Source organism: Dermacentor variabilis, chromosome 4 (assembly GCF_050947875.1).
Source record: "Dermacentor variabilis isolate Ectoservices chromosome 4, ASM5094787v1, whole genome shotgun sequence".
Classification (NCBI taxonomy): Eukaryota; Metazoa; Arthropoda; class Arachnida; order Ixodida; family Ixodidae; genus Dermacentor; species Dermacentor variabilis.
Window position 1 is genome coordinate 192,817,625 of NC_134571.1, and position 72,089 is coordinate 192,889,713.

At 45.6% G+C, this 72,089-nt stretch overlaps 1 protein-coding gene and 1 non-coding gene across 5 annotated transcripts; both read left to right on the forward strand.

The window, feature by feature from the left end:
• Positions 1 to 18,708: 18,708 nt before the first annotated feature.
• On the forward strand, positions 18,709 to 52,015 carry LOC142580030 (uncharacterized). 4 transcript variants are annotated; one of them, XM_075690767.1, is made up of 10 exons: positions 18,717 to 19,086; positions 20,175 to 20,290; positions 20,806 to 20,859; positions 24,467 to 24,633; positions 24,801 to 24,923; positions 24,991 to 25,089; positions 25,145 to 25,261; positions 44,902 to 44,967; positions 50,145 to 50,573; positions 50,612 to 52,015. In XM_075690767.1, the coding sequence occupies exons 1-9, from the start codon at positions 18,958 to 18,960 to the stop codon at positions 50,525 to 50,527; spliced, it is 1,254 nt and encodes a 417-aa protein (XP_075546882.1). In that variant the 5' UTR covers positions 18,717 to 18,957; the 3' UTR covers positions 50,528 to 50,573; positions 50,612 to 52,015. The 4 variants fall into 4 exon arrangements, with proteins under 4 accessions (XP_075546884.1, XP_075546881.1, XP_075546882.1 ...); XM_075690769.1 differs by lacking the exon at positions 50,612 to 52,015 and having other exon boundaries at positions 18,709 to 19,086; positions 25,145 to 25,290; positions 50,145 to 50,296; XM_075690766.1 differs by having other exon boundaries at positions 18,715 to 19,086; positions 50,145 to 52,015.
• A 13,496-nt stretch (positions 52,016 to 65,511) lies between these two features.
• On the forward strand, positions 65,512 to 65,584 carry TRNAT-CGU (transfer RNA threonine (anticodon CGU)). The gene has a single exon. It is a non-coding gene; the product is annotated as a tRNA-Thr (tRNA).
• Positions 65,585 to 72,089: the final 6,505 nt, after the last annotated feature.

Sequence of the window (72,089 nt, forward strand, 5' to 3'; positions counted from 1 at the left end):
AGCCAGCCTGCCTTTTCCCCACTTCTGCATTGAAGTCGCCCATTACTATAGTATACTGAGTTTGCACTTTTCTCATCGCTAATTCAACGTCTTCATAAAATTGATCTACTTCCTCATCGTTGTGACTAGATGTCGGAGCGTAGGCTTGTAAGCTACCTTTAATCTATAACTCTTATTAAGCTTGATTACGACTACAGCTACCTTCTCATTAATGCTGTAGAATTCGTCAATGTTGCCCACTATGTCCTTATGGATTAGGAATTCTACCCCGTATTGCTTCTTATCTAGGAGACCTCTATAGCAGAGGACATGCCCGTTATTCAGCAATGTATAAGCCTCACCAGTTCTAATCTCACTAAGGCCGATGATATCCCAAACAATGTCTGATAATTCCTCAAGGAGTCCTGCTAAGCTAGCCTCACTCGAAAGGGTTCGGGTGTTAAATGTTGCAAGGATCAGTTTCCATTGGCAGCCTGTCCAGATCCAGAGATTCTTAGAACCCTCTGCTGCATTACTGGTCTGAGCGACACCGCGGTCAGGTGGTCCGCAGCTGCTGGGGACTGAGGGCCATGGGTTTATTGAAGGAATCATTCGGGAGGTAGAGGCCGAATACTGCACCATTCAGGGAGGCCAATTCCTGTTCTGGCGAGTGATTGTCTTTGTTGAAGCTTAGTGGGCCTTCCTAATTTGGCTGTACCTGGATTAGTATAGCCCCACTCGCTCTTGGCATCTTTTGTCGGTGGCGGGCGTCACTCGAAGCCTGCAATTAAATACAGGCATTTCAGAAATTATCCTTACATGGGCACGCCTTCCCTTTTGGACAGCTGCAATCTCCCAGCCATAGAATTCTTATACAACATACTTAATAGGTATGCAGTACTAATATACCGGGTGTTTTAGTTTAACGTTAATGGAATTTTTAAAAACTGCCCATGACATTCTGCACAAATCCACTTACTGAACTATAATATTTAAGGAAGTAATCATTATTTACTTATTTATTTATTTATTAAATACCTTCAGGACCTGAGGATGCTACAGAAGGGAGTGGAAGGCATAAAAAACAAGTGTATGAAACACAGAGATGCGGCAATACAGAAAACAGAAACAACAGTTCACTATGTGACTATGTTACAGCAAAATACAGATTACTGAAAATAAATAAGATCCTCAATAGCAGATTGAGCAGAAGTGTATGAAACACAGAGAAATACGGAGAAAAACCACTCACTGGCAATCCACACAGAAGAATACGAAGAAATACGAAGAAATACCACTCACTGAAGTAGTGGTGGGCAGCGTAGGTCACGTTGCATCAACACACTGGTTAACCCATTGGCCAACCCACACAGAGGAATTCAGAGCGATACCACTCTCTGGTGTAGAGGGAAAGAAACGTAGGACAAACGAGAGTGAGATTTGCACTGGTGCATAATCCCGTCACACACACCCAACGGACAAGTCTTTTCATGTTGAGGAGCGTGACAATCAGGCGCGTCGTCTCAGGCGCTTGGCATCTGTTCCATTCATCACCGCAAACAGTGAACCATAACAACATGCGCACTAAACGCATAGAAATCAAACAGCCAGTGAGTCTTTTGCCACACAAAACCACGGAAACAGAGGTAAAAACCGCCTCACGTGACTTCACGTAATGCTGCATTGAACGTGACTGACTGCTGAACCAATTGACGCAGATTTAACGGCGAGAGGAATTTACCTGGAAAGCCATATGTGGTACTGATACAAGGAATGAATTGGTGAAGCTTGCCATATTTTTTTTCTTTCCTCGTGCACACATACAGGAAGCCTGAAATGCATTCAAATTCTTGCTTTGGTAGTTGCTATTCACACATTGACGATGCTATCGAATTAATGTTATGGTCTCGTTGCTGGGAATGCTCGGCTGCTTTGTGCGTTATCACTGCACAAAATTCCTTAGTATGTAAACAGAGATACGTGCCTTTCCGAACCACGGGTGAGCAAAAGTATGGCTAGGCGTAATATAAGATAACGACCATTTCTAGTATTTTTTTTTAAATATTCGCCATGTGACCTTGGCTCGAACAAGTTGAGTGTCAACTTTCACCAGAATTCGCCACTCGACGAACTGAAACATATGAACAGAATAAAATCGGCGAAAATTATCCTGGCATTGTTTCTCTACTTCAAACAACGCAATGCTTGAACTCGTGTAGCATTGTACTATATCTTTCCTAATTTTTTCTAATATTTCAGTTCGCCATTTTAATCTATATCCATGCTTCGCGATGCACTGAGGTGCGCAAATACCAAGAGAGTGTCATATATAAAAGTGCACTACGCATATCAAAAGGATACAAGTCTTCTAATACCTTCTAATGTGCATCGCTGCACTTTCTCGTGATAAATTTTCCGAGATTTCTCTACAGCACATGCGGCTCATTTGGGGCAGCTAGCTCAGTTAACCAATCTGCGCACAAGAAAAATGTAGCACCGTTTATGAAACGAGCAACCTGGCAGGCACCCCCGGACATTAGCAAACATGTTTACCTGACATGTCTATATCAAATTATTATCGCTTACCGCGACTGCCTGAGCTTCCTAACAGCTTCATTTCCCAACAACAAAAACCTATTTCTGGGGTGCGGGCGACGTTTTCGAATGGAACTGGAAGAAAAAAGATTTTAATCAATTTTAATAGCACGCAGTCCTTCCGCCATGGTTGCAAACACTTCCCCTGAAGCTCCTGACTCAGTGTGCAGTAATTACGCACAATGTAGCACAGCATTCCGATGAACGAGACCATTACAAGAATTCCATGGCATCGTTAATTTGTGAACAGCAACTACAGAAACCAGAATTTGCAAGTATTTCAGTCGTCCTGTGCGTGTACGAGGAAAGAAAAATATTATGGCAAGCATTACCAATTCATGTTTTCTATCAGTACCACGTACATCACTTTCAAAGTAAATTCCGCTCGCCGTGATATCCACGGAAATCGGTACAGCAGTTGGTCACGTTCAACACAGATTTATGTGAAGTCACGTGAAGCGCTTTCACCTCCGTTTTAGTGGCGTTGCGTGCCAAAATTCACACTGGCTGTTCGACTCCTAATCGTTTAGTATACATACCAGTATGTCTGTAAATCATAAAATTACTGGAGAAAGCCCCGTGAGGTCTTATAACACTCCTTCTGAATTCGTATGGTATCCATGTTAATATGGTTGAGAAGCATCTACGGTCCTGTGAAAGTTATGTGAGGTCACGTGACACCCTTCGCCACCTGCTCTGAGGTTTCGCTACGTGGGCACCACCGCATGGCTTTCTCGATTCCAGTTCGTTTGATATCCATGTCGGTATGGTTGGAAATTACCCATGGGCTTGCGAAAGTTACGTGATGTTACGTGTCTCTTTTTCACGTGGTCTGAATTACGCGACGTGCTTAACAACGCAGACCTTGTTCGAAGCTCGATTGTTTGATATATTCCATGTCAGTATGGTTGGCGATCATGCATGGGCTGCGAAAGACACGTGACGTCACGTGAAACCTTTTCCCATGTGATTTGTCATTAACTACATGTACACCATTGCATAGATTTTGATTTTTCTGTTCGTTTGATATCCATATCGGCATGGTTGGTAATTGCCTACGGTATGGCTAAAATTACGTCATGTCACGTTACTCTTTTCCACGTGGTCTGAAGTACACGAAGTGCATACCATCGCAGACCTTGTTTGAAGCCCAATCGTTTGATACCCATGTCAGTATGGTTTGGAATCATTCATGGGCTAGCGAAAGAGAGAGAAGTGGTTCTTGTGGGGAAGGAGGAAAGGCTAGCGCTATTTTCTGCAACCCATGCAGGAGCACGGCTCAGCGCCAGCAGGGTAGCCGGGATGGGGTTAAAAGAGAGAGAGGGTAGGAGTGAGAAAGGTAGAGGGTCGTAGAGATGGAAGCAAAGTAGTGGCCGATCAGGAAGCCCGAGGTGGTGGGATGGCCGTTAGGCCATCCGTCTTTGTAGAAATGTCCTATAGTCTCGCCGAGAGCCCCGATGGGTCGAAGTACTCGATGACACTTAAGAAGGCTGGTAGCTGATTGCGACAGGGGAAGAGGATATCTTCCTGCCGTGAACATGGGAGCCCCAGGTGGTGGAACTCTTGCAGAAGTCGACCGTGGTGCTGCAGGTGAGCAGGGCAGGCCAGCAGGAGGTGCTCCAGTGTTTCTGGTTCACCACAGGAGGCACAGGCTGGCGAGGTGGCTTTAATTCCCAAGGCGGTGCCGGCGGGCTGCCGTCCAGTAGCAGCCAACTCGCAGTCGGAGCAGCAATGAGGCATCCCTTCGTAGGAGGCCGTGCTGTGGAAGAGGCCGTGGAGGCCGGCCCAGGGATACCCGTTTGTCCGGGTGGCAGGCGATGATGTGCCGGCGCAGCCTGTGTCTCGAGAAGTCTGCGGCCGTTACAGCAGGGCTGAGGGGGACGCTTGAGTGGTGAGCACTTTTTGTCAGAGTGTCCGCCTCTTCATTGCCCGGGATCCCCACGTGTGCCGGTAGCCAAATAATGCAGAGATACTGAGCATCCTGCGTCCTGAAGGGCCGTCAGTCTTGAAGAGAGCAGCGCTACCCCAAGGCTAGCCCTGTCAGGGTTCTGCAGGAAGAACATCGCCGCCTTGGAGTCGCAGAAGATGGCTGCCGGGGTCGCTGCATGGTAGCTCCTCTGCAAGTATATACTATAGTTCCACAGCAAGGTAGAGTTCTGCTGACTCTGCTGCGGTAGAACTTGCGTTCCCCGGGAGACGGCACAGCTTGCTCTTTCGTAGGGCCGGTGCAACGCAGGCTGCTGTGGATGAGCCAGTCTCCGGTATCACGGATCCATCGACGAAGATGCGAAGGTGGTCCCGAAGTCTCTCTTGGAGGAGAGAGGCTGCAGTCTGCTGTAGGGCACATGTTGGGGAACGGTTCTTCGAGACACCTGGCAGCTCCGTCGAGATAGGGATTGGTGTTCGATGTGTACGTGGGCGAGGCTGTACAGCGTTTGCAGGCGTGTCTCCTATGACCTCCTTATAGAGGACACACAGCCGTCCCGTGTGATGCTGGCCGGGAGCGTAGGCGGGTCAGGAGTACGTGCTTGACCATATCTGCGGCATGGTGTAGGCGATCAATGTGTCGTAGCCCCTGTTGTAGGAAGAGTAATGACAGGGGCAAGGCACCTGCCTCAGCCAAAGTGGCGGCCACTTGTGAGGTTCGGGGAACGCCAAGACAGAGCCGTATTGCTGACCGATGCTGCAGCTCCAGTTTCCGCAGGCGGGGCGGGGGCAGCGCCACAAGAGGGAGGGCATGGTGGCCGTGAAGTGACTGCAGCTTCAAATAGCTGCAGGTCCCACCTGGTGGTACAGCGCTGTCCACGGGCAAGGAGCTGTGAGATAGCCTTGCGGACCCGAAGCGCCTGGGCGCACAGGGACTTGGTAGCCGGCAGCCAGTTCAGCCGATGGTCAAAATGCGCAGCCCCAGGTAGGTGACTGCCTTGTTCCATGGGATCTGGACGCCCTAACCGCAGCCGGCCAGCTGAGCGGTGGGCTGATGCTCTAGGGTGCAGTAGCAAGGCCTCGGTCTTCCTGGCCGAGATGGTAAGGCCGATGCTGCACAAGTAGGCAGCCGCAGTGTCCAGGGCTCTCTGTAGGGCCGCACGTGCCTTGCGGATGTGTTGCGGTGGTCCCTGCACCCATAGAGCGATGTTGTCCGCGTATATTGAGGACTGCACGGGGAAGTGATGGCCGATTGTCAGGGCAGCAGGCAACCGTGCCATGGCCAGGTTGAAAAGGAAGGGGCTAGCTCGCCACTGACCCCTGTGGCACGCCTGCAGCGACTGGACAGGGGGTGCTCTTCGATTGACCCACACGTACTCTGAGGGTGCGGTTGTGCAGGAACGACGAGAGGAACTCCCGCAGGTTGCCGCAGACGCCGAGGAGGTCCAGGCCCTGCTGGACAACTGCGTGAGGGAGGCTGTCGAAGGCACCCTGTACGTCGATTAGCAAGAGCATCACGAGGTCCCCGCCGGCCTTGGCGCCCTCCAGGGTACGTGGACACCATGTCAGCGATGGAGTCGGCAGTGCATCGCCGCCGCCGGAAGCCCGTCTGTTGGTCTGCCAGGAAGCCGCGAGCACTAGGCCACCCAGTCCAGTCGTGCCAGAGCCATGGCCTCCATCACCTTGCAGGCAGCGGAGGTGAGAGAGACCGGTCGATAGGATGACAGTTCCCTAGCCGGTTTTCTGCATGGCCTTGAGGCTGGGTGCCACAATGGCTGTGCGCCATGCCTCTGGCGCCTGCCCTGACTGCCAGATCTCATTGAAGCACTCGAGCAGGTGCTGTTGCTCGCTGGTGCCCAGGTTACGGAGCATCTGTGGTGTTACACCATCTGCTCCTGGTGCGCTGCGGCGTTTTCCTCGCCTCAGAGCCGCCTGGAGCTCGTGCAGGGCAAGTGGCTCTTGGCAGAGGGCAGCGACCTGGCTGGACGTCCAAGCAGGGTGGGCATGCTGTGTAGACAGGTGGGTAGCTGGGCAGGGGGGTGTCCGCCAGTAAGATGGCTGCACTCTGTGGCACGGGAGGAGCAAACTGGTCCACCAGAAGTTCCGCGAGGGCCTCTTCGCTGATCCCTAGCAAGATGGCCACAGCAAGGACGGGTTGACGGCTCGTCCTCTTGCCGGTGAATAACTTGAGTAGTCGCCAGGCTAGGGGGCCCCTTGAACGGTCCTTGATGCTGGAGCACAGGCTCAACCAGCTCTGATTCCTCCTGTGCCATGCCTGTCTTCTACAGCAAGCATCCACCCGTCTGTATTCAGTCCAGTGCTCTGCCTTCCCTGTCCGAATTGCTCTGCGCTCCGTGCGGCGCCTGGAGGCGCGGAGATTGAGTAGGCGGAGATCCGGGGCAAGTTCACATGACACCCTTCCCACGTGATTTAACGTTAACTACATGTACACCACCGCAGAGCTTTTGATTTTCCCTTTCGTTCTATGTCCATGTCGGCATGGTTTGTAATTAACCACGGTCTGGCTAAAGTTGCGTGATGTCACGTGACTCTCTTCCACATGGTCTGAAGTATGGGGAGTGCGTATTATCGCAGACCTTGTTCGAAGCCGGATTGTTTGATACCCATGTCAGTATGGTTGAGAATCACGCATGGGCCAGCGAAATATACCTGAGGTCACGGGACAGCGTCTAGCTCCCACGTGATTTGACGTTCGCTACATGTGTATCTCACAGCTTTTAAAATTCCCGTTCGTTTCACACCCATCTCACTATGTTAGTGAACCACATGTGGGCTTCTGAAATTTACACAAGGTCACGTGACATCCTTCATTCCGTGGTCTAGCATACCATTCGTGGATACTATCACAGAGCTCCTTCGAAGCCCGATCATTTGATATTCATGTCAATATGGTTAAGAATGAGGAATATGCTGGGGAATACTACGTGAAATCACGTAACCCCCTCTTCAATGTGATCTCAGGAGCGTTATGTGGTTATAACCACAGACATTTTTGAAGTTCGCTCATTTATTATGCATGCCAACAGGCCTTGTAGAAAACAAAATGATGAGGGGTCAGGTGACGCTCTTTTTAGCCTGTTTTTATGGGCTTTAGAAATCAACGGTTTTTTGCTGGACACCCCTTTGTTTCAACGCATGTTAGCAAAGCCATCAATCAGCTACGTTTTACATGACCTGTTCTAGGCAGTAATGTCCATAACAGTGCATTATTTAGATCAAGTATCACACGGGAAAGGAATTTTTGTTGTCACATGACAACACTCATCAAGGAAGCTCTTCAGTTAGGTTTGGTCGGCGCAAAATTATAACATTTCATCTTTATTTTGAACATGTTAGAACACCTCCACAAATTCATTTTAAAATATGTGGTGCGTAGATAAATTATTTGGCACTGAGAATGAATGTGTGGCAGTTGAGTTAAATTCATTGGTGCTTGGACTAAGATAGCTGGCGCTTGGATTCATTTGAGCGGGAAAATGTAGTAAAATCGAATATTAGTATATCCAGCTAACCGGTTATTAAAATCGGATATCCTCAATATTCGTTTCTTTATATCCGGATAACCGGTTTTCGAGACCGGATTCACTTCCCTCCGGTTAAACCAAATAGCCGGTTTGATGTATAGGTATTTGCAGGCACTAATGGAAGTGCCAGGCGGCGCTGACCCAGCAAAGGCGGCACGGTGGAAGGCGTCGTAGCTGGACAATGCTCCTCTGTCGGCAGCAATGAGATACGCACGCGCTGCAGACCCGGCGAGATCAGAGAGATGTAATCCGGTGAAAGACAGCTGGATCTGCAAGCCAGTGGTATCTGCAATAAAAAGCAGAAGTTTCGATACGTCCGCATGGCTGCTGCTCTCTCATGCCCACTCAGTAACAGTGCTAACATTCAGTAACAGTTCTAAACAAAACATTTGGGAATGGAAAAAGCAGCAGGTTTACATTGTTTGTATGTTTACAAAACAAGGAAGGACTCGGACTAACCTGCATTAAAAAGTAGAAGTTTGAATACCTCCACATGGCTGCTGCTCTCTCTTGCCCACTGAGGAAACAGGCATGTAGCACAGGAAATCAACATGCATAACATACTAATTAAAGAAATCACTTTTCAACTTTTCGATCAAGTAATTACCTTAGTGCACAAGCAGATACATGCATATTTAATGTGTTTAAAAAATGTTGCCCTTGCCACTGCATTGTTCTTGTTGAAATTATGCAGAAATGCCGCATTTTGAAGTCCACGTTGTTCAGTGTAACACTTGGCGGAGTTAATTGCCTTGTTTTCAAAGATAAAATGCAAAGTTGCCTTCATTTATGGAGATGCAAGCTACTGCCGTGACAGCATAAGCATAAACTTCCATCACTGCCTGCCGGCAGTGATGGAGGGTTGCTACGTGTTCCAGAGGAGCAGTCCAAAATTTATAGGCACTAAAAGTCTGTCTAGACAGACACTATACATATTGAAATGGGCTTAAGCTCACCCTTTCGAGCAGCGCTTTAGGTTTCTATGAACAAGGGTCTCTATACAGAAGCCAAAAACTCTAAAAAGATTAACCTATCATTTTAGGTCCGTGTTTTATTTTTTTCGTTCAACATGCTTCCTCCCGACCAGACGAGATGTCAGCAAGCCATCCATTTCCGCCTTAGTGCTTTGTGCAGCGACAATATTGGCAACAATCAGGAGTGTAGCAAAATTAAATTGCTAGCAATTTAATTTTGCTGCACAACAAGAAAAGCCAAGTTACCTAAACATTAAAAGAATTGTTAACATTAAGCCACTCCTGCATTCTCGCGGAATCCGATTTCTGCAGGAGTGTACATGCACTTCAATTGTTTCTCAGCATCTACAGTTAGTCTGGTTGGTTGCTCATCACCGCAGGGAAACAGCAAGAAAATTCTGACAAAGAGATACAAAGAAGGGTACACACAATACCGTACTCTCGAAGTACAGTACTGTGGAGAGAGAACGTAATTAAATGTCATCTATCTAAAATGTTCACAGCGATCACCGAGTGAAAGGAACAAAGTCGCAGGAAACTGTGTGATCTTTATGGCAATAACGTAAATTATCGTCGCACATGGACAATCTTGTATAGCCAGTGATAGAGAGCTATGCCATCTGGCGCACAAAATGTCTAAATGGCAGACAAAGAAAATAGGAAAACGAACTAAAAATGTTTAGCCTACAAAGAGCCATGCCAGACTACACTACTTCATGATGCAGGTTGAGGGCACAGAATGATAGCTGATATAAATTGAAATTTCTTTAGGAATAACTAAGCATGCAAAATATATAAATTATGTAGATAAAAATTCCATGCGCCACTAAGTTCGTGAAGTTACACACTGACCTTTCAAAGCATGAATGCAGTTTCACTATACAACAAACCTCGTTTAATAAACACCACCACATATATTAAAAGGCTCATAGCAGATTCATGGGCAAATAACCCCATTAGTAGCCTCCCAAAAAGACTGACATGCTATACAGTGCTGCCATATGTCGATAGTTCACATGATGATCTGTGTGTGCATCTGCGTATTGGCGCAAGGGCCACGTCTGGCCAAGGAGTGCCAAGCAAGTGATCACCAGCCTACAACTAGAATTGTGAAGGGCAGATGCAACATAGGTGTAAAAAGGCCTAGAAACTGTTGCTGTGATATAAACAAAATATTTATCAAAGTTATCACAATGACTTGAGGAATGATAGTCACATAAAAATAGGCTTTGAATGGATGATATGCTAGAATTTGTCAGTGCCAGAAGCACTAATGTCTCACCAGGGGCCTTGAATGCAAGATTCCACAGGCACATGCCATACACAATTTGCAGCGGCAGCCTCTGGCAAGAGATAGTTCACGACCACATCCTCATTATTTCGTTGGCGAAGAGGAACAACGGTTCATCACTTTTGTGTACTCTACAGCGTATTGCATTTGCTATGGTAGTACTTAGCCAGCTTGCCAACAGTGGTATCTGTTTTCTTGAAGCGATAGTTCTTCACCTAGCAGCACTGTCTGTACAAGCCTCTCTGTCACAACAGCCTTCGGCCAAAAACCATGCCAGACTGCAACATTGCTTCATAATGCAGGCCTAATTCAAGAATCATCGGCAGGACTAAACACTAAACTATATTTAAACTCTTACAGCCTCTGCTTTTTTTTTTACTGAAGAAAGAAAGTCGCCAAACATTGGTTATAGAGATTGGATTGTCAGCAGGATGAAGCATACAGTGCTCCACACTTCAAAGTGAGTGCAGCATGAACAACAGAAAGCTGAGCTAGGTTAATTGGTAAGTATTCGTAATGCAAGAAAGGGTAAGGCGTGCAGACGTGGACGCAAGAGAAGTGGACAACACGAACACCAGAACAACACTGGCCTTCGTGTTGTCCACTTCTCTTGTGTCTCTGTCTGCAGGCCTTACCATTTTTTGCATTATGTAGCATGAGTCTTGATTGATTAATGGGTTTTAATGGCGCAAGGGCCACTTCTGGGCAAAGAGCGCCAAACAGAAGGTGTAATGAGGTAATAATGTTAAGAAAATATGTAACATGGCTGGGGCCTAAAATAAGCCTGTAGAGGGATAGCAATGAGAGGAAAGGCAGGGAGGTCAACCAGACGAGCGTCCGGTTTGCTACCCTACACTGGGAGTGAGGGAAAAATTGGCATAGAAAGAAGAGAAAGGAAGTGATGACTGTGTGCAGTGAAGCACCGTGACACCGAATTGGAGTTCCATAGGTGGTAATCTGCATTGATCACATCTGGGATAACCGAAGGGCCAGTGGTCATTGAGCGAATAGGAGGCTGCGGGTGAGGTATGGGCATACTTCAGAGCTGCAAGCACTGGATTAAGAGCATCCAGTACTTGCAAGGCACTTTGCCCTGACGGAGTATGCAACTTGCTGAAAAGTACACGAAGGGTATTTATGAGCGACCGTAGCATCACAACCATTTGCTGGTCTTCGGACTATTCTTAAAATATCCATATACTAATATAATGGCAATGTTTAGTGATTCCATATCTGCTTTACATCTAAGTGCTTCTGGAAGGCAGACACTGATTAATGGATTTTAATTGCGCAAGATGCCATTTCTGGTCAAAGAGTGCCAAATGCATGGTATAATGAGGTATTAATGGTAACAAAGTATGGAACATGGCTGTAAAGCGGCCTAAAATGTGTCTCTGTAAACTGCTTACAGTATATATATACTTAAATAATGGCAATGATTAGTAATGTATCCTATGATTATAAAGTATTTGCAATGAAGGATGATTGAGCCAGACTTATAGGAGACAGTAGCATGGCAATTCTACAGAGCCCTTGAATGCAAGGACCTGCAGGCACGTATGGGTTTTACAAATATGCTCGCATTGCAGCTGCAACTTTCAATGGGGAGTTAGTGCTATAAATAACCTGGCCAAATGATTTTTAAGGTGTCACTTTCTGTTAGAAAGTTCAAGACCTTGTTAAAATTGAAAAGTGCTTCATTGCCGAGAAGAAATGATGGGAGGAGAGGTAAGGGCTCAAGATACAGGTAGGGAAATACTTTTTCCTCACTGCTTCTCTATTCCAGGGCACTGAAAAATAATGTGGATTACTCTGAGGGTATTGCCACATCTTTCTATATGTTGGAGGATCACTCCCAATCAATAGGCAAAAGTGAGTGCCATAGATATGGCCTATTCTTAATCTGTAAAGAAGCACTTTCTCTCGGATATCCAGTTCCCTGATTGATGTATGGTGATGAATGGCGCAAGGTCCAGAGAGTGCCAAAGAGTGCCATGACCAAAAAGTGTCATGACTTATGGTAATGAAATGTGTAAGTAATATGTATGACATGATCCAGTTGAGTTGCAAACAGATGTGATGCGACTGTAAAAAGGCCTAAAACAGATGGGTGTAAACTGCGCAATATATAGAAGCATCAAAATAATGACAATGACTCATGATAAAAAAAAATCAGCACCAAAGCACTCCGTATAGATGGTTAACCAGCGAAGCTGGAATGTGCAGCCCCGGGGTTTATGCATGGGTTAATCCTGATGGTTCATTAAACGACGGCTTCGTAGGTTGCCGGATCCTCACTATGCAGCTGCTGCTTGCGCTCGGCTGCATGAGCCTTTTCTTGTGGCTGGACTGCAGCATCGGCACGGTGTAGACGAGCTCGTTCCCGGTTCTGCTCACAGCGTTGCTGATAGAAAGCTGACTGCTCCTCAGGAGTGTGTATGACGCGTGGCCCACCCGTTTTGGAGCTGGAGAGAAACTGCTGCGAACACCCGGCTGTGACAGAGAGCAACACTATCACTACTCGCACAGCTAACCGACACCACCTAGACAGCACAAGGCATTTTCACTTCGATCCATGACATCATGATACCTGGCCCAACTGCCATAGAATCTAATGGGGATGCTCCCGAGTAGGCAACAGTGATTTCGACGTCACCGTTTTCATCACGCCAGCTTTGTCAAAGGAAATTCCGGGCCAGGTAGCATGACATCATGGATCAGAGTAAACAAGCCTTGTGCTATCTAGGTGGTACTGGCTAATCGCCCGCCTCTTTCTCTTTTTTTGTGTGCATGATGTTGCGCTAGAGGAGTTTTCGGCATACAAGCTACCTACAAGCAGACGGAGGAATGGATGGACGGACAGACGAATCGACAAGCCATATATAGCTGCGCCATAAACAGGGCATAAAAGTTTCAGTACGAAGAAGTACTGAACGAAGAAGAAGTACAGTACAAGAACTGCTGCCTCCACAGGGCTCTTGAAGTAAATAAAGCAAGTGCTGAGAGGCACATCCCGTAAAAACTTGTGTCAGTGCAGCTACAGCCTCAAAGGCAAGGCTGTGCTACACACGACCCGGCCAAATAATTTGTAATGATTTATAAGGTGTTAACTTCACATGCTGGGTGAAGAGGAATACGCTGACAACATGCAGAATAAAAGTACTTTTAGGCTCAGTTTCTATTTCGCTGCATAGAATGAGGACGTGGAGAACCGTAATGCTGTGACCACACCTTTGACATGAGGGACTCCCATTCAGTAGGTAAGAGTGGGTGCTGGAGGTATGACCTATTCTCAATCGGCAAAGGAGCACTTCGTTATATCGCGTTGTTCTCTCCGATATCCAGTGTCCTAATTTGAGTTTGATCAAGTGCAGTTTATTGGATACCCGGCAATCCCACTGTTTATGCCAGTGCTTCTTCATCTGGCGACGCAAGTATGGTTTAATGTCCGTGGCTGAAATGGGTATGCTTGTGTTGGTGTCGCTAAAAGCTACTGAGGTAGCGTTCTTGTTAGCAGCTTCATTGCCTTTTATGCCACTGCGGCCGGGCACCTAACAAAGGATGTTGACTTGTTTATCCATATAAGCAGAACATAGCAACAAATATAGTTCATTAAAAACATTGTTCTTACATTTTCATAAACTCATTAGGGCTTGGACTACACTCAATGAGTCTGTAAATACAATAGCCCTAGTGAGATTTGTTTGTTTAATGTGTTTAACGGCAGAGAGGATCATGTATGCTTCTGCCGTAAAAATACTTGTATATGGATGCAATACACCGGATATTAAAGGCAACAGTCCTAGAACTGTGTAAGCAACACCAGGAGGAGACTGAAGCATCTGTATAAAATTCAGCACAGGAATACTTCTCTATAAGCTCAAGAAAATGCAAATGTATGTGTGCCTCAGGTGTTCGTTTTGATATTTCTAAGAAAGAGATGGCACACTGGATAGTCTGCCACTCCCATCCGGTGGAAGGCTAGTGGGATCCATTAGGACATTCTGTAAAAGAGGGACGCCTGTTTTTTCTGATAGTGCTTCCAATTGGAGGGACGAAAGAGGCCTAGTGACCTAGTGGATGTAAAAATGGATTGTGTGTGGCACTTCTCCGCATGTGGACTAGAGTAGATCTAGGAACATCAGACAAAAAGACACGTACGTGAAACCCTGCGGACAGCCCATATGTAAGTTGTTCCTCAATTTTTCTGTTGTCACATTTTCGTAGTTTATGTGTAATACTTTGTCACTACGCTCTCGACGTTATGTCCTATACATTTATCTCATGGCAGTCTGCATGCTATTTTGTTTGTGTGTTGTATTCATTTATCGCGTTGCCTGGATTATTTTTGTTTTTCTGCAATATGATATTCTGAGCCAAGTCAGTAAATCTATCCTTCCTGTCCTCATAATTCTTTGGGCGGCTCTAAAGCGTGAATCACGTCGCAGATGTTGAACGCACTAATTTTCACTGAAAGTGCACAGTATATGTTCATGACATGCATGTGCAACGACAAAATAATTATTTTGTCTGTGGCTGTGTCAGGATCGGGATTTCTTGCACACGACTGTCAAAAAAGTCCACTATAATTCATCTGCATGGTTCGCAGAGTTAATCATTACTATATTATTTGTTTGTTCGTTTGTTTCAGTTTTTATGAGCACTGTAACTATCAAAGCTTCGATCACTCTCGAAGGTGACAGAGAAATGCCGGATGCTATACCGTTCAGAGCCAAGAACATGTGAACGGCTGAAAGAGAACCTCCCGGGCAGTATGGGAAACTCACAGCAGACCAGCGCTGACCTTTAGCTGTATTATACTATTTCAGGGAACAAAGACTACTTGCAAATTGTTAACACTGCTGCACGAAAAAATTAATGTATTTTATGATTGCAAAATAAATACCTAAAAAGAGAAAACATTGCGTTCACGTGTTTCTTTTGTTGCGTGTTGCATATTTACACTAACGAGTACTGAGAATTAGAGGCTTTAATTATGTTTCACATGTGAATTACGCGCATATAGCGTATATTAATTGTCAGCGCGAGTTAAACGCCTCTAATAAACTGTATATCGTTGACCTGAAAACGCAACACGTAGCAAATAAAAAAGAGAACCTGGTGTGTTTTTTTTAACATAAAAAATAATGGAAAAAATCGTCCGCACCCGACCGATGGCCAACGGCAAACCGGTGCTTACGAAAGGTTGGGTCGTAGTCGGCCCGCGTGCAGTGTGCCCTCGGCCACGTAGGCTACAGTGGTCGGGCCTAAGTCACTTGCCGATGGTCGGCGGACATGAGGCCTATATGTCAATCCCTGATGCCGGCCCTCCATCGGGCGCCGAGATCGGGCCAACCGTTTTGCAGTCGGCCAGAGACGTCAGGCCGATTTTGTAACGGGCACTTTCTGTTGCTTCGGTGTTGGCTACCTTGGGGTGAAATATACCATTAAATCTGATGGAGGACAAACTCTGACACACATACATTCTGCTGGATATTCCAGATTCAGAAAAGTCTAAGACCAGAGCTTGTAAATCTGCAAAATGGCAACTTTATTTAATAACTCAAACGTTGTTGCCAGTACGTAAATAAGCACCTGCACCGACAAAATCTGTAAGCTGCAGTAAACGTACGTTAGACTAAAGAAAGTGAGTGCACTGACGCTGCACAAATAATAAACACGATTTTACTACACAGAGGAAGGCAGTGCTGCGTCATCTCAAACCATCATTCTCACCTTTGCTCTCCTATTCGCCACATAAGCGCTGCATATTAAGACATCGTGTCAAAGTTTAGTGCAACGCCTTTGTCACTGGCTAACTAATAAAAAGGTGTATGTACCAGTATTAGAGTGTTCTTTTCAGCTACTACTTTAAGACTCATGAGCCAGCTATGTTTCCATAGGGCCGGATCCAGCTGCACAGGGTCACCACTGCACTGCAGTTTCTTACAGGAGCATGGACGTCTGCATAAATAAAGTTTCGCATTTTTTACACACTGCAAATGCCCAGAGTTTTTATCAATCATTTACTCACGGACACAGGGGTACGTTATCATTTTCATTCAATAAAGAGGTATAAAGATAGATGAAAAGCTATTGAACATGTTTGTGTTTTCTATCCGCAGTCACTGAAAAGGCTCGAATGCTACACCATACGGGTTCCCTACTGTTAGCTTCGCCGCAATGCATCTTTGTTAGGAGGTCAAGTATACACAATGTATTGCGGTGAAGCACATCAATAGTGTAACGGGGCCATGGCCCCGTTACACTATTGCACTGTCACTGGATATGGTGCGATACTCGCGGCGCTCGCCGTCAGGTCCCCTGGCACAGCAAAAGCACAGTAGGCGCCTAATAAATATACTGGCAGGCTTTGAGAGATATCTTGGGCCTAGCTGTGGTGATTTGAGCGCTTGTTTCGCCAACCTAGCACGCTCTGTATACAAGATTGTAACGGAACTTCGGTACGCGCTCCTTAATTATATAGGAACGCGTACCTTAATTTTATGTTATATATAGGTCCGCACGCGCCTCAGAGTAACTACGAATCTGTACCGCGTAGCCGATCAGTGTTGCTGTACAGCTTTGACAATACAGCTATGAAACTATTGCATGGCGACATCCATTTTTCGCACTTCTACATACAGGATACGAAATGTGCTCCAATTCATCAAAGCGTCGGCGCGGCTTAATGCTTTGCCAGTGTTGCTGTACAGCTGTGAGAATTATCTAGGGCTATTAAAGTGGTTAGCGACCTTCAGTTTTCTTACTTTCTCATAGAACAGTTGAACTCGTAAACTGTTTCCGTTCCCGCGCAAATCGCCTTAATAAAGGGACACTAAAGTGAAAAATGATTTCTTCTGAATCAGTAAATTACCGTTCTACAACACCAAAAACACCACTCTTACAACGATAAGACGTTTGGTAAGCCAGAAAAAGCGCAATTGGAACGAAATACGGGTGGCGACGCCTACTTAAATGACTCTGCCTAGGCACTGCGGAGGTTTCTTAGCGCGTATTGCATGGGGTTGTCCCATAGACATGACAGCATTGCGGAGTGCAGTCGAGTTTGTTTACGCTCCGCCGCTGGCTGCCCGCACGGTGAGGCAGTGGGCACGGACGCCCCATTTGATGATAGCTGCGTCTGAAGGGGCAATTGAGGTTCTGACTGGTGTTGTATAAGTCGCGGGTCGCTTTTTTCGTCGCCACGACAGATTGCATTTTTTACAAGCATAGCTCCAGGAGGGCACATGTAACCGGGTAACAGAGGTCTCAGGAGAGCACCTGAGGTTACAGTAAAGCAGGTGGCACAGGATCTCCATGGCACCCAAGGGCTAGCGGGAGGATCAAAGCTGGAAGCAGGGCGGCACGTGCGTGGGTTGGGGCCGCGGAGGCCGAAGCGTGCCGCAGGAAGTGTTCGCATAAAAAACTGCCTGTCCGCGATAGCGGACAGCCCATTTTATACACGCCTGGCACGCGCAGGCCTCGGCGAGCCACACCCACGGACCAGTCCGGGTTCTAGCTTTGGTATCCCCGTTGAGGCGCCGCCAATAATGCGAAAAAAAAAAATGACACGTTTTCGCAATTAGAGAAAGACACGATTGAAATCAAATATGATTACGTCCAGCCGCCAACTTGTGACGCTGATAAGTTCAGAACTACCGCGCCCCGCGACTTCTGCAACCCAAGTCAGAACTTTGCCTCTGAAGGTACGTCGGACATCCAGTGACTCTAGTCGGACAGACTTTCTCGCGCCTGCGGCGCTGGTGCTGGGTCAGTCATCGTCACCGGCGGCCACTTGCGTTCAAGCCCGGTTGCTAAGGCAACCGCTTGAGCAAGCGCGCTTTCTATATTTTCAATATATGCGACGCGGACTGCGCGCCTGGGCTGGACTACAGTCGTTACTGCTCCCACAGAAACATCTGTGATGTTATTTACAAAGTACATCCTCGTAACGTGCGAAAAAGCTACGATCCGCCACGACTTAGCCCGCTGCTTCACCTACTTTACCGCGCCCGCAGCCAGCGTCCGAGCGTAAACTCGACCCAACTCTGCAATGCCGGCACGCCTAGGGACACACGCCTACAACACGCGATAAAAATGCTGTCAGCGAAAATTGCTATGCGACGTGCGCGGCAGAGCGATTCTTTTCGCCCCAATCGCGCCATGTGAAACAGCACATAAGAAACCTGCCCTAGTACCTAGTAGTACCTACACAGGGTCATATATTCAAGGAGCAAAAGCCCCCAGATTTTCTCTATCGCGCCCGCTCTTGCATGCGCCTGCGCACAAAAGATTGGCGATCCCTCAAATGAACGTCATAGTGAACGTCTCGTGATTCTGTGCTGCTAGCTTGGCCACAGAACGGCTTGGCTAGCACAGGATGGATAGTTGGGCGTGTTGGTTAAGCATGATCTGAAGTGTGATCTGTGTGTATGTGTGTTTCTTCTTCGTCCTTCGTCATTTTAGCGCTTTCACTTCAGATCTAGCTTGGCTAGGGACGAACGGAGCGCACAATCCTAACGCATGCGCAGAAAGAGCGGGTAAATCCAATTTTGATGTGCTCGTCCTGCTGGTCCTGCTACGTGCTACTACAGAACACTTCGCGCAACGTTTGTAAATACTTTGACTTTGCGTGCGTAGATGAATGCGACAAGTACGAGATACGCCATCGAAGTGCGGGAGCCCGTCTGCACAAGGCGACCCGTTTGCCTTATTTTTGATAGAGCTCGGACTCGAAGCATATTCTTGCACTCCTGCTGCTCTACACGGCAAGGTGAGAAATTTTGTTTGATAGCCTGCGCTGCATTTCGAGCTATTTCGTTTTGGGCACGTTGGGCCGCACTTGTTGCTCTGGCACAGTTAGCGAACAACAGCTTGGCCACTGTAGGAAGTTTGGCATGTACTGAATCTACTGGGACATGTTTGTGGCGCTTTCTGTGGGCATTTCGGGACTCGAGTCATGAGTTTGCTATGGAGCAAAATGTGATCTACGGGACAACGAACGCACGAACGCGTTGAAAACGCTCGCTTACAAAAAAAAAAAAAAAGAACCGTTATGTAGACGGTAACGTGTCGAAGCAGTGTGTTGCCTCAAAGCGTCCAGTTTTTATTCGCATACCGAAAACACGGCATGGTCTCGCACTTTTTTTGAGCGCGCGCCTAACATAAGAGAACATCCAAGACTACCTAATTGAAACCAATCGATTTCCATGTTAGATTGATCGTTCTCCCTCCCAACCATAGCTTTCTTTTATTTCTTATCTATAATTAATTACTATTATTATTATTATTATTATTATTATTATTATTATTATTATTATCTTATACCCGGTTTTCATCTGATTATTTCCTTTTTTCTCCAAACACAAAACGTTTATTTGTAAACTCACACGCCCAAATTGTTAACTCCCTTGTTATCATTATTATTTTTAGGCACCTAATTAAACCGCCCGATTCTTGGCCAAACCCCCACTGGGGGTATGTGCCACGGCCACTCAGGACACCAACAACAACAACGTCGGGCCAAGTGCGGTTTGGCTGTCGCTCCTCGGAGTGTGGCCTCTGTGGTCTCCTATCGCGGACGCAGGAGCCAAATATTGTGTTGAAGAATAAGCGTCAGTCGTTCGTGTATTTGTGCTTGTAAGGGGCAGCTAATAATCTTGAGGAATTGTGGAAATGATTAGAAATAATTTGAAGGAGCCGCCATCGTGTATAGTATTGATGCGTCATTGGCGTGCGCACTTTATGTCAAAGCTAATTGCCCTTGTTCGTAATCTCGCCTGTTCACTTTCGCACGTTTCGTCTCTTCAAGCGGTTTATATCAGAATGACACGTGCGCTTGCAATTTACGTTTTTCAACAGATGACGTCATGTAGACCCTCGTACGGCAGCTACTGTTGTGTAACGTGGTGCCAAAACAACGGAAGAACGCAAAAGAAGCCCGGAACCTGTTTCTTTCGCATCCCACGGGACAGCAGGTTTGTTGTGTTACGAGTTTGCAGCTGTCTGTTTCTCTTATTGCTTTAATGAGAATACCTAGCCATGTTGAATATTTGCACACTATTATAACTTCTTTCAAGTTGAAGCAATTGCGTGATAGGACTGACGTGTATCTGTACTCCTAAATCACTTTGAGAGTTTGAAAGTGTAATGAGCATCTTCAGGTGGCAGCGGATTGACCACGTTATGACAAAGCAATATAATGCAAGGTTTTTTTTGTGGCATAAGCAGTATAACCATTGCACATGTCAGTTATGTGTAGGTGCAAAGTTTTTGTTGGATTTTTTTTTTAACATTAGCGAAATTGAAGAATGGGGTGCGATCGCCCAAGAAGCTCACTTTCCGATCGTACTGTTTGGCTGTTGTGTCACAAAGTGGGCCGTCAAATAGCACAACATGTCTTGGCTGAAAACATGCTGTTGTCAGTTTCGTTTTCATTATTTCCTGTTATAACAGTGTGTTGTTGTTTTGTATTTTGTGTTTGTACTTCAAGAATAACACTACAAAAGAAAAGAGAACCCGGAAAAGAGATACAGCAAGCACTCAGGTACTTGCGCTGTTCCGTGACTTTTCATTCCCATCATGAACCAACTTGCCCGACAACACTTCTTTAACATCTCTCTTCCATTGTTTCTAAACCTTTTGTTAGTGTAACACACCCTGTCAAAATCTGCAGTAAGGATTTCAGTATTATTACAGATATTTTTGAAAATGTATTTTCGATTCAGTCCTGCTCATCAAAAGCAGCCTTTTTGATTTTTCAACGCATCACTAGATTTATGTTTTGATGCCTGTATTGGAGAACTCGCCTGGCTTTACAGTTTTGCCGTGTGACAAACCTGCTGTTTCTGTTGCTGCCTGAGCCAACGGTGTAGTGCACGCAGATGAATACCATGCCAGTGTCACAAAAGTTGCATTATTTCTTCAATTCTCCGCCCCCGCCTCCTAGGTATACACGCCCATTAAGCATCGCTTCATTAAGAATGGGCCGCAAGCCTGCGTGCCACGCTGTTTTGCATAAATGGTAGGCAACGTGAACTTTGGTACATCCCAGGCATGTTGAGCTATGTGCATTTGTGACTGTTGATTTGTGTGTAATTATATTGTACACCGCAGAAGGTGACCGCTGGTAGTGTCTAAACCACAATGGCCATACACCCAGGCTACGTGAAGCTGAGTGCTTCCGTGGCAGTTGTTTTGTGTGTTATTAAATTACTTGCCAATATAGGTGACCGCTAGCAGAGTGAACCACGCTTACTTCGAGGGTCACTTACGGGCCGCATTGTGGTTACGGACTGTCAACACACCCAGTTTATGTGATTTTTGGTTCTGTGGACTTTAAACATTTGCTTTCCCGATTACTCTTTAGAAATGTACTTTGTACCGATGTTCACTGTTCATATTAAGATTGCACATCGTAATTGTTCAACATTGTTACATCTATTCTTTGGAATTGTCACCTTCATACTTTGTGTTACATATTCACATTGATTACTTAATAACGCCAGTTTGTTTTGTTGTTGAGAAATTGCATTAAATTACTGCCCTTTGCTTGACTTCATCAGGCCTTTGTCTCATTCACGACAGCAATTGGCGAAAGGCAGACACCAAACCACCCCCTCTACTCGAGACTCTACTCGAGAGGACCTAATGCATCGACTCTGAGTCGTGACAGCCAGGTAGGATCCACAGAGAACAGGTTGATTACCTGGCTTCTCAGCTGCTTTGCCCTCAGGAGCAACTCTCTGGGAGTTTCCTGCCAGTATGTGTGAGGCCCTTCAGACATGGGCAAGCCCTGTTGCAAGTGTCCTTGCTGCGGCGGCTGGTTCTCCTTGACCTCCTCATCACCGTCTTGGAGCTCCAGCTCCCCTGCCTTTAAAGCAATGTTGTGGTGAGCAGTGCAGACGACTGCGACAATTGTGGCTGCTTCTTTAAGCTGATAAAGAAGGGTCCAGTACCTTTGAAGTCATCGGAACCTTGCCTTCAAGACACCAATGCCCCTCTCCAAAACATTCCTCATGGAGGCATGTGCCGGGTTGTAGCGCCCCTCCGGAGTGTGAATGCCATGCTGGCCTGGCACAAGTGTGAGCAGGCATGGCTCAAGTGGGTAGCGCTCTTCTCCTGCATGTTAGAAACATAACTGTGTAATATACTTCAGTGACTGCAGCATGTCTGCAGAGCTTGCCAAGCACGCATACGACACGTCGAAAGTTAGTAGTGAGGTAGCCTAAGAGTGGTGAGTGCCTCCAAATGAGTCGTGGCAGGATCCGGGGAAGTGATAATCGATGTCCACGATGCACATGTTAGCATCACACACCTGGATGGCGGAACAAACGGATGAAAAATAGTTCAGAATAATGAATTTGAGCTGGAATGTTTTCGTGTTCCATGTCGTGATGACTGCTAAACACTGTCTGAAAATGTTTCTAGACCAATATTGTTCTAATCATTATTTTTTAGACACAGCTGCATTCGTTCTCACACTAGTAAAAAGCAATCTCAGAAATAGTTTTCTTTAGTTATTGCAAGAAATGTGCCAAAAGCAACATCCAGGAGATATTTATGAAATAACGCTCATCGTAGCTGCATTTTTTGTTCAATGCATACTCTTATACCGGTGCCACATGGCCACTATCGATCGCGTTCCATTTGATCAAATTTGAAATTCTCAACCGCAATTACCTCCCTCCCACAGGTTGAGCAAATGAGTAAATCTCGACCGAGAAATTCAATTCTGAATGGGCTCGATCACGATTGATAGTATGTTACGTGACATCCATATTGTACACACTATGATGACATTACATGAAACCTGTAAATTACTATAAAAGAGAGGGTGCAATAAGTGCAGATCGTGAGTACTTACGACCATGGTATTCAAAGCATAGAAGCCTTCCCTCGACATGAAGCTCGCAGTCTTGCCAGGCTGAGTCTTTCAGGCTCAGCCGTTTTATGGCTATTTGCGTCTCGTCGACACAAGCCACTACACTGAGAATGCAGCTGCGATCTGAAAAGGCCGGCTTTGTGCTAGCCTTTGCTGGCCGGTGTCAACAGGAAGCTCATCTAGTGCTGTTGCCGGCCCACCGTGGTTATTGCCTCCGCAACTGCATGAATACTCTCTCTCAAGGAAGCCTACCCCATTGAGGTGAATTCTTCGCTGCCGATGGATCTTTGGAAGCTACCTGTCGCGAAGAAACGGACAGCACAAAGCACCTACTCTTGCGTTGTGATGCCACCGGTCCGAAGGCCACCGATGGGGTCCTCAAATTGTTCGCAGAGGCATTGCACAGTGCTCTTTCAGAGCCTGAAGTGCCCGCGGAACTCTTCCTCTGTCAACTCGTCAAAGGTGTCCCGGAAGATTCGTTGCTGAGGCTGGCCGAGAGACTCCAAAAGTATGACAATAGGAGCAGCCATTATGACTCATGAGTGCCAAACACTGAATGTGGTTCCCTGAGCGCAACCTGAAATGGCGAGCATTCTCGACAAATGCACTCACATCATTCAACAATTAAAGAAAAGAACACCATTTACGTTTATCACAGCACAAGCATGACATTTACTTTCGTTGCTATTACAATTGTTTTCAATAATTAACATCGCTAACATTCTGTGACGGCGGGTCACATTTTAATCTTGAAAAATGGGACCCGTGCCAGAGCGGCAAGCGACGACATTACAAGCAGACAACAGGCGCATCGTCTGCTACTAGCGTTACTACAGCAGTGGCCATTCATTCCTCAAAGTGAATGACCTTGTCGACTGTCCCACGCTAGCAGACGACTCCACTCGGTTTTCAAATGATTAACAGGAGCATGACGTATGTGCGTTTTGTGGTCCCGCCCCGGTGCAATGGCGGCATTGATGAAACGCGCGGGCGCCAACAACTCACAAGAGGGCAATCAATCGAACGAACGGAAAAGCGAGCTGTTGGTGTGATTGCACCCTTGTATCGCTTTGAGCCAAACATTATGCAAGCTGCTACAGCTGTTAAGTGATTTCAAAACCAGCATACTTTTTTTTAGTTTTGAGAAATAACATCCTGCTTCCTAACTGCCTGATGCATCATTCATGCATGTACGTGCTCATGTTGAGAGGCAATAAAATATTTAATGCTTATTGTTTGTGGGAAACGACCTGTTTTAATATGTGCGCAGGTCGGCAGCATGGGTGACATACTCCCGAAGGGCTGACCTTATGGAAAAGCCAGCCAGCGTATTGTACAATTCATACAGGATGTGCAGCGACCATTTCACTGCACAAGATTTCATGGACCCAGGGCACACGCGGCTCACAAAAAAAGCTGTACCTACAGTTTACCCAGGTATGCAATGTCGCAGGGAGTTTCACCACAGTCTTGGTGCACCTTTGCTGTAGTTAATGGGTGTCTCTGAATGCCTTCATAGAATCGTTAGTGGTGCCAGTTTTGTGGCATTTATTCCAGCATGGACCAGCATCAAGTAGACATTTACTTGTATTTAATTCTTGCAGATTCTCTTGATGTGTCGCCTACTCAAGTTTTTGTGGTTACGTCACCTCAAAGCACCGTCCCAGAGGACCATCTGGAAAAAGCTATATGCATCATCTCCTTGTCTGAAGACCCTGCTGTGCAAGGTGCATGCAGTGTCCAGTGTTTGCTAATGGCAATCTCATTAAAACCCAAATTTATCAATATATGTAGGCTACAGCCATCCTGTGGATGATGAACAAGCCAGTGAGGATGTCGTGGAAGAAACATGCGAGAAAAGCTCCCTCGTGGCAGCAAGCCATGTTGCCAAAGGTGAGTTGGCGTTAAGTTTTGCCTGACAAAGTGGCAATGACAGGCTATTTTGCAGGAAGCCTGCAGGTGATGTCTGGCTGCAACACCTCCTTGAGCGAGCTAGATGCTGCAGACTCTCAAGTGGACCTGTCTGGCAGCAGTTCGATCGGGGCTGAGTGTTATGCTGTTCATGGTAACTCATATCAAGTGTCACTCTTGTTGGTAATTACTTTTGAAAAGACTGCATGCGCGGTAACTGGAAAATCAAGGCACGCAGTCTTCATGCAATACTATACCTAACTGGACATGTTTTACTTTTGGCACAGTCCCAAAGTACAAAATGTTTTTCAGGGCAATTCTTCATGTGGTGCAAACTTTCACATATTTTTGCTATGGGTGTATCGTTATGTTGCATAATCATGTGGCTGAGAACACATCTGTACATCTGTACACATCTGTACACATCTGTACACATCTAAGCTGCAGCAGCTGTTCACAGCAAATGTGCCAAAGTCATGATAACAAACTAATACATATTATTTCCCACTACTTCTTGTTGTGCCACAAACTGAGAAAGCCCCGAAGGGGCGTCCGCATCAGTAGGCGTTTGGTGTGCTCTGACACCACGTACCCGAGTACACGTGGGTTGGACCCTCCTGTAGGTAGCCGTGTGTGGCTTAGCCATGTCTGGGAAAAGGGGGAGCCTGGGGGTTGGAGCCAATGCTGGGTATTCAGACCTTTAAGGCCCCCCCCCCCCCTCCCCGATGGAGGCAAAACACCTCTTTGGCATCTGGTTCACATAGATGGCACTTCCAGACGGAGTGAGAGGGCGGGGCTCCGGAATCACATTCAACATCATGACTTTTGCCGAGTCAGGATCATGCTGGTGCGGTTGTAGCGGAGGCAGCTTGCTGAGGCCGTCGGCATGGACCATCTGCCATCCACGTCGGTGGAGTAGAGAGTAGTGGTGGTAGCCATTTAAGAAAATGGAGCAATGCAGCATACATGGCGACATTTATGGAATCTAACAATTGGGAACAAACAACCTAAGCAGTGGCTTATGATCCGTGTGAATTTGAAATGGGCAGCCATACACGTAATCGTGGAACTTTCTCGCACCTGCCACAATAGTGAGTGCCTCTTCGTTGATCTGCATATAGTGTGTCTCGGCAGTGGACAAGGTTTGCAAACAAAGGTAGTCGGAGCTTTGGTGCCATCTGGCAATGGGTGGCTGAGCATGGCTCCAACACCATACGGGGATGCATCGCACGCAATGATCACTGGTATGCTTTCGTCAAAATATGTAAAAACTTGGTTGGATGCCAAGAGCTGTTTCGCACCGACAAAGGCACTATGTTGCTCTCGACCCCAGACCCAGGTTGCATGCTTGTACAGAAGGCGATGCAAGGGCTCGTCAATTGTGGCCTTGTGGGGTAGGGAAGCGTCATAGAAGTTGACGAGCCTGAAAAAAGCATGCAGTTCGGCTTTGTTTTTGAGGCAAGGTGCGTTTATGATTGCCTGTGTCTTGCTTGATGTTGGATGGACCTCCTCGGCATTGATAAGGAATCCCAGAAATTCCACGTGATCCGCACCAAAATAGCACTTGTCCTGGTTGACCCTCAGCCCGACTTCTTGAAATTGTCTGAGGGCATCGCGGAGGCAGCGAGAAAGCTCTTTGGTTGAGGCACCAGCAATGATGATGCCATCAAAATATGAAACAATGCCTGGTATGCCATGCAATAGGGCTTCCATCAGATTTTGAAAAATGCCGGGCACGACCCTGACCCCAAACTGGTCTTCGGGCATGGAATGCCCCCCTGGTGTGTCACTACAGTTTGTGTGTCCGCAGCTTCCTCAGTCACTGACAGCTGTTGGTACATCTAGGCCAAGTCTAGTTTTGGGAATACCTTTTCACCCGATAGGGAGGCGAGCAGATGGCTGATCACTGGCACAGGATACGCCCCAGGGCTGCAGGGCCTTGTTAATAGTGCACTTTTAGTCAGCACAAATGCGCATACAGTCACGCCCACCTATAATGATACCGATTTTAACAATATATTGTTTATAACAATCAAAAGCTGCTGAACCGTCAACTTTTGTATGTGGGACATAATAGTTCTGCAGAAACCCGCAAGGTTGAGAGAAGTAATTAAGGGAAATTGAGACAGCACTGTCCTGTGTGTTCCTGCCTTCTGTCTTCGTCATATTGCGTTGCCCCTTCAAGACGGTAAAAAGGAAACCCATGCTGGTTCCTTGAAAGAAAAGCCTCGCAGTTGAAGAGAAATTGTCAGATTTATCAACGACTCAAAGCAAAGGCAAGAGTTTGACGTACTAGTTCTGCAGAAACCCACAAAGTGGAGAGAAGTAATTAAGGGAAATTGAGACATCCATCCAATCGTAGCAATTGCTGCAAAGGAAACCCATACTGGCTCCTCGAAAGAAAAGCCTCGTAGTTGAAGAAAAGTGGGGAAATAACCCGCTTACTACAATTTCCCCAGGCTGCATTATTGGTCATAACAGTCTGGTTGCTGGGTGTCCATGCCCAAAGGTAATGGAATGGGAAATCCTTGAAAAGAAGAAAGAAAAAGTGAAATGCGAGCCGCTGCATGAACACTCGCCACCCCAACTGCCGCCATGCGCTTCTCTCCATAAGAGAGGCACACGAGCCTCACACGCATCTCTCCCATCGCCCTTCCACCCCTCCAAACATGAATTGACCGTGCCAATTGCACTGATAGCGCTGCTGGCACTTCTCCCAGATTGGTCGCTCAGCCCTCACAGTTGGTTCTTTACTCTATGGTCCTCACTCTGCGCAATTCTGCTAATGGATTAAGTCACTCGTGCTTGTCTTTGTTCGTTCATAGAAGTTGTTCCTGTCCATGTTGTTTCTCAGCCTAGCTTGACTTGCCGCTGATACGGAAGATGGCTGATCTGCCCATTGATTATCGGCAATGCATGACGTCGCTGGTGAAAAAAAGGTACACTGCTGCAGATTTGAAAACGTGAAGTGCTTGTAACTGATGAGGCGATCGTCACGAGCGTGCCTGCATTGAATAGTGACAGTCACAGCCACGATGGCGGCGCCGGCAGGGCAGGCTGCTTCGACATTGTCCCCGCGGGAGGTCCTGTAAATGATTCAGTCCCTCGTGGACTTGTTTTTGGAGGGACCTTCTGCTTCACTATGTAGGGCATGTGGATGCCTTGGAGAAGGATGTCGGCAAGCTTCACATAAAGCAAGCAAGGCTGACGGACGTGCGGTTTTCTCATGCAAGCCAGTGGGAAGTACGTGGTGAGGTTCTTTTGGCAATCTTGCTCCAGCGTTTTTTCTGGATTTGTCACTTGCAATCTTTCTGCATTATTTAAAAGGTGCCTTTTGGGGCCACCAAAGCAATGCCTCGGCGGAGCTTGTATATCACTTGCCACCTGTGACCCTTTGCATTTGTTATAGCAGTGCCATTCTTAAACGCTGACAGCCGCAGCTTGTTAACAACATGCAATCGGAGCATGCAGGAAGCAGAGTTAAACAGGTCAACAGAGTCAGAAGCATAACAGAGTAAGGGGGTGTGGGGAGAACTGGCATCCCCGCCATTATAGTTTTCTCAGAATGGCTACGTTGTCCCCCACTTTGAGTTTTTTTCATGCAACTCCATTAAAACAATTATCGGTTATAACAATGGGATTTTCCTGGTACTTAAATATGGTCATAAGTATCTTCGTTTGCCTTCAAAGGAGTTATAATAGGTGCTTCCCATTTGGTGTAGTCGATGGGCTCAGGAATTCCTGGTAGTATCAGCTTGTCTAGTTTGGCTTCAATTTTGGGGTGGAACGCAAATTCGAACCTTCAAGCGGACTGGTGCAACGTCTGAATTGAGAGCGAACTGCACTGGCGGTCCACTGTAACAACCGAGCACTTTGTCGAATATGGAAACAAAATCTCTTAGTATGTCTTCGCACAGAGCAGGCAGCTGGCTGACATGTTGCACCCCAGTGATACTGATGCCAAATGCTGGGAACCAATCCACACCGAGCAGGCTCGGGCACTCGCCTTTGACGATTACCACTTTCAGTAACTCGTTAAAATGGTTGAATGCCACTCTTACTGTGCTAATTCCATGCATCGCAATGTGGCTGTTGGTAATCTCTTTACAATATCAAGAGGTTGCTGCTTTGGAAGTCATCCATTCGGAAAAATCTTTCTGCTGTGGCATCGGAAATGAGCGAGAACGTTGTCCCTAAGTTCACTTTCATTTGGCACGCTGAGCCCTCGATGCTTACGTTGACATACACTTTCTCCTTGGTGGCTTCCGGCGGCTTATGAATGGAGGCTGGCGCACCATCGTTGCAGTATGAGATATTTTTGTGAGAGGCGCCCTTGAATTCATTCTTGCTTCTGTTTTCCCAGTATGCTCGTGGGTCGGACCGCCCTTGCAAATGACATACTCTGGCACTGTGCCTTGTTCTTCCACAATTTCGGCACTGTGTGTCCCTGAAATGACAGAGACTGCACTGACTAACGCACGTTCCACTCTGCAATCTGTCCTTCCGCATACGGGCAATAGCTCGTGAACATAGAACGTCTTCCTCCATAGTGTCCTGCTCTTCGGCGTTGTCCCCCATCATTCCTTGGTGCACTGGCTCCATTCGTGTTGTGGCAGTGCTAGAGCAGGGCAGAAGGTCAACCTCCCAGTCCACAGCTTCTGCCACGGTGGTCTCATCCATGGCACTGATGAGCGTCACCTCCTCCTTCGCTAACAGTCGGCTCTTCACCTTTTTGTTGTATAGTAACAGGAAACAGTCCCACAATACAGTGTCGAGGGCTGTGAAATTTCAATGCTGGGCTGAGCTCTGGAGGGCCGCAGGGTAACCGGCAGCTGACGCTCCTGGCTCCTAGTTTTGGCGACGAAAATCATAACGCCTTGCCAGTTCGCATGGTTTCAGGGCAAGATACTCTTGCCGGGCAAACAGTATCGTTGAAAGCGTGGTGTCCAACTATGTCGGTGCCACGTGGTCTTTGGCTAACTGGAATGTCACAGGAGCACATTGGATGAACATTGGCACATTGGAAGGTGAACCTCTGCCTGTCGGCATTCTTTGTAGTGGCCTTCCAAAAAGAACTCTAATTATTGAGTGTAAACCTCCTAGTCCTCCTGCTGAGGTAAATCAAATGGCCTGATGTAACCTTCCGTGGCAGCGCTCATCAGACTTTTTGGTGGGGGCGTTGTCCTTTTCCTTCAGTTGGCTCCGACAGTGAATCTTCGATGAGATAACTCTCAGGGATAGCATTTCATTAACTAGGCGCCGGTCCCATCCTTGCCGCCAGTGCTGTATCGCGGAAGCGACGCCACAAGCAAAGTTGCCAACATCCTAAAACTACAGTCATGGCAGGCAAGTGGTGGCAGCATGCAAACAGAACAGGTGAAGATGCTTATCACAGTGGGTATTGCGGCGATAGCTGTGAATGCGGCGTGCGATGACCTGGGTGGAGATTTGCTGGTACAATAAGAAACTGTGCATGCTGTAGTTTTCACAGGAGATGTTTAACTATATACTGTTCTTGATAGCGTACGCCACACGCTTTTCTCGTTCACACGGGATCTAGTGGCTGGAAAATGTATACGTTCAGTCTGCAGCAGAAAAGGGCAGTGCATTTTAAAAGCATGCGGTATGCTTCCGATGGCACTATGCGCTGTGCAACAGGTGGGCAGAGATGCTTATTGCAATAGGATTGGCGGTGATAGCTGTGGAATCCCACGTGCGACGACCCTGGAGAAGATTTGCTGGTACCAAAATGAGAAACTGAGTGCGCACCAGCGTTTTCATGCCAGGTGGGTGAGTATGTATCCAAACAAATGCGTCCAAGAAAGATCGCTTTATTTACGTTTTAATGACCCTGTGCACAGAACAAGTGGTTGATGCATTGCTGCCCGCACTTCTGCTTACTTGCAACCAAGTCCTCCTGTATTGCTGTACAGTTTCGCTGTACGCCGATGCAAGGACTGCAAAGGCTTGAGTCCAATCCGCCTTTGGGAGGCTCTGGAGTGCATGGCACGTCATTGTCCGAGTCAGAATCACTGTTTGACAGTGGGAGAACTTGCTCAATTATTTCCTCATCGTTCAGTTCAGCATACGACAAAGCCACGCTGTCGACATCTGCAAAATCTTCATACCCAATGTTGGCAGGAATTGGCATACCGCTGCCTAGCAGGTCATCAATGATGTCCGCATTTGAACTCGTGGTAGGTGGCAGTTCATCCTCTTCAGTTGGAGTCAGGCTTATTTGGACTGTGACTCATGACTCATTTGGAGTCAGACTGCAAGGGCACTATTCGTGCCATTTGACACGGACTATCTATAACTTGAAGAGGGAAAATAGAGGAATTTCGGATCAAGCTACAGAACAGGTATTTGGCTTTAACTCAGGAAGAGGACCTTAGTGTTGAAGGTATGAATGACAATCTTATGGGCATCATTAAGGAGTTTGCAATAGAAGTCGGTGGTAACTCCTTTAGACAAGATGCCAGTAAGCTATCGCAGGGGACGAAAGATCTTCACTTTCTTTCCTTAAAGGCCCCACATGGGGGTGTTACATAAGGGGTGGGTTGTACAGAGATGTTACTAATGCCACAGGTTTTTAACAAGACAGGTACAATGGATACACTTTGAATAAAAAGTGATGGACAGGTGATTGAAACAATGTCGTGGGGAAGGCCATTCCATTCTGAAGCTGCGCGGCAAAAAAATGATGCAGAAAAAGTTGTGGTGCCAGAACGGGGTCGGGCGACTTGAAGTAGATGGCCCGTGTGAGGGGAAGTGCGCGCGGTGGGAGCGATGTAAGGTGGATGGCTGAAAGAACTGTGATAAAACTTGTGGTAAAGTGATAGTGTGGCGATCCTGCGGCGAGACGAAAGAGTGGGCAGTCGAGATTCATTTTTAAGGGATGACATGCTGATATCGTATGAATAAGAAGAATGAATCAAGCGAGCAGCACAATTTTGCGCTGCTTCGATAGCGTTAATCAAATAAACTTGGTGAGGGCTCCAGATTGGTGATGCATACTCAAGTTTGGGCCGAATTAGCGATTGGTAAGCCAAAAGTCTCACGTGGTAGGGTGAGTGACGCAGATGACGTTTTAGAAATCCTAATGATTGGTTAGCCGCTGAAATGAGATGCGTGACATGGGTGCGCCAGGAAAGATCAGGGGTTAGTGTTACACCAAGGTATTTATAGGATTCACTTGTTTCAACTGGTATGTTAGCGATTTCATAGGGAAATTGGAGCGGGTTTTTGTGGCGGTGGAAGGAAACTAATTTACATTTGTTAGGATTAAGGGTCATTAGCCAGCGGTTACACCAGTCGAACACTTTATTAAGATCATTCTGCAGGGCTATTTGGTCAGATATGTTAGTTATTTTGCGGTAGATAACGCAGTCGTCAGCGAACATGCGGATGTTACATGATAAATTGTTAGGCAAGTCGTTGATATATACTAGAAATAAAAGTGGGCAGAGGACAGATCCTGCGGCATGCCGGACGTTATAGGGAGCAAGTTAGACTTGACATTTTAAGGGAAACAAACTGAGAGCAGTTAGTCAGAAATTATGCGATCCAGTTTAGAACGTCGGGTGGCAGATTTAGTTGAGAGAGCTTCATTAGTAGACACTTGTGTGGTACTTTATCGAAAGCCTTGGTGAAGTCAAGAAAAACAGCATCTGTTTGTAGCTTAGTGTCGAGATTAGCATGCAGGTCGTGAAGAAAAAGGGCTAGTTGGGATTCGCATGAGAGGCCTTTTCAAAGTCCATGTTGAGAGGGTTTAAAAACGCTGTTAGAATCAAGGAACTGCATGATCTGAGAGTATATATGTTCCATGAGTTTGCAACACACACTGGTTAGAGATATGGGGCAGTAATTTAACGGACAGTCTCTGTTGGCTGCTTTGTGCACTGGAATGACCTTCCCGCACTTCCAGTCGTAAGGGAGGATTCCTGAGGAGAGTGACTGGGAAAACAGCAAAAGTAAAAATTCGGCAGATATGTGCATAGTGTTTTTTAAGAGCTTGGAATTTATTTCGTCCGTACGAGTAGAAGACGACAGCTTCATTTTTTCAATTAAAGACAGGATACCAGAGAAACGAGTGCTTATGGGTGGCATTTCAGGTAAACTAACAGAAAACAGTTCTGTTGCAGTAGGGTTAGGTTCATTCGTAAAGACAGACGAAAAGGCTATATTAAATATATTGGCACTTTTTGAACAACCTGCTTCTTGATCAGATTGATTAGTAAGGATAACAGGAGGAGTGTCATGTGGGTTTAGAATTTGCCAGAAACGTTAGGGTGAATCAGTAAGGATTTTTGGTAGCTCAGTGGGAAAGAAAAAGTATTTAGCATTGCGCACTTCTGTTAAATATGCTTTTTCGGCAATGTTGCATTTTTCCCATGCGCAAACACTGTTTCTAGTCTTGGTGACACAAAAAAGAGGTTTCTTCTTGTTTTCAAGCGATTTTAATGACTTAGTAAACCAAGGTTTATGGCGGGTGGGATGGAAAGTTACCATAGGGATGAATTCACCAGCTGACCGGTTCATATTGTTTTTGAAGAGTAACCAGTTTTCGTTAATAGGTCGTTCCCAAAAACAATCTTGAAACGATGGAAAAAAGGCATCAAGTTCACCAATGATGGCCCCATAGTTCCCCTTGTCATATATTCAAATTGTTTTACTGCAAGCTTGACGTATTTAGGGCACAAAAGCAAAATTAGCGTGAATTACTTTGTGGTCACTTATTTCATTTAGAAATGCTATAGAAGACAGGCTGCCTGGATCTGTTGTTAAGGTTATGTCAAGAATATTGGTGGTATCGGAAGTGACTCGTGTAGGTTGTGAGATCAGCTGAGTAAGATTAAAGTTTAGACAGATGTCAAGAAATTTGTTAGCTTCTTTCGCATTGGGTGGTGACGAGGTTAGGGTCATCCAATCGATATTCGGAAAGTTAGTCTCCAAAGAGAACGATGCGAGCATTTGGGCATTTCGTTGAAAGTTTGGTTAATATACTATTAAGTTGTGTGAGAAATCTGGACTGTATCTAGGAGGCCTGTAGCAAACACCTAAGAGCACCGACTGTGGTGCGGAACGACAGATTAACCAAAATATTTCAAGGTCGGAGGATATTTTGATAGCAGAGCATGAAAGTTGTTTGCTTGCAGCAATGAGGACGCCCCCGCCACGTGTGCCGGGACGATCCTTTCTAAAAAGATTAAAGTTAGGCAAGTCAGATAAAACGTTGCCGTCGGTGACGTCAGAAGTCAGCCACATTTCAGTTAGTATAAGTAAATTGCTACTGGATGCAGATACAAGGCTCGTTACGTGGTGGGGTTTAGAAAGAAAGCTGCAAATGTCTGTGAAAATAATGGAAAAGAGAGATTAGCTTTGTGACCAAGAATGGAACCATTTAATGGTCTGGGGTAAAGAGAGGGTAGCTATGTTTTTTTCTTCGACAGTTTTGGTTGTATCGTCGAATATGTAGCGTTTGGAGCCCATAAATAATGTTTTATATCGTAAAAGAAAAGGACCAGATTTTTCTTTAGCAAAGGCGAGAAGGTGCTTCCGTGCGTTCCGAACGTGAGGCGAGAAATATTCCCCAATGCTAAAATCTGTATTTTTGAGTTGAGGACCATTAGCAAGAACAGTTTCTTTGGTTTTAAAAGAGTTAAATTTTACTATTATGGGGTGGCACCGATCTCGCAAGTGGCGACCAAGACGGTGGGCATGCTCTATTTCCTTTATTCAATGGATACATTGAAATGGTTCCTGCAAAATGCAGTGATTAGCTCATCAGACTGAGCGTTGGTCTCGGATGGCGTGTTGTACGCTATGCCGTAAAACAAGTTGTTTTGTTGGGAGCGGTTTTCCATGTTGTCCAGCCGAGTCTTTAATACCGAGACCTGTCGAGCAGTCTGGGAGGTGGTGGTTGCAACGGTGTCTAATTCCGTTCAGAGCGTTTGAAGCTGGTAGTAGTGCGATTCTAAACTGTCGATTCTTTTGCCTAGTTCGGAAATGGTTTTAGCGGTGCTTGAGAGCTGACTTTTTAGGCTCTGCACGTCACCAATGAGCTGGGCTTGACCGGAAGACAAGCCTTTTAGTTCATTTAGTATTTCATCTAGGGTGGGGGGTCCTGGGTTAGTTTCAATGTCTCCGGACAACATAAGTAGCAAAGAAGAAACAATGTTAACACAATCACACACGATACAAATACAGCACTGACGGCTCGATAGCTGAATAAGGCATCGATTGCTCGATTTTTTAGCGAAAAGGCGATACTAGTTACTGACCTGCATGGTGAACATACGTAGATTAAACCGTGTCGTGGCACAGCCACTGAGCCCACAGAGCGCTCCCGGCTGGCAGGGATGATTTATACACAGTGCGCCTGATGAAGTCGATGACGGTGTGGCCTTGAATTCACTTTGGAGCGCCCAGTTTCCAGGTTCCAGCATCACAGAAACTGCAGTGGCCAACGATGGAAGTAGGCGCCAGTTGTCCACGGTGACGAGGCTTGCCGGGAAAGGGCAGTTCATGTGGATCGCTGATACAGGGCCCAGAAGAACGAGGAACAGCACGCAGGAGATAGCGCAAACGAAATCCTGCATGGTGAACAGAAGTGGATTAAACCGTGTCGTGGCACAGCCACCGAGCCCACCCAAGAAGATCAAGAAGCGCCAATGTATGAAAGCCTCTAACCCTACAGCTAGAATAGAACTGGCAGAACTTTCCAAGGTAATCAACAAGCGTAAGACAGCTGACATAAGGAAGCATAATATGGATAGAATTGAACATGCTCTCAGGAATGGAGGAAGCCTAAAAGCAGTGAAGAAACTAGGTATAGGCAATAATCAGTTGTATGTGTTAAGAGACAAAGCCGGCAATATTATTACTAATATGGATGAGATAGTTCAAGTGGCTGAGGAGTTCTATAGATATTTGTACAGTACCAGTGGCACCCACGACCATAATGGAAGAGAGGATAATCTAGAGGAATTTGAATTCCTACAAGTAACGCCGAAAGAAGTAAAGAAAGCCTTGGGAGCTATGCAAAGGGGGAAGGCAACTGGGGAGGATCAGGTAACAGCAGATTTGTTGAAGGGTGGTGGGCAGATTGTTCTAGAAAAACTGCCCACCCTCTATACACAATGCCTCTTGACTTCGAGCATACTGGAATCTTCGAAGAATGCTAACATAATCCTAATCCATAAGAAAGGAGACACCAAAGACTTGAAAAGTTATAGACCGATCAGCTTACTGTCCATTGTCTACAAAGTATTTACTAAGGTAATCGGAAATAGAATCAGGAACACCTTAGACTTCTGTCAACCAAAGGACCAGGCAGAATTCCGTAAAGGCTACTCAACAATAGACCATATTCACACCATCAATCAGGGGATAGAGAAGTGTGCAGAATGTAACCAACCCTTATATATAGCTTTCATTGAATATGAGAAAGCGTTTGATTCAGTCGAACCCTCGGCAGTCATGGAGGCATTATGGAATCGGGCTGTAGACGAGCCGTATGTAAACATACTGAAAGATATCTATAGCGGCTCCACAGCCACCGTAGTCCTCCATAAAGAAAGCAACAAAATCCCAATAAAGAAAGGCATCAGGCAGGGAGATACGATCTCTCTAATGCTATTCACAGCGTGTTTACAGGAGGTATTCAGAGACCTGGATTGGGAAGAATTGGGGATAAGAGTTAATGGAGAATAGCTTAGTAACTTGCGATTTGCTGATGATATTGCCTTGCTTAGTAACTCAGGGGACGAATTGCAGTGCATGCTCACTGACCTGGAGAGGCGAACCAGAAGGGTGGGTCTAAAAATTACTCTGCAGAAAACTAAAGCAATGTTTAACAGTCTCGGAAGAGAACAGGAGTTTACGATAGGTAGTGAGGCACTGGAAGTGGTAAGGGAATACATCTACTTAGGGCAGGTAGTGACGGCTGATCCAGATCGTGAGACGGAAATAATCAGAAGAATAAGAATGGGCTGGGGTGCGTTTGGCAGGCATTCTCAGATCATGAACAGCAGGTTGCCATTATCCCTCAAGAGAAAAGTGTGTAATAGCTGTGTCTTACCAGTACTCAGCTACGGGGCAGAAACCTGGAGGCTTACGAAAAGGGTTCTACTCAAATTGAGGACAATGGAACGAGCTATGGAAAGAACAATGATAGGTGTAACGTTAAGAATTAAGAAAAGAGCAGATTGGGTGAGGGAACAAAAGCGAGTTAATGACATCTTAGTTGAAATCAAGAAAAAGAAATGGGGGGCATATGCAGGAAATGTAATGAGGAGGGAAGATAACCGATGGTCATTAAGGGTTACATACTGGATTCCAAGGGAAGCGTAGCAGGGGACGGCAGAAATTTAGGTGGGCGGATGAGATTAAGAAGTTTGCAGGGACATCATGACCACAATTAGTACATGACTGGGGTAGTTGGAGAAGTATGGGAGAGGCCTTTGCCCTGAAGTGGGCGCAATGAGGCTGATGATGATGATAATCTATAATTTCACAAGACTTCTTGGAGCCCGCAGAGTGCTGTCTGGAATGGAAACTAAACAAAGAAGCACAGCATGGCAGAACGCTGTTCGCAAGGCAAACTCAACAGACTGAATGGCGACAGCGGGCCATTAGCGGGGGCGCCGGAAAAGTATGTGATGATCGCTATGTTGATGCAATATCACAATTCAGGCAAAGCATCCAAGATTGGCAGTAGCAGTTAAATCTCAGAGGCATGGAGCAGTGACCAAGGCAAGCCCTCAGAGATTACCGTCTAGCTAGAATCTCTGAGGCCATACTTCATTTCTCGTCATGGTTGCCAGATGGGATAATGGCGGCAGAGGTGGCGTAGGCCACAGCCACGGACGGCGTCCAGATAATTGTATGTAGAGCTGGCAGCTGTTTGAATATTGGTTGTCTTTACACATAAAGTCTATGGTGCCATTGGCAGTGCTGTGAAGCTGTCTGAATCGCCAAGCATGTCTGGATTATCGGTGTCCGATTTATTGGTCAGTGACTGTATGCGCTAAATGTCAAGAACCACGTACAGTACTACGCATTCCAATTACATGACCACATATCGGGAGACAGACAAAAACACTTCCATGATCTATATTTATAGGACGTGCCACTACACCTCACTCGTTTAGGGAGACAATTCACTTTTGCCATTTACAGATGTAGTGAATTTTTTTAGACGAAGCAGGCTTTATAAACAGACTTTCAATAATGCCGGTTTTACTGTTTTTACCATTGATTTTCTAACACTCTGTGTCTGGGGCAATTGATTTTGCACCAATAAACTCAATTTAACTAACAAACTGACAAAGCCATAATGAATGCTTTCTGCAGAAGCACGAGTTTTGTAAATGCATGGAGAAATTTCTGTTGAACAAATTCTTTAAACACATGGCCCATAACCTCTAAGTTGCGCAATCGCTGCTTTGCTTGAACACAGTTAGGTGCTAACTGTTGATGCATTGAATCTGGTTATGTGTCTTGCTCTGCAACTGAAGAAATACTGTCACCTTGTACTGCCACCTACAGTAAAGCTTCGTTAATTCGGGTGACAAGAGAGTATAAAAAAATGTCCGAATTACCTGAGTGTTGAATTATCGAATGAACAGCAAAAATGGCACATTTGCAATTCTTTCATTGCATACCTTTGCGAAAAAGTCGATAATTCTAGTTTTCTTTTTTTTTTTGCGGATAGCGGGGTGCAAAAGACTAGTTTTTATTAGTCTTGTGCGAATATTCGAATTTTCGAATAGTACTTTCGAATAATACGCCATTCGATATTCGCTTCGAGGGCAGTTGTAATATTCGTGCTTTTCGAAGTGTTCACAGTTGCGGGTCTGTTTACTGTCCAATAATCGGTAAAGCAGAGTTTTTAAGATAAAAAAATTCACACATTCGGCAAAACTATTTAAATATTATGATGGGAGCTTTCAGATATATTATTTATAATCATTCAATTGACTTTGTTTACCAACTGCCGAAAAGAATGAAAAAAGAGCGACAATATGCCGACACAATGCCAATGCCTTTTTGAAATATTGTAGTAATTTACTATAATATTTCAATAGAAAACGATATGCTGAGGCCAACGTTGCTGAGGCTCTGAATGAGAGTGACATCGACATTATCAAAGTTGAAAATGGTGGAAGCCTCGTTGGTCGGTAAAGTAGACGACAGTGTGAAAAACCCAGTTTGGAGGTATTTCTGTAAACTTCCATCTAAAAACGAAGCACGGTGTGAGCAATGCAAAAGTTACTGAAGATTCCAACAGGGACAACAACCACCCTTGCAAACCACCTGAAAAAGCATCCGAGCTTGTATGCAGCCTACGAAAATGAATGCGCCACTGTGAAAGACAAAAGAAGACCGCTGGACAGTCTACGCCGCAGCCGTCAGTTTCATCGCATTTTCGGCCTACATTGAAATCGACTGCACCGAAGGCAAGGCAGTTGACTGAGAAGATCGCTACCTTCATCGCGGGCGGCTTGCACTCCTACAGCGTGGTCGAGGGAAGTGGCTTTGTCGAACTGCTGAGGTGCGCTATTCCAGAGTACGGCGTGCCCTCAAGGACCACATTCTCGAGGTCGGTGATCCCCGATAAGTACGCCGCAAGAAAGGCTGAAGTTATGAAAGCGTTCCGGCCAATAATTGATGCTGGAGTTGGGTGCTGCAGTTTGACTACCGACAGCTGGACCTCGCGCGCTTGTCAGAGCTACGTAAGCGTGATATGCCACATTATGGACAGGAAGTTTGTGCTGCACACCTACACTCGCATGCGGTCAAATGGCTGAAGAGTGTACCGTGGAAAACATCCGCCAGTTTCTGCAGAAGGTGATTAGGGATTGGAAGCTTTGAGAAGACTTGCCAACATATATTGTCACTGATAATGGCAGAAATTTTGTCACTGCCGTGGAGCACTCCTAGTGGCACAGGGTTCAGTGTTTTGCCCACACTCTGCAACTCTGCATCACTGACGCAAAAAAGAAAAAAGCAAACACAACCTTTCTGTCAGCTATGTGCAAATGCATGTGATATGTTGGTCACTACAAACGTAGTACTCAACCACGCGCCCGACTGCAAGAAATGCAAAAAAATATGGGGATGGAACCCCTCGAAGTCATGCAAGACATACCTACGCGCTGGAATAGCGAACATGCCATGATGTCGAGGCTTCTTGAGCTTCGTACTGCAATCTCTGCAGAGCTATCGGAGTCGGACATTGCTGAAAACCTGTCGTCCGCAGAGTGGAAACTAATGGCCGGGCTGGTCAGTGTACTTCAGCCCATTCAGCAAGCAACAATTAAACTTTCTGCGACCACATACCCAACACACTCGCAGATGATACCCTTGCTTCAGTGCACCAAGATTACACTGAAAGAGTACATTTCGGGAACCATTGAGGCAGCCTCCTTTGCTGGCAGCCTCCTGCGAAGTCTGAAGACCAGGTTTGTGGATGTCAAGCTTTGTCCACTGTTAGTGCTGGCAACGCTGGTAGATCCCCGTTATAAGGCAATTTTTTATTCTGCACCAAGCGAAAAGGTTTGGGTGAGTAGCCTGCTCCTTTCTGAAGTTATGTTGAAAAACTCCACCAGAAGAAGCCAGAGAGAATGAAAGCGCCACAAGCACCAAAGAAGAGGCATGCTCTGTGTGGGCTGCATTTTCAAAAGTGAAGATGGCTTCAGAGGAAAGACTGCAGTCGGTTGGCATGTCCCAGTACAAGAAACAGGTGAATGAGTATCTCCAAACCGCAGTGCTTTGCCAGTCAGATGACCCCCTCCCGTGGTGGTCAACCTTGGGCTCCCAGCTCTAACCAGGCATCCAGTGAAAGGGTCTTCTCAACTGCAGGCAACATTGTGATGACCAGGAGGGAGCACCTGCTTCCAGAGCACGTCGAACAACTTATATTCCTTCATGACAACTGACTGAACTCTGTGTCCCATTTCATTTAGTCTTTCATATTTGTATTCTAATAAATAATTCATACCAGAAATTATTGTGGTCTCATTATCACCAATTAAGTTAGTCTATTTAATAATTGCACGCATCTAATAATGCTCTTGGATATCACCTTTAGGCCAAGTATTGTTTAACAGCTACTCGAAATTCGATTAGAAAATATTCGGCTATAATCACTATTCACTTGGAACTCAATATCTACCATTCGCACAACCTTAGTTTTTATACGTGCAACAAACCCTCCAGTGCAAGCGCATTGCATGGAGCGTCAGCAGAGCTGCTCTAAAACGGTGAGAGTATCCGCGGCTTCTTTTGCAGTATAACTCACTGGGAGTACTGCAACTTCTTCGTATGGGTCGCCTTCATAGGACACCTAATCTGTGACATCATGGGCATCGCTGATGATTTGATCACTCAACTGGCCTGCAATGATAACGGCATCATCAGTGGCAACGTAGTCAGCAAGCTGAATCTCTTAGGGGAGCAGGCCAATGAAAGCGCCATCGTCTTCTGGTGCCGCAGACTCCAGGCTTTCAGATGTCTCATTCCGCACAAATCCACGATGTCTAAAGCAGTTTGCCACCACACGTACACACACATATTCGGCCTCATGTGCGCCAAAATATGTATCGCACTCAGAAGCATGATGTATGCTGCTTCCAGTCCATATGGAGAAGTGTGTTCCAGCACGTGCTTACAACACCTTGTCTTGACATATTGGATAATTTCCTGGTCTATCAATTGCAGGACAGCGGTAGTATTGGGAGGAAGGAACACAAGCTGGAAACATTGCAGTATGCAGTGCAATTTTTCACTATGAGCGGCACCTTGTGCTTCTTGGCACTGAAGCATCGATCCAGATCCTGCAGCCAAGCACGAAATATGTCCAAGGTCATCCATGCTTTGCAATTTGCATGCACAGTACTCGATGGGAAGGTGCTTGGTGTTGTAAAAACATCTCTGTTTCAGTGCTTTTCCAATTACGAGAATTGTAATGCGCTCCTTGCCCGTCCTGTTTGTTGCCAACAACACAGTCACCTGCTCCTTATTTCATTTACTGCCAGTACAAGGGACCCCTTTGAATGTAATTGCTTTATCTGGCAGCGCTTTGAAGAAGAGTGCCGTTTCGTCAGTGTTAAAGGGACCCTGTAACGCTTTTGACGATTTTCTACAAACGTACTGAGTCGTTAGAGTAGGTCCTTCTGATCATTAATTGACACATCTAAGTGCTCTGCGTAAAGCGTGTAATTTATTATAAGGTTTTAAAAATGCACATCGCTGCCGATCGCAGCGCACTGCTCGGCGGAATTTTAAGCCGCCCCTACCCATATGACCGAAATCACCCATATGATGTCAGTGGGGCGAGCTATCCGATTGGCTGACCAGGGCGCGTGATCTATAATTTTTCCAACTTTATGGTAAACAAATGATCTTCGTAATAGTTGGAATGTTAGTTAATTTGTTTTTATAAAAAGAAAGTAGCATAAAGAGAATGCACAAGAACAATTTTTCAGTACACTTAAGCACTTCCGGCACACAGCAAGTGTCGTCTGCTTGTGTTACAACGTACTCCATTTTGACGAGAGCTCCGCGGTCAGAGTTGGTCTCAGTCTTTTCGCGAGCACTATGATTCGACTTTGTTGCCTTGTGGACTGCAAACGTAGTGACTGGCAATATGTCAAGCTGCGACATCGTGTCCCTCTGCAAGGCAGCGTACGAGCGAAGTGGCTGCTGCGCATCGGACTGCCGCTATCCGATCGGCGCCAGGATTTGCGCGTTTGTGGCCGTCACTTTACACCGGAAGATTACTAACGCAATAGCGTTTCGCGAGTCCCGTATTAGGGCAAACGTAAGCGCAAGGAGACAGGGTCTGGCCGCTTGACTGTGCCATAACAGGACGAGCCGAGATGAGCAGAAGGGCAAATGTGAATGGTCTGCACGGTGCAGCCACCTGGTGGCATAGAGCTCAACCATGCACAGTAGCAGGAACGAAGCGTATTCTTCTTTGCTGCTGGTGCGTATTTTTCGCAGGAGTGTAATCATCAACACATTGTTTTTATAAATGTTTAAAATGTTTTACACTTGGTTAGAGCAATATTAGCGCTTTGTTTGGCTGGTTAAGCGCTGCGCCAACAAGTGTCTGGACCGTGCAGACCGATCAGGCTGCTCACGTACGTCTACGCCAAAGTTCCTTCATCAGCTTGAGTTTATGCCTCCAGTCATTTGCCGAAATGACCAGCTTGCCTGTGGTTAACGGAATACCAGACACGTTCGGCGCTACGACAAAATGCTCGCAACGCACGCTGCTTCGATAGCTCTCGCTTGGGGTCGACAGCCAAGCGGCTAGCGGAGAGGTTTCGCGCGGGCGGGGGCGGGCTCCAAAACCACCGGAAGTGGACGATGTGACGTCGCATCGTGACGCAGGACCAGTGAAGGCGGAGCTTAGCCCCGTTCACTCGGCGAACGAGTTGAGGAGGAAAAGCATGGCTGGGGAGAAGGGTAACTTCTAATCGCTTGTAGCTCCATTAATACGTAACGCTTCACTTAAATTGTGGTGCGAATGTTCTACTTAAGCTGTACCCTACGCGTCTACAAAATTTGTCTGAACCGTTTCAGGGGCCCTTTAAAGATGTTTGGGCCCTAGGCTCCCACATGCTCTTTGGGCTTGACATTTTGCCATTCATCATCAACTTCATCCGCCTCACCCCTCTACCCGTACACGGTCCTAAACAAAAGGCCATGCCGGTCCTTAAAATGCACTAAACAACCCTCCGGCACTTTGAACAAATCATTATTTATTTGTAAGACATAGTTCTCTGCTCGTGCACAGATAAGTAGCCCACTCAACAGTAGCTTCGCATCACATGCAGCAGTAACCCACCGAAACAATGCTTCCTCCAGGGATAGGTGGGCTGCAGTTTGTAGTCGCTTTCGACCTAAATGAAATTTCTCTCTCAAAGGCTTCCACTATTCGTGTCTCATTCTTGACTTATGTCGATAGTATGCTTTTAACGTCGAATTAGTTTATCACTTTTCTGGAAGCACCATTTTTCAGTGCCTTGAGAATTTTTACTTTGGTTGCTAAGTCCTTGGCTGCATACTTTGTGTGCTTTTCCAGTACTGCCGTCACTGTAGTGAGCAACTGCACAGTAGCACCTCACCTACAGACATCACACAGATGACACTAGCACCTCACGCACTGACGTGACACTAGTACCACAGTAGCGTCACAGTAGTACCACAGTGATGACAGTAGTATCACACGCACAGGCATGACAACGATCACAGTGGCACAGTAGCACATCACATACCAGCATGGCACTGATGACAGTAACGATGTGTGCTCTAAATCCGTACCTTGATTGTATAGCAGTGCCACCTTTCATAAGTTTTTGGAAAGAAAAGCGGTTTCCGGCGTTTCTGCCCCATTAAAAGTGACGACAATAGTGAAGCATGCTGCAAAAGCTCGTTTCAGTTGTATACCAGCACCGTCCTTCACTTGCCTCCATTCAGAATTGGGCGAGGCACATGCAATTTTGTGCCATATTATTGAAGGTTTGCTGCCATAGGGCTGTGTACATTTTTGAAGAGAGGGAACGCTGAATTATTTGAATTTGCGAATTACCGGGGCCTGAATAGGCAGGGAGGGAGTGAGTGAAGTACCCCAAACTTGTGCCTGACATGTTCTCATTAGCATTGTAGCTTGTGGAATTCATGTGATGCATGAGCTGCTGCACAAAGTGTTCCCACTGCAACATGTCACCTGGATGATACTGCCAGTGGGGAAAAATATTGTGCTTCTGCGTGTTTGTGCAGATGGCATGTCCACAAGTGCCAGCAGCTTTATTGACAAAGCTGCAAGCTCAGGAGGAGACCTTCCTGGTAAGTATTCGGTTCATGTAAAGCTAGCAGTGGCGTAGCCAAGGGGGCTACAGGGATTTAGCACTCCTCTGTTACGGAATTTGTCTGGCTGGTGCTTTGTGCCATCTTATGCTTTGCACCAGAGCAGTCCTGCAATCCTGCTCACCAGAGCAGGATTGGCCACCCTGTTGCAGTACTTGGCCACAACCTCCTATTTGAATACAACAATCAAACCCCGGCCGTCAGTCCCCAGCAGTCGCGAAGTAACTGACCATGGCGGTGGTCAGATCTGTGACGCAGCAGAGGGTGCTAAGAATCCCTGGCTCCGGACAGGCCGCCATTGGAATCTGAACCTGGCAACGTTTAACGTTAGAACGTTATCTAGTGAGGCGAGTCTAGCAGTGTTATTGGAGGAATTAGAGGGTAGTAAACGGGATATAATAGGGCTCAGTGAGGTTAGGAGGACAAAAGAAGCATATACAGTGCTAAAAAGCGGGCACGTACTGTGCTACCGGGGCTTAGCGGAGAGATGAGAACTAGGAGTCGGATTCCTGATTAATAAGAATATAGCTGGTAACATACAGGAATTCTATAGCATTAACGAGAGGGTGGCAGATCTTGTTGTGAAACTTAATAAGAGGTACAAATTGAAGGTAATACAGGTCTACGCCCCTACATCTAGTCATGGTGACCAGGAAGTTAAAAGCTTTTCTGAAGATGTGGAATCGGCGATGGGTAAAGTCAAAACGAAATAAAGTATACTGATGGGCGACTTCAATGCCAAGGTAGGCAAGAAGCAGGCTGAAGACAAGTCAGTGGGGGAATATGGCATAGGCTCTAGGAATAGTAGGGGAGAATTATTAGTAGAGTTTGCAGAACAGAACAATATGCGGATAATGAATACCTTCTTCCTCAAGCGGGATAGCCGAAAGTGGACCTGGAGGAGCCCAAATGGCGAGACTAGAAATTAAATAGACTTCATACTCTGCGCTAACCCTGGCATCATACAAGATGTGGACGTGCTCATCAAGGTGCTCTGCAGTGACCATAGGATGGTAAGGACTCGAATTAGCCAAGACTTGAGGAGGGAATGGAAGAAACTGGTACATAAGAAGCCAATCAATGAGTTAGCGGTAAGAGGGAAACTAGAGGAATTCCGGATCAAGCTACGGAACAGGTATTCTGCTTTAACTAAGGAAGAGGACCTTGGTGTTGAAGCAATGAACAACAATCTTATGGGCATCATAAAGGAGTGTGCAATAGAAGTCGGTGGTAACTCTGTTAGACATGATACCAGTAAGCTATCGCAGGAGACGAAAGATCTGATCAAGAAATGCCAATGTATGAAAGCCTCTAACCCTACAGCTAGAATAGAACTGGCAGAACTTTCGAAGTTAACCAACAAGCGTAAGACAGCTGACATAAGGAAGTATAATATGGATAAAATTGAACATGCTCTCAGGAATGGAGGAAGCCTAAAAGCAGTAAAGAAGAAGCTAGGAATAGGCAAGAATCAGATGTGTGCGTTAAGAGACAAAGCCGGCAATATCATTACTAATGTGGATGAGATAGTTCAAGTGGCTGAGGAGTTCTATAGAGATTTATACAGTACCAGTGGCACCCACAAAGATACTGTGAGAGAGAATAGTTTAGAGGAATTTGAAATCCCACAAGTAACGCCGGAAAAAGTAAAGAAAGCCTTGGGAGTTATGCAAAGAGGGAAGGCAGCTGGGGAGGATTAGGTAACAGCAGATTTGTTGAAGGATGGTGGGAACATTGTTCTAGAAAGACTGGCCACCCTATATACACAATGCCTCATGACCTCGAGCGTACCCGAATCTTGGAAGAACGCTAACATAATCCTAATCCATAAGAAATGGGACGCCAAAGACTTGAAAAATTATAGACCGATCAGCTTACTGTCCGTTGCCTACAAAGTATTTACTAAGATAATCGCAAATAGAATCAGGAACACCTTAGACTTCTGTCAACCAAAGGACCAGGCAGGATTCCATAAAGGCTGCTCAACAATAGACCATAGCACGGCCACTCAATGGAAACGCACTTGGTGCGGCCCGTCGCGTCGCGCCGGTTTTACTGGGCAAGGGCGTGATGTGAGAGTTTACAGTTTCCGCCGTCGGGGCGCCACTGCTCCGGGACACTTTGCAGGAGGAAGAGCGCCCGAGCGCCGCAGAGCCAGTGGGTCTCACGCGTCGCAGCGGGTTTCTTTATGATATACGACTGCCCTACTGGATCTGCACACGTGTGTGATCGTGTACGGTGTGAACAGACGTTAGCACAGATGGTGCCATGCCGCGCAACTGCTGTGTGCCGCTGCACGTGCATGTGAGGAAAAGGTGCAGTTGTTCTACAAGTTTAAAGAATTGGATTAGGCGTGCATTCTTTTGTCCTTTGTTTAAGCGACTAATTCACACACACACACACACACACACACACATTGAGATATGTCTGTGGCTGATTTCATTACGAATATATTAGATTATGTTCTTTTAGTACCGTTTTTCAAGCTAAATTTTTATGCTTGTCTTCAGGTGGCTTGTAATTCCTGCAAACTCCTTTTTCAAGCAGCGAGGCCAGCTGAAGCAATTTATAGATTGATCCGCAACGTTGATGATGGATGGCTAAGGTACCCAACAATAGAAGCAGTTGGCCTATATGTATGCACCTTCGTCACCAAGGTCATGAAGTGCTCAGACCTGAGGCGAACCAGCAGGCTATTCGACACCTTGATGTCAGCACTACTTCCTCATTTCACACAATTTCCGGCGCTGACTTGTGAAAAAGAGGATCACAACCACGCTGAGGACCTCTGCAGAGTATTTTTGAGCAAGCTCATAAGACCATTGTTGACAAACTGGGCTAGCAGCCTGAATTCGACAGTGGAAAAAATTTTGCTTACACATAAACCTCTCTTGAGGAAAGTTCTGCGCTTGTAACGCTTTCAGATTCTGTGTACATGAACTTTGAAATGAAAAGAAAAACTGGACTCAACCTACTGACTTCTGGCTTTATTGTTTTCTTTCCGACCATTGATGTAGGCTAGTAGTGCCCATTTGCAAGATATTTCCCGCATATACCCGTGAACCGGCTGAACTATAATGCAGTACATTTCTGTATGTCCAGAAACGTAAAACAGCGTTAATCATTGGCTCTAATTGTGGACCAGACTAATCAGAGTTCGGACTTCTTAAAACGAGCATTTTTATGCGAACCAACTAATTATATGCAACAAGTTAATATAGCGGATAATCGGTTTCGTCTGTGTCGAACGCTCGAAGAAGCGCACCTAACATAGATGACTTCCGACACAAACTGTCGCTGACAACTGCAGCAATGCTGACGTACTGCTAGTATCAGTAGCAAATTGCCAGTTGACATTACCATTCATATTTTGTGAAACACCACTACACAGCTCTTTATCGGAAAAAATCAAGCACTGACCGCGCGGCCGCGGCGGGCAGAGCACAGCTCTCCCCCCACAACTGTCCCGGAGCAGTGGCGCTGTGGCGGTGGCGATGGGAACTAGGCGCGTCACGCCTCTCTTGGCCGACGCGACGGGCCGCACCAAGTGCGTTCCATTGAGCGGCCGTGACCATAGTCACACTATCAATCAGGTGATAGAGAAATGTGCGGAATATAACCAACCCTTACATATAGCTTTCATTGATTACGAAAAAGCGTTTGATTCAGTCGAAACCTCAGGAGTCATTGATGCATTACGGAATGTGTTTACAGAAGGTATTCAGAAACTTGGAGTGGGAAGAATTGGGGATAAAAGTCGATGGAGAATACCTTAGCAACTTGCGATTCGCTGATGATATTGCCTTGCTTAGTAACTCAGGAGACCAATTGCAATGCATGCTCACTGACTTGGAGAGGCAAAGCAGAAGGGTGGATCTGAAAATTAATCTGCAGAAAACTAAAGTAATGTTTAACAGTCTTGGAAGAGAACAGCAGTTTACGATAGGTAGCGAGGCACTGAAGGTGATAAGGGAATACATCTACTTAGGACAGGTAGTGACCACGGATCCGGATCATGAGACTGAAATGACTAGAAGAATAAGAATGGGCTGGAGTGCGTTTGGCAGGCATTCTCAAATCATGAACAGCAGGTTACCACTATCCCTCAAGAGAAAAGTGTATAACAGCTGTGTCTTACTAGTACTCACGTATGGGGCAGAAACCTGGAGGCTGACGAAAAGGGTTCTGCTTAAATTGAGGACGACGCAACGAGCTATGGAAAGAAGAATGATGGGTGTAACGTTAAGGGATAAGAAAAGAGCAGATGGGTGAGGGAACAAACGCAGGTTAATGACGTCTTAGTTGAAATCAAGAAAAAAAAAATGGGCATGGGCAGGACATGTAATGAGGAGGGAAGATAACCGATGGTCATTAAGGGTTACGGACTGGATTCCAAGAAATAGGAAGCGTAGCAGGGGGCAGCAGAAAGTTAGGTGGGCAGATGACATTATGAAGTTTGCAGGGAGAACATGGCCACAATTAGTACACGACCGGAGTAGTTGGAGAAGTATGGGAGAGGCCTTTTCCCTGCAGTGGGCGTAACCAGGCTGATGATGATGATGCTTTGCACATTGCCTATGAACACTCACCCCAGACAAGTACATGAGGTACTACATTCCTTGGGGCAGACCAAGGGCCTGCTCAAGGTAATAGTGGTATTATGCACCAAGCATGGGAAATTTGACTGGGAATAATGGAACCTTAGCCAGCCCACCCTGAAATGCAACCTTAGCCCCCCCGTCGAAAAAGATATCCTGGCTATGCACCTGAGAGCCAGTGAATCGGTATGTAGGCTTTCTTTTAGATAGTGGCTGTTGTGTGGCTCATTGTACTAATAGAAGGTTTGAAAGACTGTGCAACTTCATATTGTTTGATTTTTTTTTTACTATTCAATCGAGCTTCATGAGCGTGTACAGCTTCGACAGAGATAAATATTAGTCTAGCTATAATTCCGGTCATAATGGCTCTGTTTATAAATAGGACTGTGAGTCACAACAATTGTAATTGTTTAAATGTATTTTCATGTATTGCTTTGCATCTTTTGTAGTCTCTTAATGCACTCTTGAGTGTGAGGTCACCAGTAAATTAGTATGCTACCAAGGACTTGTTGTGCACTTGGCTTTATTAATTTTTACCATGTTTTGTGCATCCTACAGTTGCTTTCAACGGTTTAGCAAGGGGCTCTCCATCAAAAAAATTTAGGACAACCATCCAACGACTGCAGTCCAAGGTGGCAAGCTACCGGCGGACCATTGCACGGTTACGGAAGCAGCAGAGCAAGCTACTGCCATCAATTTCGAAGGCACTAGAAATTATCCGTCCATGTGTGACAGAGGAGGTTTTCAAACTTCTATGTGCACACATGCAGCTGCAGGAGAAGGGCAATGGCAAGCGGTTCCCTGCTTGGGTCAGGAAGTTTGCTTTGCATTTGTATTTTCGTGGACCACGAGCTTACGAATATTTGGCACCAATTTTCTCTTTGCCTACACCACGTTCTCTGAGGCGGTGGATAAGTAACCTGGGGGATGAGCAGGTGTGATTCCTAAATGTATGGAGTATTTCAGCGAGCATCAAACATGAAATAAGTGTGACCGAGTGTGCACACTTGTGTTTGATGAAATAGCTCTAAACAAGAATTTGTCTTTGATAAAGTTCAAGAAGTTCGTGTAAATATATTTCTAGACACATTTGTGATGGCATGTCCGATTTGTGGTTCCCTCTGAAGGTGCAGCTGCACCTCCAGGTGGTTGGGTGGGGTGCAACAGTCCTTTCAGGATGCTATTCATTGTGAAGTGTCATTGTGAACCCCTGCAGCTTTGCAATGTCAATTGTTTAACCTTCACCACGTGCCTAAGAGGAAGGAGCTCAAGTACGATGCAGTGCACAATGTGGTAGTCTCGGGAAGATTACTCAAGCCAGTTCCTGGTTTTAAAGGCTTAGTGCATGTGTTTACCTCGCATCAGCTCTGTCACATGTGCAATATCAACACATGCACTAAGCCTTTAAAACCAGGAACTAGCTTGCAGAATGGTTGAGTGAGTGAGTGAGGCTGCAGGTTTCAGTGCAGGGCGATGTAGTGGTCTCGCAAAGACTACTTTGTGTGTCCTGCCAATTGGATACATAAATGACAAAAGCAGATGTGGGTGCTTGTGGAAGTCAGCTTGTGGAATGGTCGTTGGGTGAGGGGGTGTAGATATGCGTGCAAAGCAAAATGGTGGTCTTGGAAAGGCTGCTTTGTGTGTGTTGCCGATTGGAGACATAACGGATATAAAAGCAGGCACGGAAGGCAGTGGGTAAGCTTGCGGAATGATAGGGGGAAGGGTTGCGGATTAAGTACAAATCAACGTAGTGGTCAGGAGGGGGTTACCCTAGGTGGTTTTTGATTATGTGGTTGATCGGCATGTTGCCGAAAGGATTAACGTTAACGATGCTTTGAGTACCAACCTAAGGTTTAAAGAAATATTTGGCGTTTCAGAGCCGGCACTGCTCTTGCTTACAGTGAAAAAGCATGTCATTTTATGTAATAAACTAGGTGGTAGCACCCTCCTCAGAGGTATGATAGAGGTCGCACCTCTAGAGGAAGTGAGAGGGGGAGGGGATAGACTTCTCGAGTTATTAGTTAATGAGAGACCCGTAGCGCGGCCCGAAAACACCAGATATGTTACGACAAAAATATGCATTATTTGTGCAGAAAGTGGCACAAGTCTACTAGTCTCTTCTTTTTTTTGTGAAACATGAAGTGTTTTGTTACATGTCTCTTTTTTTAGGCTGCAACATTCCATTTTTTTTTCTCCAAGTTATGTATTGTTGATTGCCTAATGGCATTATTTTGGCAATGTCTTCCAGCTTGCTTGCAGTGTGTAAAATAGGTCGCAAGTGTATCGGCTTTGCATTTTTATGATGTGAAACAGATTACTTAGTTTTCTGTATTGCACTCCCGCCCTGTTATGTATGTGCCAAGCGGCGACGGTATACTGTGTTGCTCTTGTATTTCATGGAGTGAAGTAAATATTCATTTAAAAGGTTATTTAGCATCTGTTTTCTGGAATGGTGTTGTTGGACAAGGCTGTGGGACAGCTGCGTTAAGATGGCAGACCCACACCGGCGATACGAGCCCTCAGTTTTCATTACTTTTGGAGCAACTGTGGCAGCTCTTCTAATAAGGATATAAAGCTGTCGTATATATCATTGTGAAGCTTTATTCTTGTAGATCCTATATTTATGTATATATGATAGATGGATTTATGATTTAGAAATGTCCAAGAACATGCATCAGATACACGGTTTTTGCTGTCTCAATTGTGACCATATTTAGAAGAAACTACTGCGCTTGCTGCATTTCAGCTTTCTCTGTAGCTTTAGGACATCTTTATTTTCTAGACGTAGCAAACTGTTGAATTTTCACTTTCTGGCTAATTTGCTTTTAAAGATTGTCAAATATAGCAACTGCTGCTGTGAACAGCCCAGCAACTCTATGCTAAAAGAAGCCAAATTTTGGAGAAGTTATAGTCAAAGGAATTTTCGTTTCCTACATGAAATTTCATTGATATATGCCTTTGAGCTTTCCCAATTATGTGACAAAAATTAAGCAATATTCAGAATTCTGATCCTACTTGTGCCCTTTTTTGTGGGAAGGTACTAAAGCTATGAAGTTGTGGTTTTTGATGTGACAATTAGATGTCTGAATTCGAAATCTCAATGCATACTTTTGTAATAACACGAAGAGGAACACTGCAGGACGTATGAAATTTACTATTTATTTTTCACTGTTAACAAGATAAAGTCGATCTAATCTTCGAACCATACTCTAATCTAAGGACGCATAGCTCAAACAGCAGCTGTGGTAATTTGTTATTGTAATACACTGTAATCACAATGACAAACTGCAAAGGAAGGAAGAAATACCATATTTGGAATGCATACAAAATTTTCACCTAGTGCCACCAACAAAACTGCAACAAAAGTGCTGAATCGGGAAGTTCACAGTTCCAGCTAATGTGGCAGACCAGAACATTTTAATGCACAACTGATTAAATATTAGACACTTTAGGGCCACGGTAAATATGAGGTGGTGCGTGGAATCTGGAAATGAGTCATGGTGCCAACACTGACGTTCGCAAGTGCTATTCTGAGCCTGAAATGAGATATATTGTCGGGGATGGAAGTTAACCAAAGATTGGCAGGGCTGGTTGGCTTTGGTTGCCTATGGCAAGACCATTCATAGGTACGTTCAATTCACCTGCACCATCTGAACCAGTATGCGCGGTGTTGCACACTGCCATTCGTTTCAGAGGTGCAGCAACGGCGCCCTTTGAACCACGCCGTTCGTTTCAAAGGTGAAGGAGAGGTGCAGGGCTGGTTCATCATTTTGCTGCACCCTCTCTACTTTTGGTGCCGACTTGGTGCAGGTGTACAGGTGCAAAGCAGCAGCACAGCAGACGTAGCACACGGCCGCAAGCACCATTGAAACTCCACTTACGTATGTCTGCCGTGACTGTGCAGGCATGGGTGTACTTATAGAGAAGCCGATCATACCAGCAGTTCAGGACCTCTGAAACTTGCGCATTCTGCACACGTTAGTCGGGTGTAACGCCTGCACCACATCTGAATCTTGGCATTCATTTCAAGTTTCGCGCTGTGCCTGTACTGCAGAAAGTAAGCTGCACAATTTTTTAGCTTCTCGTGAACCGCCATGAACTGGTTCACAGTGGTGCAGGCAGATTGAACGAACCTAATGGGGCAGTGCAGGGGGACATGAGTTGGGCCTCGTTTGAAGCGCAGAGCAAAATCAGTTTTGAAGACTCGGGAACATAGATCAAAATAAATCGGCCACTAAAGTGCGCAAGTATCTGTACCTAAAAAGCATGGACAGAGAATGGAGGAAGAGGTCAAGAAAGTAGGGCAACCAAGTACAGGGTAATTGGCATTGTAGACTGACAACCAAGAGTAATCAGAAACAAAGTGCGAGAAACAGACAGCGAATTGGATGGAAAGAATGGAAACAAAAAAAGAGTGGAGATTTACAAGAATGAGAAAATAAGAAATTAGAAGGGAAAAGCTACGATAACATGAAGGGAAGTGCTTGGCTATTTGAGGTTTGAGCTGGTTGGCTGAGGACAAAAAACATAGAGGTAAATATTCGCAGTTATACGAGGCATGTGCACACTGCAGTAAACCTCCGGACGCCATGCAGCACATCCTAATGGAATGCGAAGGGGTTCCCCTGGTGAGACCAGTACCTAACGTACAACTTTCAGAAGCACTTGAATGTAAATTAGATGGAAGTATCAACCGGTCAGCAGTGCAGATAAGAGCAATTTAGAGTAGGCTTTTCCTTGTAGAAAGGAAAAGCATTGATAGCATACCTGAGTAACTCACGCAGGCTTGGTGAAAATTTGTTCCCGCCCCGTTTCAAAGAGGATGCCAATAAATTACCTTGGGAACGAACGTTTTGGACTTTTCCGGCAAGCGTTTCCTGGGCTCCCCCATAATGCATCTCGCTCATCCTGAACAGTTAGAGGAACGATTTCCCAAGCGTGGCCAAGGCAACGAGACGTGCTGTTCCCTGCTTTTGTTGGGCTAGTGCGCAGCAGCCATGGTGAAAGCATGTGCCAACCAAGCATGAGGAAAGCCGCCTGTGAGGCTGAAGAAGGGTGGAGGCCTTGCCCATGGTGCACTAAAATTCCTCCGTGAAACTCTTATTCAATTGGCCTTGTAGGTGGTGTGATTACAGCAAAATAGAGGAACGTCACCTTCTCTTTTTTCCTTGGTTGATGCAATGCATCAGAATGGAGTTCTTTTATTGAATGCATTTATTGTGATGAAGGTGGCTTGACGGATAACTTGCAGCAAGTAGTGCAGGAGAATCATTAGGCCTACCTGACAATCAAACAAACATGCAGTGAGATACCAATGTGCTTGTTTCTTATATGTCAGCTTCTCTTCGCCCTGTCTTTGATGCCGAATTTCTGTCGCACCCACAGATAACAGACGAGTGCTTGTCGAGTGTGTGTAGAGGTTTCCCGTGAGAGAATCTAGCACTGACAGCCTTGTGTATATGCACGGAGTTTGTCCAAGCTATGGGAGTGTTGAACACACTCTAGCACCCGTATTTGCCCTCGTAGGGTAAGGCAACCTGCAACTTTTACTGAGTTTTGTGGAAATAATGATAATGGATGTGCAGCCATGAAGAAGAAAGCCGCATGCTGGAGCACTCAACTCGCAGTAAGACGAGTGATTGAGAACGAAATGCACCCCAGCCACATCACGTGGTCTTGAAAACTGGCTTAGTGGGAATTTTTCGCTTGTCGAGTGTGTGTAGAGGTTTCCCATGAGAGAATCTAGCACTGAGAGCCTTGTGTATATGCACGGAATTTGTCCAAGCTATGGGAAGTCGCAAGGAAAATGTCGGAAAGGCTCTTAAGAACACTCGTGTTATGGGCTGGGCTGGGCTTTCAGCTGGGGCCCCAGTGGCATTGCACAACTACTAAGGTGGTCAACTGCAAAATTCCTGCGGCCTTCTTGAAGTGCTATGCAAACAAGAAAATGTGTCAGAAGGCTAGCAAAGAATGTCCGAGACAAGTACTATTTGAGGACAATGGCCACCAGCAACGTTGGCGCATGGAGTCCAAGATGAAAGACTCAATGCGTCATTGTCAGAAACCCAATCACTGTCAGAAACCCAATATGCTGCTTCAACAATTCACCGAAAAGCACAAATTTTGAAAAGCCGGCAGGCTGACCAAGAACGGAGGCTTGAAATTGAGGAAGAGATTAAGCAGACGATTCCATGTGGCATGTAGAAAGAAATCCCAGACAATGCAAAACATTCCGTGGAGCTCCTGGAATAATCCAAACGTCTTAGCTTTTTATGGAACGTGCTGAGGACGCCCACAGCACCATGCCCACCATGAATTTCAAACACTACTGTGGGACTTATCGTGAACCTAACTTGACAAGTTAGAGCAACATTCTCAGCAGTGTATTCTCTGTACACTGCTTCCAGGTGCGTTTGTATAGGAGCTTCGTGCTTGCCCGAACGAACTTGAGTGAAATCAAAAGCGATATACAAATGGAACACTGCAAAAACTTTAACTTTTATTTGTAGACTATTTTAGGCATTATTATTATTATTATAATTACTACTATTGTGTTATTACTATTGGCTGTGGTGTCCAAGGTGCGCCTTCCACCGGCAGTTCTCTTGAAGCAACAAAAGCCGATCTCAAATGCTTTGCTATTGTAAGTGCATAGGTGGTGCTGCACCTGAGGTACTTTGATAGAGAACTGCTTTTTAATGGTGGCGAGAGACAAAGATGCAACATTTCTGAAATTTGAGAGCACATGTAAATACACAAATATCAAAACGGAGCCTACTATGTGGGCTCTCTTCTCCAAGTTGCATCATGCGTATATTTACCCACTTTGTAGATAGTGAATTGCCCTCCAATTACTCAGGTAGCACGAAAGATGTAAAATTTTCGTAGCGTTTATCCAAGCCAACAAAAATGCTTTGAGGAATACACGAAAGAGAGAACTTCGTTGTGGAAACGTCGCATATGTCTGCTAACGTCTGGCTTAATTTTTTCAGAAGATCTGGAACAGGTCATTAAGACATGTTCGAAAAGTTGTTCTAATAATAGGATTGGGAAAGACACAATCTCTTTGGCAAAGCTACGCATGTCCAATTTGTAAAAGTTTTTAAGACGCTATCAAAAAGCTGGTCTAAAAGTGGTCTTGAAAGGTTTACGATAACCTGACATCAGTTTTCGCGGGTTGCAACCTGGGACGCGATCGGAGGTCGTTGTTTGAAAAGTGCTTTCAGTTTGCGTTCAGTGTTGCCTCGTGCGATTGGCCTGGGCCGCACCGACAGGCGAGGTTGACGACGTGGGCGCGGCCTAGGCCAGTCAAGTGAGGCGAAACTGAACGCGCGCTTCGAACATTGCGCCCCAGGTGAGTCGAAGCGTCGGTGTCGAGTGCAACGGAGCCTGTGGCGCAGCGCCAAGGACTTTTGCCTAAGAGGCCGACGCATCCTCTACCGAGTTACATGAAAATGAGCGTGTTAGCAGAAATGAATCTATAATACCACCTTTAGTATGCTGCGACAATGGTTACAACCAAAATGGGAATGACATCCCGCGAAGAAAAATGGCGCACGTCTTGACAGGTGACCAGGCCAAGGCTTGAGTTTATTGAGCGTTACAAGGGAGTGGGGGGGGGGGGGGCTTGGAGGGTGGTTACATATGTAGAAAGGTATACAGAAAGAGGGCCCTTAGTTTGAACACTGCAATAGGACGTCTTGTTAAAATATTGTGAGCATTTTATTACCACTTCATCTTCTTCTGTGTATATTCATCATCATGGCCAGCGTCATCGTCTTCAGCGCGCAACCGGCGCAATAAACCGTTGAGGCTTAACGGCTGTCTCGCAAGTGGTGGAGGCTGCTTTCGATCCCTTGGTCCTCTACGCCATCGAGTTTCCCTGGAGCTTCGTTGAGGCCGCCGCTTGCTCCACCTTTCCGCCAGGATGCCCCAAGAAGATCCTCCAGGAGCCTCCGGCGTCACCTTCTCTGTCCCACCGGCCGTTCCTTCATGGACCGTCAGCACGCAGCAGCGCGATCCCACCATGTTCGCTGGTCTTCGTAGTGACGACGTTGATGACTGGCTGGACAATTATGACCGCGTGAGTGAGTCTAACCGGTGGGATGACATGCACAAGCTTCGCAACGTCGCATTCTACCTCACTGACGTTGCCAGACTTTGTTTCTCAACCACGAGAGCACCTTGCCTGACTGGGCGGCATTCAAACACCAGCTTCACAGATTTTTGGCGCTGCAACGTCCGCTCTGAGGTCGCCACGAAAAAGCTTGACGGACGCACGCAACTTCCCGGGGAAACATACACCTCTTATATCGAGGACGTCCTCGCCCTTTGTCGCCGTGTTGACGCCACCATGACGGAATCTGATCGTGTTCGTCATATCCTAAAGGGCATTGCCCACGGCCGTCGCGTTCAACGCACTGGCGATCAAGAATCCAAATGCCGTAAACGATGTGATCGCGACTTGCCAACACCTGGACGCACTGCAGGCCATCCGTTTACAACCTGTCGCCGGTAACGCGTCTCCTTCGTCGGATACCGACCTGCGTATGCTGATTCGGACTTTCATACGCGAAGAGCTCCGAGCGTGTGGCCTACTGAGTCCTCCAGTTCTCCAGCCTCAGCCTTCGGTTCCTGGCCTGCGCAACATCATCAAAAAGGAGCTGTCCTCCATGAGCTGCGCTGCGAGCTGTGGACCTCCTTCACCATCCACCTCGTATGCTCAGGTTGCGGCTATGCAGCCAGCGTTCGTTCGGACAGCGCCTCCAGCTCCTGCTACTGCCCCCAGCCATCTGGTGACTTTACCACCCCGTCCGCCTGCCACAGTATTTTACGCTACCCGGCCTACGCTCCGCCCCAATTGTTATTATTGTGGTATTCGCGGTCACATGTCGCGTTTCTGCCGAAGACGACAACAGGACGAGCGCCGTGGCTACGATATTTATGAGAGAGACCCGTTGCTTCCTCCGAGACCTTACCAGCGCCGGCTCTCCCCACGCTCATCTTCATCTCCCGCAGCGCCTCGCAACTACCGTCCTGGGCGCCGCCGCTCGCCCTCCCCTCTCCGACGCTCGACATCACCCCTGCAACCGGCCACCCGCACTCCTGACTACCGATCGGAAAACTAGATGGGGGCAGTTTTTGGAGGGAAAGCTGCATGGCTCGCACAGACTACATTTCCTCCAGCGTGCCCGGCCAATACTTTATTCGTGTGTGTAGAACGTGTACCAGTCCTAGCATTGCTTCATACGGGAGCAGCCATTTTTATTATTCACGCTGGCTTGTGCTCTCGTCTACGCAAAGTTACTACACCTTACAGTGGAGCTCTTCTTCGTGGTGCAAATAACTTTGTGATTCGGCCATCGGCGCAATGCACCGTTAGAGTTTCGATCGACGGGATACGCCACCATATCCAGTTCGCAGTGTTGACTTCCTGTGCTCACATGCTTATACTAGGGTTGGACTTTCTCTCTTCGGCGTCGGCAATATACATAAAAATGAAAAATAAGCAATTGCGAAATGCAGGCATACATACAGGCAAACAAAATCGATTGCGAAATACACGCAAACAGTACATACAAATACAGGGCGTTGGCAAGAATAGGAAGCAACAAACAGAACTAATCAAAACTGAATAACATATACCAATAAGTGAGTAGATAGGCGAAGGCATAACGAAGTGTCACAGATGCATTCAGTAGAAGTTGAATACTAATAAATCACACGACATGAGGTAACCGTATGAACATAAATAAAGATACACGAAATGCACTAGAGAGGAGAAAGAAGTAACGACAGCGGTTGTCATATAAATTAACTATTCATGAACAGATGAGTTGAACGTTTGAAAATAATGATTACGAGGTTTTAGCCTCTGGGTAGACTATTGCACACTTTGATGCCAGCGAAGCTTACGGTATTTTGCCTGTAATTAGTGCGAGCCCTAGGCAGTAATATATTATTGTGGGAAAACTTGTATTACAGTTGGTCGTAAATTTCTCTCCTATAACATAAAGAACACGTGGATTACGCACGACGCGGTAGGCCATAATGAATAACTTAAAGAAAATGTACGAAATAGGAAGGATGTTTAATAAGTAAAATAGTGGAGCCGAATTAGCGTGATAAGCGCCGTTGGTTATTATACAGCGTGACTGTTTTTGGATAGGTTCTAGCGGGCATAAGTTTCATACGCAAAGCCCCATGACTTGATACAAAAGGTCAAATGACTATGAACACAGAATAGAGAAGAGCTAGAGTAGGGAGCGCGAAATATTGACAAGCATTGAGAAGAACGCGATCGCCGTAGGCGTTATTTCTTTTTATTTGATTAATGTGGGCATTAAAGTTTAAAAGAACAGCCAAGTTCGACACAGAGAAATGTGCATTGATTATGTGGGTATATTGCGTAGTTATTGACATACACCGGGAGTAAGTTGCAGCGTTTTTAGACATAGAACTGAAAGTAAAAAACTTTTTCTTAGATGGATTAATAAACAAGCTTACTTTTATGATACGAAATAGTAACACTCTGCAGACCACTGTTTAGCTGGGAAATCAAGGCTGTAATGGAGACATTTGAAGGCAAATTGGTGGTGTCATCAGCGTAGAGTAAGGATTCAGTGTGTAGTGACAAACAATCTTATAGGTCATTAATGTAGATGAGAAATATATAGAAGAGGGTCTAATATAGAGCCTTGTGGGACCTCTATGTTAATTGTCTTGGTGTCAGACTCAACAACAGACCATATTCACACTATCAATCAGGTGATAGAAAAATGTGCGGAATATAACCAACCCTTATATAAGCTTTCATTGATTACGAGAAAGCGTTTGATTCAGTCGAAACCTCAGCAGTCATGGAGGCATTGCGGAATCAGGGTGTAGACGAGCCGTATGTAAAAATACTGAAAGATATCTATACCGGCTCCACAGCCACCGTAGTCCTCCATAAAGAAAGCAACAAAATCCCATTAAAGAAAGGCGTCAGGCAGGGAGATACGATTTCTCCAATGCTATTCACTGCGTGTTTACAGGAGGTATTCAGAGACCTGGATTGGGAAGAATAGGCGATAAATGTTAATGGAGAATACCTTAGTAACTTGCGATTCGCTGATGATATTGCCTTGCTTAGTAACTCAGGGGACCAACTGCAATGCATGCTCACTGACCTGGAGAGGCAAAGCCGAAGGGTGGATCTAAAAATTAATCTACAGAAAACTAAAGTAATGTTTAACAGTCTCGGAAGAGAACAGCAGTTTACGATAGGTAGTGAGGCATTGGAAGTGGTAAGGGAATACATCTACTTAGGACAGGTAGTGACTGCGGATCCGGATCATGAGACTGAAATAATCAGAAGAATAAGAATGGGCTGGGGTGCGTTTGGCAGGCATTCTCAGATCATGAACAGCAGGTTGCCATTATCCCTCAAGAAAAAAGTTTATAACAGCTGTGTCTTACCAGTACTCACGTACGGGGCGGAAACCTGGAAGCTTACGAAAAGGGTTCTACTTAAATTGAGGACGACGCAACGAGCTATGGAAAGAAGAATGATAGGTGTAACGTTAAGGATAAGAAAAGAGCAGATTGGGTAAGCGAACACACGCGAGTTAATGATATCTAAGTTGAAATCAAGAAAACAAATGGGGCATGGGCAGGACACGTAATGAGGAGGGAAGATAACCGATGGTCATTGAGAGTTACGGAATGGATTCCAAGGGAAGGGAAGCGTAGCAGAGGGCGGCAGAAAGTTAGGTGGGCGGATGAGATTAAGAAGTTTGCAGGACAACATGGCCACAATTAGTACATGACCGGGGTAGTTGGAGAAGTATGGGAGAGGCCTTTGCCCTGCAGTAGGCTTAACCAGGCTGCTGCTGCTGCTGCTGATGATGATGATGTCAGAAAGTATGCCTGAAATGGATAGTCAGAGTGTGATTAAGTAGTTAGAAATTAGTTGTCACGGCGGGCCAGTTATACCATAAGAAGAGAGAGTGTTCAAAAGAATAGAATGATTGATCGAACCAAAAGCTTGACTGAAGTCAATCAAGATTGATCCAAGAAAATTTGCATCGTCAATAGCGTTTCTGATGTTTTCTGTAAGAGCAGCCAACGCGAGCTTAGTGGAAAGCCCCTGAGGAAATGCAAACTTATGTGGCGATAGTAGGTTAAATTTGCTAAGGTAGTTTGTAAGACATGTGGAAAATAACCTTTCAACAACCTTACTAAAAAAGGAATAGCGATGGGTCTATAATTATTGATGACTGATCTATTGCGTTTTTTATAAATAGGCATTGCTTTTGTTTCGTTCAGAAGGAAAAAAAAATTATGCAGATCCCACGCATTACGGGAATCGATGTAAGCGAAGCTTTCCGTGCTGTATATGCTTTGATTGGCGGTAATTACTGGTGATGTTGACAGCTAAAGCTTAATTTCTTCAACGTTTAGTCTAACACGAAGGTGGTGAGTTGATGCTAAACGTTATCTTGCGTGCACCGTTGCTATTTGTCTGCATAGTACATAAAACCCACAGGGAGTGATGTTTTTGAGGCGTTGTTGGGTTCAATACATGTATTTCATATGGCGCATCAGATGGCACATCCTATCGTGGTAGAAGTATTAAACTTGCATTATGGGACTGTACGAGCCGAAACCACAATCAAATTATGAGGCTACTCCGGATTAGTTTTGACACCTTGACGTTTTTCAACGTGTCCCAAATTTATGTGCAAGTGCGTTTTCTATTTCGCCCTCGTCGAAATGCGGCTGCCGTGGTTGGGATCAAATCTGCGACTTCTAGCTATGCCATAGCCACAAGGCTATCACGGCGGGCACAGTAGTGTTGATTTGACGGTCGACCACTTCCGTAGTCTCACCTGGACCTTATAGTGTGCTTTAATTATTACGGCTCTGCTTCTGCACGGCCTGCGTAGTTGGTCCGCTTGACATATTTGCATGGTGTTTATTTTTCAGAAAAAGCAGCAACGTACTGTACCGTACCTTGAACTTAAGCTTAGCCAGTTTCCCCGCAACCGCTGTCGTGTAGTGGTAGGGTTTCCTTGCCTACTCACGTAACCTCCCCCCTCCCTTGTATGCAAACTGCCTCTTCTCCTCTCTCCCCTCTACAGTTCTCTACGCCCCTCTGAACTCGCACGTTATTAGAAAGGAAAGTGCTGCAGTTTCTGCAATGCTTGTGAGGAGAGTCGCGGGTAATTACAGCTGTCAAGAGGTGAATGTGGTGACGACCAGGGAGCTCCAGAGGGCATTGTGCACATTCAACGCGGTGTGGTGAAAACGAGTTTCTCGCGCCGCCTTTCCTCTAGGATTCGCTCCTGTCATGTATACACACGCTCTGAACCACCCCCTGATGCGGTGTGCCGGACAACAGCAGCCACAGCAGCAGCAGCAATGGGAAAATCAAAGGAAGGGGCAAAGAAAGCTTCGCTTTAAAATAGAGTGCTTTAAGATTAAAGTTACAGTATGAAAAAAGATAGAAGCGGTGACATCAACAATGTCCTTTATTTGCCTAGCGGGTATGTCGTCAAGTCCAGCGCCAGTTTTAAGATTTAAGATCATATTGCGAACCTCATTGGGAGTCGTTGGGAAAAGGTAAACAGATCGTCTTTGTCGATCGTCCTTCCCGCGCTATGCTTCCAGTGTAACTATGTATTACCGACCAGCCCAAGCCAATACTCTTCCATAAAAAGATTGCAATGAACGATGAGGATAGCAACAGGGGCTTGTTGGTACGGCATATCTTATTTTGTTATAGCGCAAGCTTGACACGGACAACAGAAGGCACATCTGACACACACAGCGCTGTGTGTCAGATGTGCCTTCTGTTGTCCGTGTCAAGCTTGCGCTATAACAAAATAATATATGCAATGAACGACCTTTACTAAAGTAAGAATGTCTGGATCGGGTTGTGAGACTAGAAAAATGTTGTCTGAAGGCACTTACAATGGTATCAGAAGTGTGAAAGGTGTTTTCATCATGACAGATTTCAGTAATACCTGTTACAGAGCTAGTGTTTTTTTAAAAATGGGTTAAATATGGTGCCACTGCTTTCCTGTATTCTTATCGGCTTGAATTATTTGTTCATAGTAACACTGTTTCACTTTTCCTAATAGTAGGGTTAACGTATTCGCTAGCACAATATCCAATAGCAATTTGTATTAGTCTAATACAGTTTTCTATTAGTTGTATAAGTTGTGTATTAGAACAACAGGAATCTGTATTAGTTGTACTGATTTAGTTGTAAGACCAATAGACCATGTGTATTAGACTTATTAGTCTTATGCAAACTGTGTTGTGTGTCTAGTAGTTTCTCTGTTATACTAATAGGTCCAATTCGTCCTATACAGATTGTTGCTGGTCAGTTATACAACTTGCATTGCTGGATTCCGCTACTCAGGCTGAATGCGAGGGTAAAAGTTTATGAAAAATTTGACTATACATGGGACCGCTTGCTTGCATAGAGGGGTATTGCTATTTAATCGCTGAATCATTAAGCATTCTGCCGTACAAATGCGCATCACACTGCGCTAGCACGTTTGTATTAGTTTCAGTGTACTGAGCTAGTGAAACTGGTGCCGGCCTATAAATGACGTACACGACAGTCGCGACGCGCGCCTACATGGTGTTGCCAACGTTACATAATTGGGCATCTGTTCTGCCTCGTCTTGATGAGTCGCTGAGGAAACAGCTAGTATTTGCAGCACAGCGAATGCTGCCCTACGAAAAAAACTAAATAAAACAGCCGTGATCTGCAAGGCAGAGTCACGGAGCCCGATGAGTTTACGAACGATGGTGCAATCGCAGCAACCACATTTGTTTGCCACTGAAGTTTCGTTAGCTCCATATCTTCCGGGGTGGGGGGTGGGGAGTGGGGAGGTGCGCATGAAGTAATGTTAAACTTGTAACCTAAATTGCTAACTTGATACCGCGTATAGAAGGCCGTAATATTTATTGAGATCAAAGAGCACTACCGCAGAAAAGGGAAGACGGCAGGCGGGAAGAACATAAAACTGCAATCGTAGTCAGCCCTACTTGCCCACAACACATGTGCATTGGCAGCGGCCATGTCAAGGCGAGGCGTGTGTGTTTGTTAGCGAATGAGTGATGTGTCTTTAAGGGACCCGTGGTGTTAGCGCCTGCGCAATCTTATTCGTGCAGTGGTACATTTAGATAGTTCCATCTGTGGATGCTTTGTGACTTCAAAACATTGGAAGGCAACTCTTTTTCTCCTGTGATTCGTGGCTTTGTGGATCTGTCAGCGTGCATAGATGTGCAGTGTTTTTCCCTGTGCCGATTCTACCATTTGGAGGTAATTATTCTACTTACATATGCTTCTATAGTACAGCACAAAGGTATATTTTTTTATCCCAATGGTGTACGTACTTCAATACAGTGTCATGGGCCGATTTTTGTGCGCATTGCAGCAATGACATGCCTGTATCCGATAATGCTGTGCAAGGTTTCTACCTAGAGTTGCTCTATCGCACGCGTAATGCGAAGACGTGGGATCGTTCCCACGGGTGTCAAGCTGTTCTTTCATCGACTTTCACTGCCATTAATTTATCATTTATTTAATTCAATTAGTACAAGTAATTTCCCCTATGTTTTTCTTGGCATCTTTGTTGGCTTCTCATGGTATGATAAATAAAAATCGGACGCCTCGGTTAACCCCCTTCTCGTTCTTACATAACGAGGGTCTCGAATACGGCAACATTGAAGCGTTTAGGTATCACCTGCGAGTTTATGGTCCAGTTGCCTTCACCCAGAAAGATCACGTACTCGTGATGCCTGCGAGAGAAAGGATGTTCCACATCCGCCGCCAAGGTTTGTGAGCGGTGGCGCTGGCTAACACTCCCAAGGTTAGTTCTAGTAGTAACACATACATACCCAAGAAAGTGGATGGGGAAACCGCGCCGCGGTAGCTCAATTGGTTAGAGCATCGCACGCGTAATGCGAAGACGCGGGATCGTTCCCCACCTGCGGCAAGTTGTTTTTTCATCCACTTTCACTGCCATTAATTTATCATTTCTTTAATTCAATTAGTAAGTACAAGTAATTTCCCCCATGTTTTCCTTGGCATCTTCGTTTGTTGGCTTCTTATGATATGATTATTAAAAATCGGGCCCCTCGATTAACCACCTTTCTTCTCGTTTATTACATAACGGGGGTCTCGAATCCGGCAACAATGATGCCTTTAGGTATCACGTGCGGGTCTGTTGTCCAGTTGGCTTCACCCAGAAACATCACGCACTCGTAACGCCTGCGGCAGAAAGGATGTTCCACATCCGCCACCAAGGTTTGTGAGTGGTGGCGCTGGCTAACACTCCCAAGGTTAGTTGTAGTATTAACACATACATACCCAAGAAAGTGGATGCGGTGACCGCGCCGCGGTAGCTCAATTAGAGCATCGCACGCGTAATGCGAAGACGTGGAATCGTCCCCCATCTTCTTCTTAGTGTCTTTGTTGACTTCTCATGATATTATCTATACGAATAAATATATATGTAAAGTTTGATATGAAGAAATGTGGAAGGTGATAACCCAGAAAGCAAATTATTCTGAGGACAAATTATCCTACAAAATGCCTGCATAATGAATATGTAAAAGCTGGAGTAGATTTTCTGCAGTGTACACTGGATCGAATTGCGAATGCTGCATATTCAAGGTTGTTAACTTACGTTGACCCTCTGCTCACCCTTATAATTGTGTTTTAATGTTTATGAGACTAACCTATCCTCTGTATTTTTCTTAACAGATTTGCTGTACGTTGCATGGTATTGTAATGCCACTGCCGACTGTTTTGTACAAAGGTAGCTGCGGGCCTTTTTAACGCCGCCTCTACGAAGAGCAGCTTTTACCTACAACTTCCTTTATCACTGTGATGATGAAAATGAACATTATTATTATTATTATTATTATTATTATTATTATTATTATTATTATTATTATTATTATTATTATTATTATTATTATTATTCCTTTATTGATGCTCCATAGATGCAGGCTGGCAAAACTCCTTTTTTTTGCTTTTGATCAAAAAAGCTAAGCTGCTGCCAGCCCACCACATAGCAGTAACGAAGTTCTGCCTTGACTGCCTAGGCAGTATTTGCTCCTCCAAGGCTTGCCAGACGTTTAATTTGGAAAAAAGATAATGCATCAAAGTCGCATCTATGGCACATTATTGTAGCATCTAACCAATCTATGGCGGGTATCTTTATCGTTTGCAAGATTACAAATTTTCCGGCTGTTCCTGTTCCGGTGTCTCCAGGGGAAACATGACCTCTCCACACACAAGTACTGGTTCTATCGTAGTCATCTTCTTCAGTACTGTCAAGGTGTTTTCATTCTGGTTTTTGAATGAATGCTAGCTCCTTCAAGATCTGACGTCGGTCAGCTGTAAAAAATGTATACAGACATTAGAACTTTAAAAACATGCCCTGCCATACATTGTTGCACTTCAAAGCACATTACAAGATATCACTGCATTCTGCCTCATCAACTGAGTTGTTTAATACTACGTGCCATAGCCACTGAGATTATGAAAGTAAAGTACGAAGCCTCAGTTATTAAAGGGTCGCTAAAGAGAGAAAATGAATTCACCTGTCTAGTAAATTATCCTTCTAAAATACCAAGGGCTGCTCTTATTCACAGATAGCCAGGAAAGCTGCAAAAGCAAAAGACAGCTGGCACAAGAGGTTTTGACAGCATCTGCTAGTTAATTGTTTATCAGTGCAATTAGACTACATTGCAATTTAAAGCAGATAAAGATCTAACTTGGCAAGTTGCGCAAACTTTTACTCCGCCAACGAAGCCCAAATACATAAAGAAAGGTACTTTGTTATCCGTGACATCGTAGTAAGGTACAGTGAGCCTGTTCTGGCGGGAAATTCAGAAAATGGAACTCTGACCTTAACTTTCTGTTCAACCAGCCTACTTTGCGGAATAAATAAACATAGTTTTGGAATATTATTCAGTCAATCTAAGCGAATTTGGTGTGCCTTTATTGTCCCTTTAAGGAGGATATTTTTGTTACATGCAGCAAAACAACACAATCGGCCACGTAAGCAATTATAAGCATTACTTTTAACATACCAGACATCAGTGGAGTTCAAATGTGGAAATTATGCATGGATATGTTTTGTCATTAGCGTAGCCCTGACAATCTCCGCTGAAGTTCTCAATCTTCGCGACATTCAGCTAAATCCGAAGAAATATAATATAGCAGGCACAAATACACATATTAGATATATTGTAGGGCCACGAGAAACAAGAAAACAGTTGAAAGTGATGTAATCTTCCTCAGGCTGTTTTATTCAGTTCTTGAAAAAATGATTGCAAATGCAGCAAATAAGGGCTGAAGTACATTTTACTGAATAGTTTACCCGAACTGCAGCGTTACTGCACTATGAATGTTAAAGGGACCATGAAACTATTTTCACGATTTTGTACAAACGTACGCAGTCGTTAGAGTAGGTCCTTCTGATCATTAATTGATGCATGTAAGTGCTCTGCGTAAAGCGTGTAATTTATTATAAGGTTTTAAAAATGTACATCGCAGCACACTGCTCGGCTGAATTTTAAGCCGCCCCTACCCATTTGACGTCATTTGCCCCACTGACGTTAGTAGGGCGAGCTATTCGATTGGCTGTCCCAGGGCGCGTCATCGATAAATTTTCCAACTTTATAGTGAACAAATGTTGTTCGTAATAGTTGAAATATAGGTAATTTGTTTCCATAAAAAGAGAGTAACAGAAAGAAAATGCACAAGAGCCATTTCTCGCTACACTTAAGCACTTCCGGCACACAGCAAACGTCGTCTGCTTGAGTTACAATGTGCTCCAGTTCGACGAGAGCTCCGCGGTCAGAGTCGGTATCAGTCTTATCAGTCGGTATCAACGTAGCAAACCCGAATCATGGTGCGAGCCCCATGATTCGGGTTTGCTACGTTGTGGGCTGTAAACGTAGTGACTGGCAATATGTTAAGCTTCGACGTCGTGTCCCTCTGCAAGGCAGCAGACGAGCAGACTGGCTGCAGCGCATCGGACTGTCGCTATCCGATCGGCGCCAGAATTAGCGCATTTGCGGCTGTCGCTCTACGCCGGCGGATTACTTCCACAATAGCACTTCTTGAGTCCGGTATTCAGGTAAACGCATGCGCAAGGGGACGGGCCTGACCGTTTGACCGTGACGTTTCACGGCATGCGCAGAAGCGCAAATGTGAATGGTCTGCGCAGTGCAGCCACCCAGTCGCACAGAGAGCATAGAAAAGGCTTTAGGTGTGTTGCAGGGATGGGGATATTTCCATCTGTGTTGCTAAAAGTTACTGACGTAGCACTTTCGTCAGCAGCTTCGTTGCCTTTTATACCTTTGTGACCAGGTGCCCAGCATATGACAATCACTTGATTGCACATATATAGGGAGCACAACAGACTGTACAGCTCACTAAAACTGAGTTGCTAATATTGGGCTAGGTATAGGTACCTAGTCATCTTCGAATTGCAGGCACTCATGCTGTAGATGGTTTAGCACGCCAGACTCGTAAGAAGGATGAAATTTCGTTTCTTCCATTGTCAAAAAGAAATGCGCGTCGAGCTATTAGCAAAATGTGCGCCCGAATTACAAAACAGACTTGGTTTAATAATGGGACACAATGTTCAACATTATTCAAGATAGATCTACGTGTGAAGTTCACCATACCGATCAAGGTCAACCGTGCTAAGAAGCAATAATACATAGTGCTTAATACAAGTGCTTTTTGTACAGGATGGGAAAAGGTATCAGCCCAATTTCTTCCTATTAAAAATCCGATATAGAGCCCTTCTCTTTCACAGTAACACGAATTCAACCAGCCATTAGAATTGTTCAAGAAAAATACATATTATTGATAGAAGAACCCTGTCGCTGGAAAAACTCTTGGGTGCGTGTCCACAAGAAACATCTCAAATACGGGCATACGTGCGTGTGTACAGTTTCTTGAGGAAACGAGAATTGCAGAAAATTATTAGAGATTCAACCCCTTTGTTCCCAGTGTTGCGAATTCCCGACATACTAAATAACCATCAAGCCTACAGTAAAGCACAATGATTGCGGGCTGGTTTTTGTCGTACTTTGTTCTCCATATACATAGCGACTTGGATGAAAAGTTCTGATCGCGACTGCCGGACAAGAATCTGAATTAGAAGTGAGTGCTCATGGAGACAACTATGGTGGCACGTGCAATTGAACGTTTTGTCGGTCTTGGTCTACTCATGTACGTCGTGGAAAGAAAGTTTAGGAGAGGCCCCAGCTTACCCATATCAGTTCGAGAGAATGCTGCAGAAGTCACGCGGCGTTTTTCGCAAAGGAGCACTGGAACTGGTGTGCGAAACATAAGCGGTGCCATAGTAACCGCGCTCCTGCTGCTCTCGCTGCTTGTCTCGGCCTCTGAAAAGTGAGGTAGGGTGTTTCGGCCCGCGTCCTTCTCGTAGCACGTTCTGTTCGCGAGATAAGCTGTCTTTCGATCGTGGTGTGTGTGTGAAAGTTGTGTTTTGGGTCTGTGCGTGCGAGTGTCGTCCAGCAACAGAAACACTCAAGCAATATGCTGCAACAGAACTGCTTGTTGACCTTGTTGCTGCTTGCTAAAAGACAATTTTTGCCGCAAGTTAAAACACCCACAAAAGGACGACACATAAAGACAACACCGCCCGTGTTGTCTTTATGTGTCTTCCTTTTGTGTGTGCTTCAACTTTCGAAAAAAAAAAACATGACTCAAGCAGTAGCGGCGCGGGTCTTCGTCGTTGTCTTCAACGTGCCACGGAAACGCAGTGGAGCGCGTCTGCTTCACTAAAACTGCTACAGAAATTTCGTAGGCCCAGTTTTCACGCGCGTCATCAGCACACACTTCCGGCGGCTCCCAGCAATGCAAGTTCCAAGCGGATGCCTATCTGCACCGGCGAGCTGTTTGGAGGCGCAAAGCGAGATGAAACATCAACGTGACTGCACTACCGGCTTCAAAAACGCGTCGTTGGGGCCTCTTGTATTTTTTTTCTTTGCTCCATGACTTGTGTAGAAAATGAGACTGGTGGTAAAATGGTCGCTGTTCTCGTGCACCTCAAAATGTGTTTTTACCTCTATAAACCTTCCAGAATGTTGTTTTAGCCGTGGAATGAATAGATTTTCTCTAGGTTGCAAATTGGTGGCATCGACAATTCGCGCCTTATTTCGTGCTCCCGGTGTTAGGTAGCACTGGATACCTGAAAAGTAAACAAATACAATATGGACGCGGCCTAGCAGCGCTGGTGGAATGAGGTGAGCATGAAGACCATTGATACCTGTTGATGTGATGCTGGCGTTGCTTTGAATCCTGAGCCTTATGATGCAGCACTCAATGTGTGGCCGTGCGTCGCGGTCGCAAGCTTTGTTTATTTGTGAATGTGGGGGCATAGCTTGTAGAAGGGTTTCAACAGCAAGGTGATTCCCTCGATTCATATAAGGGTGCACAAAATTGCAGATTTTGTGCTGTCAAGTCAGCTGAGAACGCGAATTCCACCGGAAGGTGATACTGCTAATATGAGTCTCAGCGGCGATGGTCAGAAAAACTATGGGTACAGGCTTCAAGAGACGACGTATGAAATAATTCGCATCACCGTGCAATGAGGGCGAGGAAGACAAAGTACGGTCGCTACGAATGTGTGCCTCTTCGCAATAGAAATGGTAGTGTGGACAAAGACACCCTGTAATTTTGAAATGTGAGGCGTAGCAGTGCCGATGATTTGCCTGAGTGTGAGAAGGTATACAAAGACTCCAGCTGAAGGTTTCAGAATCTTGTCATGAATGAGCGTGATTTCAAACAAAAAAAGAAAACGCTGCTAGAAAGGAGAGCGGCAGACCGTTTTTGGCCATGAAACATTCCTAGTGAAGAAGAGAAGAGTCTCTTGAAGCCAGTTTTAGCTGCGGGCGTCAGAACGAGAATGCGCTCGCTGCTTCTAAATGACACGCCGCAGAAGCGGAAACAAGCTAACTGCAAGCAAGAGGCGGCTTTCATATGCTCCATGTGCAATGTTAGTCTCTGTCTCAAAAAACAAAAGAGCTCGTTTGGCAATTTCCATGAGCACTAGCCAGCAAGACCCAAAGTTTCCTCAAAAAATCGTTAAAGTCGACAAAAACCGTGCTATCGTTCAGTACATGCCATTGTGCATCAATTTTTGGCCATTCGTTGAATATGGACCAAAGTCCCAGTGTTGCGAATTAACGATATACCGATTTTAAAAAATACAGCAGCGCTCTTACATTTTGCAGTTAGTTTTCTCTTATAGGGGCAGAAGACAAGTGCACCACATAGCCTGACATTCTTTGCTCACGTTTAATTAAATTGGGTATCAAGAGGTTAATACAGTTCGGAAGACTTCAGTTCGGACTTGTTCAGAGCCTTATATATAAACGACAATTCAAACATGTGCATCAATGTTTGCGAGATTTCGGACAACACAGATCTCAGATGTGTTACCTTGC

Coding starts and splice junctions, on each gene's coding strand:
- LOC142580030 (XM_075690766.1), top strand. CDS start 18,958: ATGCGACAAGTACGAGATACGCCATCGAAGTGCGGGAGCCCGTCTGCA. Junction 20,860..24,466: donor GAGATACAGCAAGCACTCAG/GTACTTGCGCTG, acceptor ATATGTGCGCAG/GTCGGCAGCATGGGTGACAT. Junction 24,924..24,990: donor TGAAGACCCTGCTGTGCAAG/GTGCATGCAGTG, acceptor CAATATATGTAG/GCTACAGCCATCCTGTGGAT.